Source organism: Molothrus aeneus, chromosome 6 (assembly GCF_037042795.1).
Source record: "Molothrus aeneus isolate 106 chromosome 6, BPBGC_Maene_1.0, whole genome shotgun sequence".
In the NCBI taxonomy this organism is placed as follows: domain Eukaryota; kingdom Metazoa; phylum Chordata; class Aves; order Passeriformes; family Icteridae; genus Molothrus; species Molothrus aeneus.
Window position 1 is genome coordinate 49,110,582 of NC_089651.1, and position 72,089 is coordinate 49,182,670.

Here is a 72,089-nt window from a genome sequence, read left to right on the forward strand (position 1 = left end):
TCCAGTGAGTGGAGCACTATTGCAAAAAGAATGGACACTACAGACTTGAGCCCCAGTCTGAAGGAAACATGGAAGCACCCCAGGCCTTTCATTCCCCATGTATAAATGGGAATGAATTTATCAGTCATCTAATGAAATGATTTCTGAGTATAATTGAAATAGGGGAGATATGTGTCTAAGATAGATGAATGGACAGATGGTTTACAGTCTCATCCTGCCCACCTGCTGCAGAACACAGCTAAGCCTGCTACAACTGTGTTATTTGTAAAGCATAGGAACTGCTGGTCCAAAAAACCCCCAGTGAAAATGACAGCAGTAATGAAGGCAGCTCTCACATTTGCACAACAGTTCATATTTCCCACTAGCTAACAATTACTTCAAAAAAATGTAACTGTATTATTTTTTGGCAGACAAAAACTTGAAATCCTGATGTGATCTATGATACTGCTCTCTTCCAAACACTGATTGTCTCAGTAAGAAAGCAGACATCAAGACTCTACATTGTGACATGGAGTACACCTGCTCCATCATCTGGACATTGAACTGACTTGCTTACTTTAGAAAGGGAAACATTGACTAGTGCTTAGTTTGTTTCCAGAATAGAACACTTTTCATTCTTTATGACATCCTAAAGTAGCTGCAGCCAGATTCTGCAATGATCTATTTGACAGTAGGGAGTCCCATGCAGTCTACAATAGTTCTTACTGACTTACATATCATAAATTTTACTAGAATGATAGAAGACTCACATTGCTTTTGTGATCAATGAAGCATTTCCTTATTAACCAGGGACACTAGTCCTACCCTTTCTGAAGTTAGTGAGAAATAATATTATTTTTATAAGGCCTTGCTACTGCTTCCAGTGCATCAGTAATGAGTTAAATATTGGTATTAAAATCATTTACTTTTGTTGGATGGTTTGTTGGTTGCTAGAACCCAGAATGTAATTTCTGGCTCTTCTTCTGTTGTTATTCTTTCCCCTCAAAATTTAGGACAAGGAACGTTGTTACAGCCTTAAATTTATCACTAAAAACTGATGCATGTTGGTGCAATGGAAAGAGGCTGGTTTCATTTAGGCATTCCAAAATTGATATCTAATTAAATTTTGAAATGAAATGTTAAAACCAGTGGGTGACAGACTGTCTGTAGGCGTGTCCCCTGAGGTGCTCCCTATTTTATTTGTTAATGATCTTTCTTCATTGCCCACACTAAGCCAAGCTCTACCAACTACTGCTATAGCACCATTATTCAGCATTTAATTTCTTACAATCTTAAAAAAAATTAAAAATCACACTATATTTAATTAGTTGCTCATTTAAGCCCTCAGTGATTGGTTCTCTCCCGTGTACAGATACTTATATCTACCTATTTCAAATACTGAAGCATTGTTTTTCAATCACAAGATTCTGGCATTGACTAAAGTGAGGTGATATGGGGTAAATTAATGGACTCAAACTGGTATGACAAGAATATGCAGGTGGCCAAAGACTGAGATCTAATTTTAACTATTCTACTTGGAAAAGCATAGATGTGTAAAGAAGTGACTTGGGGGCATATATGCAGCCTCAACCTGGAATTTTAAACTTTTCCTTTTTGAAATTTTTAATTGCTTCTTTCTTTTTTCCTGATCTCCCTTCTCTATTAAATCAATGTCAAGAAACTACTTCTGTCTGACTTTAAATGAATACAAATGCTCATTACCTTTAGGTCTTTGCAGTTATCACTAAACAGAGATTTGATATTGTCTTGTTCCTTTTTTTTTGGTGTTTGTTTGCTTGTTTGGTTTTTTGGCGGGGGGGGAGGGGAGTGTGTTGCTTTGTTTTTTATGTTTGCTTTTTTTATAACCACCGATACATCTCTGATATAGAGAAAGGCACTGGAGAAATGCATTAACAAGTACATGCAGTAGTCTTTTCAGCCTGTGCCACTGGATGGCTCAATGTGTCACAAAAGAAATCTCTGTTAGCAGTATAAGTTAAACTCAGTTATTCAGTTTGTGAAGAAGCTACTTCTCAAGGAGGATCTTAATCTATTTTGCTAAAGGTATGAAGATCAGAGCAGCCATGATGGCCCTGTTATTGCAGACTGTGAAGTTTCCTTTATCTACAATTCTGTAATACCATTTTCAAAACCTCCTGTAAAAGACGGATATAAATTTTTCTCTGTGGGGGGCAAAAATAGCTTTTGGCAGCTGAGTTTCCATTTTGATACTAAGGAATCAAGAACAGTAGGTAAACACTAACTTGGTGGCTCAAAATTTGCCTGTTCATGGACTTGGTAAGAAATGTTGTTATGGCTGCACCTTACCACTGGCTTAAACAGAGACCAAGTTTGGTAAATGTTGGAACATGTGTCTGTGTGTGACAGGAAACCACAGAGACACACTTCAGAATAGTTCCCTGCTTAGACAAACTAACAGTTTGCTGCTCTTCAGTCTGCAATACTGACTTGAAAACAGGCAGATAAGGCTATTTTTGTTATTTGTACCCTGTTTTTCTCTAGGAAATGTACTGAAACAACTAAACTCTTTGCAGTTGCTTACATAAGTTGGCAATCATTGTTTTTTTACCAGTCTTGATATAGGCTAATAGCTCAAATCCAGCACAAGATTAGAAAGTAAAACTCAGGTCCCTGAGTTGTCCAGTCCTATGTGTTTTGGTTAGTAATGAGGTGAGGAAAAAGAAACCAAACTCACCCTTTCCTGTCTTCTTCCATGGGTCTTGAAAAACATGATGCAGCTTGTTAATAATGCAAGTCTTTATTTAAGACATAGTTTGCTGTACCAGCCTGAAATTTCAACTCTTCTTTGAATGATGATGTATTAAATTGTCTGCATTACAAATACACTTTTGGAACTGCTCTGTTTTTTGTGATAACTGTGTTGGATTCTGAGTCATAAAGGTTATAAAACAGATACAATAGACTATATTCTGCCACAGAGGTGGCATAGTTCAGCATGACTGAGTCACTGCTCTGAAGAGAGACAGCACTGATTTTTATGCAGGGTATTGCAAGTCAAGCCTGAAGTGCATTGGCAGAGCTGCATTGTAGCAGGCAAAAAGCTGCTCCTTAATACATGCCTAATTTTACTTGTACAATTCACATTTTTCCAGATACCCATCATATAACATTCTAAACTAGATTTTGATGCAAGTGACCCAGGATCATTTCAAGCAGTGAAAAGGGAACAAGTAAAATTCTGAACCATTATAAATGCTCAACTTGGCAGGTGCCAAGAGTAGCATGTGTGACCATACTAAACAAACTTGGCTGGGAAACTTGAAGTTGGCAAGTATCTTCTACCTGCTGCCTTGTCTGCTTCAGTTTCCCTCTTTCCTCAGCTGGAAAAATCTTACTAGAGTAGTGGAGATCTTTGCAAGAGTCATGTTTTTCTTTTTCCTCCTCCTACCTCTGCTTGTCCTTTGCTTTACAATCTGTGCTGATTTGAAAAGGTTTTCCAGTTGGCCATGTCTTCTCTCCAGTAACTCCAGTTTTGTTCTCCTTGCCCTCTTCTGTCTGGACTGTCTGCCCTCTTTGTGCTTTGTCTATTTCCCAACAACTTTTGTGCCCAGAACACCAGGTGCAATTCTTTCCTCCTTGCCACCAGACCAAACCCCTGAGCTGCCCACTCCTACCTGCTGTCATCTCTGTCACTCATCTGTTAAATCCCCAGGCTTCTTCTATTCCTAGGCAAATGTCCCTTCTGGTTCTTTCTTGGAACATCTCCTATGGGTTTTCTGAATATTTCTGTGTGTATACTTCTCATGATAGTTTTGAAATTTTTTTGGTGTTATTTCCTCTGTCAGTAGGGCACAGACTATTTCAATGCTCTATTTTGTTTATTAGTACCCTGAAAGGTTTTGCAGCTCATTATTGATGTGAAACATAAATTCACAATGCATCAAAAGTGAATAAAACACTATTAGACCACACCTTTAATGATTCATGTTCAATCCAGGATTGTATTGCCCTGGTAAAAATGACCACACAAGGGCAGATAGGTTGATTTGCATTACGCTATGTTGTTAATTTGAAAAAAATTCCCTTCATCTAAAAATGGTGTTTTACAAGGACCTTTTCAGATGCTTTATAATAATCTGAATTCCTTACCTTATGCTTAGCTTTCCATTGGAGGAAAAATAAACCAACAACCTAGAGGCTGTATGTGAGTTAAATATGTCATTCTATGAAGAAAATTATCTGTATGTCCTTTCAGTCTTTTATGCTTTCCATCTTTTGAGTGTTTAGTAACTCAAGATTATTATGCATAATAAATTAGAATCTTAATCAGTAATAAAACTTCAAATACTTCTACCCAGTATATTATACCTGTAATGTGAACTAATTGTTCACAAGTGGCTTGTTCTAAAGACCAGGTACAAATGTTTTTCAGGATATCCCTAGGAAAGTACACACCTACACATGCATACCTCTTCCTTCCATTCACCTTTGTGATTCTAGGATGACATAATAGTTTTTTTTTATTTCCAGCAGATGCTCTGGAAATTCAGAGATGTGACAAACAACATTTGCAGGAAAAGGTTATGTATCCTATCTGACCAATTGCATACAGAGATGGCAAACTTCCATGCATATGATTTCCCCTTTCAATTTTCTTACATGAGAAAATTTTCTTGCATCCCATTCTGAATATTCCCAAACATAGCCTTTCTCTCATATGACACAAAAATTGGTCAATAAACAATTACATTTTGAGCTTAATCTAAACAACAGAACAAAGATATCAGTGCTGAAGTGGGCGCAAGAGTATCTTTAGCTGGTTATATAGGACTATATTGTTTCTGGTTTTATAGGTTATATTATTTGGGGTTTTTTAAAGATTTTGGAACACATGTAGGTTTTTTTTGATGCGTGGTGTGTGAGTGCTGTGTGCCATACCATGGGGTCTTGATTAAGAGTGAGAGGCAATGTAGCATCTATGTTGAATAGGTACTCCATGGTAGCAGACTACAGGAAGGGAGCTTTTCATCCCCAAACTAGTGTTTGAATAACATCTACACAAGCAGGAGAGAGAGACAGCATGTGCACTTTGGGATTATTTAGCTGTGTCTGCATGCAGGGTCGAGCAAACAGCACCAATGATTTCATGCCTGAGCCAGGCAGAACTGTCCCTCTGCTAGGAGGCTGTCTCACATACAAACAATATAAAGCCAAGTAAACAGCAAGCACTCAGGAAACATTTTCAACTTAAAATAAATAACTTAATAAAAAGGCTAAAACACCTCATCAGGCAATCTACTCCTTTTAAAAGTAGTTGTACCCTCTCAAGTTTTTACAACTAGAAATGCAGGAAAAGCAGGCTCTATTTTGGGGCTCTGCAGATAAATTATGCATTAAAAATATGCTCCTACTTTAATGATCATTCTCAAAAGGCTCTTTGAAAATGAAGGAAAAACAAAGTTTACTTTGGTCAAGGAGATGGGACACAATTCTAAAAAATATTCAAGAATAAGTTATATAAAATTCATGAAGCTGGAATATTTACTCTTTTACCCATCAATCTTGACCCAGCTAAGTTACTTTCATCAGGAGAGATGGAATGCTTTATACTTATAGCCTTTCTAGCAGTCAATATAGTATTGACTATATTGCAGCCAATGTAGCCAGTGTGGTGATGAGATACTGTAGTTTTCACAAGCTTTCATTAAGTTTGCTGTGAAATGCCATGTTCTCATATTAGTCATCCTCTCTGCTTTATATCTTAGAAGATGCATTTCAAACTGTTTTTAAAGTACATTATTATTCAGCTGTTCACCAAAATAGACCAATATACATTATAATATGTTTACGAGGTGGCAGTCTTACAATTCAACAATTTAAAACTTACATTCTATCTGACATAGCAACAAAATTGTTTCAAATGGCTGTGCTTACTTTTTGGAGCAAGTGGTTCTAAATGAAAAGGTTGATGGCTTCAATTTGATTATTAGCAAGTAAAAGAACATTGATGAAAATATTGCAGTCAGTATGTTGATATTCCAGGGAGAATGAAAAATGTTTAGTGGACAGTTTAGAATACTGTCAGTATACAGTGTCATAAAACTGCTGAACTTGCTTCTTTATTTATATCATTGATGTAGGTTTCATACCATTTAAATATCTTCAAAGCCACATCATTACTGAAAAAATTAGCAGTTTTAACAATAGATGGTGAACACTTTCTTCCTAGTATAATTCAATAAAATATGAGCTACGGGCAGCTCATATTTTGGAGAGAGACAAAACTTAGCATCTCCTGTCAAAAAGCAGCCAGTCTGCAGGGAATGTGAAACTCACCACCTCCACCATGAGATATGCAAGGTCATCTTTTGTATGAGTGGATGGAGTCAGGTTCAAGATTTGAAGGGAAAGAAGGTGGAGGAATGGAAGGAAAAGCCAGAAATTTAACCTATTGTCCCAGTAACAAATTGTAAAACAGAGAGCCCATCAGATTCTACACAATTTTTGTCTGCCCTGGTAATTTCACTGTGGCAGAGGACAAAACTGATTATCATGTTTTCCTAGTTGCTACTACTATATTAATTAATTCAATGCTTTCAGCAGATGTCTGCATGAAAATACAGCAACTCAACTTGAAAAAACAGATCTTAAAAACAGAGGTCTTAGGAGGTGAGATAATACTCAAGTAAAACAGTAGTTCTCTGAATAACAGGGCCAGTGCCTGTGATATGGAAAATAAGCAAATGAGACCCTGAGGACAGAAAGAAGATGGAGAGAAGGAGCAGAGTTACAGTGTGTCTCCTGAAGTCGAGGTTGGAAAAGTGCTGAGATTGTGTGTTTTTCTGCAGCTTCTTAAAGCCATGCATAACTCTTCAGTGAAAAATGTGTTTGCAATTTTCCCCACCTACCATCGGAAAGAAAACAATTATTAATTTATTAACAGACAAGAAGATGTCCTAAACTATCCACACACATTTGCATCAAGCTATTCTAGTGGAATACCTGTCTACAGATATCCAAACAAGTGGCCTTTAAAGCAAAGAGCACTGGTCACAGAGAAGATCCCCTGCACCACCAGTCCTGCACAGTGAAATGCAGCACTGTCAGAGGGACTGCAAACATCCACCATCCTCACCTGCCTCCCTGCAGCCAGAGAGAATGCAAACATCCACCATCCTCACCTGCCTCCCTGCAGCCAGAGAGAATGCAAACATCCACCATCCTCTCCTGCCTCCCTGCAGCCAGAGAGAATGCAAACATCCACCATCCTCACCTGCCTCCCTGCAGCCAGAGAGAATGCAAACATCCACCATCCTCTCCTGCCTCCCTGCAGCCAGAGAGAATCCAAACATCCACCATCCTCACCTGCCTCCCTGCAGCCAGAGGATGCTCTCCTGTCTCCCTTCCATTCATCCTAAGCCTGTGCTGCTGCCAGCACGTGTGAAAACCATCGCCAATTGTGACAGTTGTTTTCGTGAAGGGGGACATCTGTCTACATAAAATGATGCTGGGGTCTGCAAACTCATTCACAGAGGACATGAAATAGTCATCAGATGGTAGAAATTACCTTCTTGGTTAAAAGACAAACTGCTGTCCCAGAAGTGAGAGAGACTCTATCTAACTAATGCTCACCTGAGCCAGGCTGAAGTTTGTAACATATGTGTTCAGGGGAACCCTTGTAATTGCTGACAGATGGATCTCCATCTAAAGAGCCTTTCACCTCTACTTGCATCTCTCATGTTTTGAAATATTAACAATAAAAATTACCTTCTCTACTATACATCAAAAACCAGGAATGTGAAATTCTTGAAAAAGGTATCAATATATACTCTAAATATCTTATCAATGAGCTGTTTACAAATGCCAACAAAATAGCCCATTGGCTTTGTGGCTCTTCATAAATGGGGTTGTCTCAGAGGAATATCAACATCAGCCTAAGTCTCTCCTTGGCATCCCCTTTCTCCTCTGATTGTTTCTCTAAATCTTTTGCTGTAAGCCTAAAAGCAAAAAAGTTCTCCATACAGTTGGTTCCAATTAAGAAAATTAAAGCTATATATTTGTAAGCAAAAATAAAAATGACACAGACAACATTTAAACATTTAAAGCACAAGAACAGTGAATGGGCAGGCAGTTATATTGACTCTTGACAATCTACCTTATGGAACACATTTCCAGGGTAAATACATTAGCAGTTCAGTGTTTCTTTAATTTTTGCACAGAAGCATCATTTTTTTTGTCAGATCACATTTTGTAACACAATATCAATCTTGCCATACCCATGTTCTAGACGGGCTGTAGGGATTCTGCTGTAATTATGTCAAAAAATGAAATATTCCAAAATCTGATTGACAGCTTGATTACAATAATGCATGTGACTAAACTGAGGGTGTGCTGGTGTAACAAAAGAGGGGATGTCAGTGGTAATCAATTGTATTTTTGTCAAATTTTGTGGAGCATTTCTTGCTCTTGGGTTGTAGTACATTGAAACCAATGAGACACCTAGTGGTAACACTTTTTTAGAGTTTCTTGGTGCCATTTGAGTTTGGGGAAAACCAGTTCTTATCCAAATCATGTACTTTGTTACATGTCATGTAAATATGATGTAGACTAGCATAGTCATGAACACCAACACTATGCAGTGCAGTGGCATGACAGGAAGGATTCCATGCTATGCTCAAGTATAGAATAGCAGATCTGTAAGTACTTTTTCTTCTCCAGACAGCTATTTCTGTACAAGAAAGCTTGCCAGAAGACAGACAAGTATGAATTATAATGGATTGCAGCAGTTTATTTTTAATTTTCATTGTATTACATTTCCTTCCAAGGAAACAGTCAAAGATTTCTGCCCCTTTTACTTTCTCAAAGAAAGTTTGTATGAGACAATTAATTAACCAAAAAACTATTTATATGAATATGGATTAACTTTTGATATTAAAAAGGATGAAATGTGCTAATTTCATTAGCTTTTTGTTGTTTTTTTTTTTTTTTTCTGAACAACATGCTGCTCAGACAAAAACTGCTGTCTCCAAATCTTATAAAAGATCTTAGGTGTTTTAGCATGCAGTTTATAAGTAAAAATATTACCTAAATGATAAATTTGTAGTGCTGTCTCTCATGAAACTGATGGATAAATGCAGAGACAAGAAATTATAATTTCCTGGATTTAAATAATTCAAGGTGCCACACAGTATAATTGACTCAAAACTGCATTCTTTCATGGGTCTACTGATAACTGCTAACCTTGATATTTTGCCTGCACATCTCTTCCACAAGTTTTACTGTCCTTTCAAATGTCTCCCTTACAACTGCAAAATCCATTCCAGGCCAATATTTTTCCCTCGACCCAGATTTTATTCCCTTTTAACCATCTGTAACCACTGACTTGTCAGAAACCAGGTTACCTATATTTGTTCTATTTTGGGGAGTCAGGAGACAGGGTAGAACAACTAACAAGGCTTTTGAATTTATTTGGTATTTACTGACTGTAATATCCTTGAACATGTGCTATGTTTTCCTCTGTATCTGGGTAACATTCAATAAGCTTTGCTTCTTGGCAAGTTATAGTTGGTAAAAATATACAAATAAGATGCAATCTACTATAATAAAGTGAAAGATAAAAAATATATAAAGCTGGCATACTCATTTATTTTCTGTGAAAAGAACTGAAGAGATTGCTAGAGGAAGTAACAAGTACATGGTGATTCTTTATTTTTCCCAACACACAAATACATTTTCAATAAGTGTGCTGAAAGATGCTATTTCTTCTACTTTCAAGAAAAAGAGTTAATACTGTGTTGTTTAAAAATCCACTGTAGAAAACATATGACAGCTTGGTGACCTTGGAAGTGATAGTGATGTTTTTAAGCAGTGGGAAATAGGGAACTGTAGATAGGGAGTACAAGGCACAGAGCTCTCCCTGTTTGCAGTAGAAAACAGGGAACTGTAGATAGGGAGTACAAGGCACAGAGCACTCCCTGTTTGCATCAAAAGAGGGTTTTAAAAAATATAACCTCATTCTTTCATGCATTTTCTAGAGCCAAATCACCTTAAGAAATCACTATTTGATCAGGAAGTCCACATCTAAGTATAAGCTCACCTCATTCAAGAGATCTATATCCTCTCAGCTACAAAGCATAGCAAATAATAAGTTTATAGAATTCTGGTTTCTTATTTAAATAGCATATAGTGACAACACTACTATTTAGCAGAGAAGTGTTTGGAGGTATGCTAATGACCACAAGAAAATTTCAAACCTCCATAATGTGCTTTAATCACCAGCTGGAGATCAAAAGCCACCATGTGATTTTATACAGCATGGGCAGTTTCCAGAACTGCCTTACATGGAAAGAGATCAATGGTAAAATTGGTAGATACAGCAAAGCTTTGCAATAAAAGCGTTTTATGTATCTTGTTCAAAGTATTTAAGTGCCTTTTAGATCACTGATTGAACCATAGACATTATAAAGTGGAACCTTTTAATACCAAAATAAATTTGCAGAGTAAAATTCCATTACAGGAAAAAGCATTGCACTGCAACAGGACAGATAATAATTCTTTCACATGTAATGGAATATATGAAATGTTTGATGATAAACAGAAGTTCTTTGCATCATTACAGTTGGATCCTATGCACTGCTGTTTGTGTGCATGTGAGTGAATCTACAGTGTAGGATATACACTGCCCCCAGATAAAATGCATTTGTACCTATAAATATCACTCTAACTGGGATGGGGGGAGACACTTCACAGTCAAGACAATTCAGTCATTTAAGTAGAGGAAAACTGCCTATGCATATGAGTTTGGACCTTGACCAAAGAAAACATAGAAATGCTTTAGAAACTCATAAAAGTCCTTTAATTTGGATTAATTTAATGCATTTCAAACAGTTCTCATGTTAGAAGCTTCAACTTATTTAAAATTATTTCCCTTAAAATCATGTGTCTGTTAGCATCACAAAACTACCAGGAAAAAAGTGAAACTTCCAATGGATCTCACTGTGTAGCTTTTCTTTCACAGTGTTTTCATCAAGTCTTCTAATACTTCATCCCTTTTCCATTGAATTATTGGGTACACTGTAGAGACTGAGTCTCTTCTACCCCATATTCCACTCCTCTCTTTAACAAATTAACTACTCAGGGAATGAATACAGATGATATTTTAAAAGAGCTGCAAGATTTAAAAACATTTTTCCTGCCTCAGTATCTTAATTTTGAATTTAAAATGTTTTGAAAATAACAATCAATAATGTCTTTTTATTCATAATATAGAAATAAGAGTCAAGTAAACCAGGTCTTACTTTGAGATTTGTTACAAATTTTCTTTATCAGTTCAAGTTAAGCAAACTTTACCCAGCACCTCTGTGTCTGATTCTTCATTTGTAATAAGGGGTAAGTATTTATTTTGCTGAAGCGATTCTTTATTAAGTTCTTTAGGAAGTTGACCCTAACAAAAGACAGTATTATACCTTTCTTTGGTGAGGAAAACTTAGATGATGGCCTTATCTTATGGGGAACTTTTTAGACAGATGTGTAGTAACTTCATTGAATTAAAAAATAATTTCATCAAATTGATTAAGTATTCAAAGTTTCTTATTCACTGCATTCTGAAGGAATTAATAAACAAAAATTTATATTCCTCTCCAAAACCACAAAAATTAGTCTAACTTGTAAAGACATCTGGAAAGACTGGCAAAACCAGTTTTGTTCCTATCTACCCTTTAACAGCACTCAGACACAATCAGATGTACTGGTCTCCTAAAATACACACAAGCTCTGACGTTACTGGGTAGATCACTTTAAATTCTCTTGAAATGTATATTAATGGATAAACAAGATAACTCTGGAGTGCTATATTGATATTCTTAGAGAACAGTGATTACTCTTTTAAAGCTTAATAAAAGCACATTAGATGAAAAAAGCCACAGCCTTAATTTAATTTATATAACCTCTTTCCTCTGAGGAAAATAGTGTGAAATGTGAATGGGAGGACAAAAAGTAAGTTTGCAGTGAACACATTTTTCCCTTAGTGTCAGTATATTCCCACTGCAGGATAACAAGGGGATGTGATGGGCAGTATAATTTCTTGTACACCAGAGTAGGTGCAGGGTGGGTGCATGACAACAAAGGGTTCTGAATAAAAAACTTGCTCCTTGGAAAGTGATCATACCACTGCCCTTTTTCAGACTATTTTTGGACTCTGACCACAAGGTTTTTAACAAAATCTTCTATGGTCTAGCATTCATGAGGTCTGCAATTTGAAGAAAATACTGTGATTATTTTTGATACAGTAACCTTAATCTCTACTCCCATCAGTGGTCTTCAACCCCCAGTTAGGACAGCTGAGTGTAGTGCATGTGTACTCTTTTATCAAGTATTTGTGGTGGCACAGTCTCCCCATTTTTGGCAATTATCTTCTATTTTTTTTTAATTATTTTTTGTGGTTTTAATACGTTGTGTGTAGTATGACATGGTGCTTGAGCAATGTATATGCATTTTTCTTCTCATGTTTCAAAGTAGAAAAATAAAGAAGATTGCAGAAAGAGAATACATACTGGAATTATAAGACATTTAATTCTATAATTTTTGGAAGAATGGAAATGTGAAGAACATTTACTTTAGAACTTGAGTGCTACATTCTATTAAATAAAAATGTGATTCACAAGTAGGAGTGGAATATTTATTACATTTCTCATTTAGTTTTCTCTATCAGCATCCTAAAATGGTTTCATGATCCCAGTAATTCAATACTAAAGAGGATGGTACTGCATGCAAAATGCTATGATGTCTGGTAGTTTTCTTCACTTAGTCCAAACAAACTTTTGGTCTTTCCTATGAACAGTAATACCCTAGAACATACAGAACAGTTCAGATTCTTTAACATCTCTAGTAGCACCTAATATTTAAAAAATAAATTTCTAGTATTCTTAATGTAGACCAGGTGGTCAAGGAAATCTATGTAAGTATTGTTATGATGTACATTCATCATGATGATGATGTTCTTTGTTTGAACAAAGAGAATAGTTTGGTACTATTTAGTACCTCTAAAACTGCAGCATGTCAGGACAGTGGCCCTGAAATCATAATGCTTTTTTAAGAGTTGGAAACACCCAGTCAATTAACAAAACAAAATCATTGTCCTTTTATTTTTCTGCTTCATCTCCAAAATTCCCTGGTTTGCCATGTCTTTCATCTTCTGCTCCTCTCTCTCACTTCCCGGCTCAGCAGAATCAGGGGTGGAAGCACAGACATTTGTACTCGACAATGGAAGGAGGAGGAATCGCCGTCCCTGGAGGTGTTTAAGGAAAGGCTGGGCTCAGTGCCCTGCTCTAGTTCACCTGGTGGTGCTCGGTCCTAGGCTGGATTCGATGATCTTTTCTAACCCAACTGATCCCGTGCTATCAGCTTGACAAAGGCCTTCCCAAACTCATTGCACCAGAAGAAACCAAGGTTTCTCGTAACTCTCAAAATTGTTTCACTGAAAAGAGCTGTGAAGCCCTAGAACAGGCTGCCAGGGCAGTGGTGGAGTCATCACCCCGGGAAATGTTCCACAAACGAGTGGATGTGGCGCTTAGACACGGTTTTGCGGTGAACATGGGCTTTAAAGGTCTTCTCCAACCCAACCGACTCCATGACTGCAAAAGACTTCAGCTCTTGGCCCATCTCGGGCCGCGGTGCCTGTTGGGAACTGTAGTCCGTGTAGGGCCCGCCTGCCGCCACTTGCTGCGGCCACGGACTACATTTCCCAGTAGGCATCGCGACCCGGGTGGGACGGAGGCGGAGGGCCGCGCTCGGCGGCCCAATGGGCGCGGGCGATGCTGGGAGGTGGCGCCGGGGCGGGCGGGCCGCCGGGGGCCGCGGGCAGTGCGGGAATTTCGGACCGGGAGGAAGGAGCGGCGCCGGGCCCGCTCGCCCAGGAGGTACTTGGAGCCAGCGGCTGCCTCTGGGCCGCAGCTGTTTGGGGTTTTTGTTTAGGAGGCGAGTTTTGGGGCACTGTTTCTCATCCGTTTCGCCGTGCCGAGCATCCCCGGCCCTTCTGGCGGCTTGCGGGCGGTTTTCCCCGCTTCCCTCGCGGAGGAGGCCGGTGGGACCGCGGGGCCCGCCCGAGCCTTGTTCCTCCCCAGGGGCAGGGAAGGCCCTTCCCTCTCCCTCTCCCTCTCCCTCTCCCGGCCAACCCGCAGAGCTCCCACAGTTTCACCCGTGAGGTCTGGGGCCCCGCCTTTGCCGGCTGTGGGCTCTAAAACTGCCTTCGGTGGCAGCGGCCTAAGTTGTTTTACTTCCTGTTTTTTTGTTTTTTGGGTTTTTTTGCACTAAAGCTAGGCGGAGGAGGCTGAGTAAAAGCTATGCTCTGTGCCACATTAGAGATTCGTCACCTTCGGGATTGTCTCGGTGTGGCATCACCTTGGCTGGGAGGCATTCCTGAGTTTTGCTTTGAAGTAAACTTTTTTTTTTTAAACACAGGCCTACAAATCACAAGAATCTGCGATTTTAGGATCAGGGAAGGCCTGGTGTGTAAGAATTGGAGTAAGCTGGTTTCTGTCATTGTTGTGGTTTTTCTTCAATTCCTATTTCTTTGTCTGAGATTTCAGCAGTTGCACACAGGGTGAACTGTGTTGTTCTCTTTGGTTTTCAATTTGTGCTTAAGCGCTCTGAGAACTATAGGCTTTTATTAATTTGTAGGGAATCCATAGACCCTTTTTATGGCTAAGAAAAATACAAGAGCTGTTGTGAAGCTTCCTGTAACTGTTACTGTATCAAAGGGCTTGTGCCCTCATCTGTAGGAATAAGCTGCCCACTAAGTTCTTGGGGATAATCCCTAAGTGAGGTTGGATTCCTGGTGAATTTCAGAGCTGATGATTTTTATACAGTGTGCCAAATGATCAAAAAGCCTTTAAGTGTCTCACTCACATTTTGCAGTTGGTATAGAGGTGAGGTGATTTGAAGTAACATGATTTGGTACCTTACAATGCTCACTGGTTTTTATTGCAACAACTCAGTGATGATTAAAATTTTCAGGAGAACCTTAAATAACGTTAAACTTAAAAAAAGTAATGTATTCTTAAAAAAGCAGTTCAAAACTAGTAGCACAGTAATTCTACTTGTAAATGACTGTTTCCTACCTCTGACCAAGCTGCATTCTGAAATATTAAGTCATCTTGGTTTGTTTAGCAAAAAAAGGAAAAAAGGCATTTCCTTCGTCAACTGTACTGCTGTTGTGATTACATATTTCTCAGTAATTGTGGTCCACCAATGGTATTTATTAATTTTGTCTAAAAGGAATTTTTTTTTAAATTTTTTGGGAGAGAATTGTAGTGCCCTTCTTGTGTGAGTGCCATTAATTGCCCAGTATCTTAATCAGGAACTTAGATTGGAGAGGTTTTCACAGACAGGGATCAGCCAGTCACAGAATGTCTGAATTTATGTGCAAAAGTCTTTGTTCACTGTTTTCCTCACCTGGTGTGGCAAGTCACTGACACATCAGTTATTTTTTGTGCTGTCCCTCCCATGAAACAGCTCTACACTTTCCAAGAGTCTTTAAGTGTCATGTTCTTTTTTCCCTACTCCTTGAGCAAAATTTTAGTTTTGTTTTCTCCTTGTGTTAATTTTTTTTTTTCAGGTAGACGTGGATTTCTTGCTTTGACTAATGAGCAGTTTTAATGATACATAGATTTCAGGTCTTGCTGGAACTACCTGCTCCTCTAGGAGCACAGGTCACTAGCATGCCTTCTCTGGGTCGACAATGAAAATACATCCTACTAAAATAAACAACTGTAAGAATTACAGTTTCCAGAAAATAAAAGAGGAAGATCAGGAAGCCACCAGTATGACTTGACACACAGCAGAAATTCCTTCAAAATAAATTTGTTTTGTATTCATTTCAGAGTTTTGTTGATAATGAATGGCAGCAAGAATTAAGAAGTGGCTATTCATATTTTTTCTAAGAGTTCAAGTATCGCTTAAGTAGCAATTGTAGCAGGCAACATTTGTAAAGATAACACCGCTGATATGCAGACAGTTTTGCGTCAATAGTGCTATCTCAAGTACAGTGTATTCTGTTTCTTCCAAGATGTTTTATTAGGTGGAAGCCTTTGTAGTACTAAGAGGCTTCTGGAGAGAGTTTAGACAAATAGACTTCTATTATTCATACTTCTTAGTAGGAAAATCTTTGTTTTGAGCACATTGTAGCAACATAAAATGCTGCTGTTTACAATCATGCACCTTGAATATTGTTCTTGTCAGACACCTTAGCTAAGTAGGGTCAGGTCTGACACTTGAATGATAGTACAGTACTTGACATCCATGGCACTGTTTCCAAGGACTTTAGCATGATTGCAGGAACTAATGAATTAAACTTCACAATACCTGTGGATAGAAAATATTTCCTTTGTTGATGGAAAGAAGTACTGAGAGGAAAGTTTAAGATTTTTTTTTTTTCTTTTTGAAGGGATGGTGGTAGTGAATTTTTAAAACTGATTTTAGGGAGAAGTAGATGGCTTTATTCCAGTTCTGCAGTGTACAGTAGGCAGCTCTATGTCATGTTTGTTAGTGCACAAGTTTCCTGACAAACCCCTTGTGTTTACTGTATTATGGTTTGAAAAGCATATAGAATAATAGAATTTGTACTAAATTTTAATTGTCTTTTAAATTTTTTTTATTGGGTTTTTTTTTCTAGTTCTATCTTTTCATGTAGAGAATTTCTGCTGTGTCCAGGTGTCTTTGGTGTCAATCAATATAAGATATTTGAATGGATTTATCCAGATATATGTGAAAGCATGTGCAGCCATTGCTTAAATATTTCCTTGGGTAACAGCTTTTTTGCAAGAGATTGAGTGCTCAGCATTGTGCATGCTGCCCATTGCAAGCGATCAGTGTTTGGCACCTATGGCCTACTGATAGTTTGACCAACTTGTAAGTAGGCACAGTGCCATGTTAACAGATGGGTATGAATACAGACAGCCAAGAAACCATGTATGTGTATCTAGTATATTTGTTAAGGGCAGGGTTCCCAGCTGGGGACGTTCAAACTTATGTCCATTTTGAATTTTTGCTTTTATGGATAAAGGAAAGTTGTCATTAACAATTTTTTTTAAAAATAAATACCTTCAGGCATACAATTATTGACCATGTTAAACAAAATAAGCGGGGGTGTGGAAGAAGAGGGAAGCACCAGCTCTTCCTTTGATACTCATGAGGAGCTATTTTAAGTAAATTTAAGTCCTTTTTAAGCAAGGCTGCTATCAAGAGTCTCACTGTGAATGTCAAAGATGTGGAGTGTATCAATAGCTTTGTTTCACAGGCTTGCTAGCCTTATTGTAAGAGAGGCTACAAAGTTTTCTTTTACGGGCAACAATCTGTCCAGCATTCAAGCACCTAAGTGCATCTGTCCAAGTCTTGCCCAAATTATTTGTAATAACTCAGAGATCAAGGGGGTGCAGTCCTTCAAGCCCTCTGCATGGTTCTTATATTGACAAGAAGTTATTTCTTAGCCTGAGGACGAGTGTCCTCATTTTGGATATGTTTTGGTATCCTTTAGATGACAGTGTGTGTGATCTTGTCCCACATCTGAGTCACTGGGCAATGCTGCTGATTTTTGCACTTTCTTGCCTTATCTGAGTCAGCTTTGGGGCTCCAGACTTCTGGTTTATTTCATTAGCACTTCTAATAATTTCAGTCTGCCCTTTGTTTTAATCCATTTCCTGATTTAGATGTCCTGTGAAGCTGCTTAAAGGTCTGCAGTGATCTTTCTGGCCTGCTCTTGTAAGTGATACCAACATATAGGCTTTTCTACTGCTCTGTTCTTTCTGACACTTTGACACCATTGCTTTCTCATTGGTATGGTCTTATCTGAGCTGGCTGGAATTGTCTTTGGTGCTTGAAAGTCTCATTTTTCTCCTGTAGAAAATCTGGAGGAAAGATCTTCCTCCAAGACAGTAAACTATGTATCACCTTGAAGATTAAAAAAAAAAAAAAAAAAAAAAAGAAAGACAAAGGGATGTAGAGAGGAGTTTCTTGAAGAGACTATGGATAATGATGTGGGTAAAGGTAGTCTTAAAATTTATGTGTAAAATGTGTCTTGATAGTAGGGAATAATGTTACTGTATAGAAGTGGAAATATGGAAAAATAATGCAGAATCAAAACATCCTGTTTTGTGATAATGATGAAGCTTATGCAATGTAGGTATTGATAAATACCAGTATCTTTCTGTGATGTGAATATTTCATAAAAGTTTCTCATTTAGATATAAGTAATTTATTCAGACGTGGTTCCATGACACAAAAATTACCCTCTCAAATTAACAAGGACCCTAAAAAAGAAGAACTTTGGCCTGGAATGATGCACTTTCTTTTCTGTATTTATGCATGTATTGAGTGACTGTGGTGTCTGGAGACTGCTTGCTGCCAGAGTCCATTACCCTCTGACTAGGTTCTTTTAGATGTTCCATGTATAAAGGATATAATATTTAATATCAAATTTACTTCTTTGAAGATAGTTGATGCTATGTGAGATTTCTGATTTAGGAGAGTGATATAAAATATGCTGAAAACAATACAACTGCTAAGTTACACTTGGCAAAATACAGCAATTGCAATACACAGTTCAGTCATGGTACTGATGTAATTCTCATTACTGGTCTCTGTACTATGTGTTTTTTTACAGCTAAGAGGAATTCCTCATATTACCACTGAAGACTTGCAGTTTTTCAGTATGCAAGTTTAACTCTAGGAAAACTGATGAGCTTTATTTCATAAATTTACTTTTTTTCTAAGTTCAGACCTGTGATTTTTTGTGATTGATTGAATGTGAGAGATTCTGAGATCTTTTTAGCATGTATTATACAAGGTCTTGTAATAAGTTTCTCTTGTGAAGATTTTTGCTGTCAAATTTTTTTGTGATGCCTGGAAAAACTAGTTGTTTCTCACTTTTAATTCATGCTGATGAAACTGCTTATTGCATTTCTTTTCAGGTGTCTTTGTAGTAACAAATTAGGGCTTAAGCAATCCATTCTTTTTTGTATTTCTAACAGATTTCTATGTAAAATAAGTTGGATCAACATGTAACCTATTTTTTTTTTTAATTTTTCCATCCCTTCACTTTCTCTAGGGAAAATGCCTAAGAAGAAAACAGCTGGAAAAGCCCCTTCAAAAACGAAACTTGCTGAATTGTTTAGTCTGGGGGAGGTTCTAGCAGACACATCAAAAAAAGAATGGAAATTAGGTGTCCCTGTAGGGGAGGGAGGCTTTGGACGCCTGTACCTTGGTAAGTGCAGGTATCTTTGATAATTCTTTAAAATGGACATTAAATGTTTTTCCCCATTCAAAACAATGAAAAGTTAACCCTAATTTAGAAATATGAATATAGAATAGTATCTTCACATGAACTTTTCTGCTAGAACCTTAGCTTGGGTCATGGTGTTGAAAAAAAAAGATGGAAATAGAAAAATTGTCGCTTTAAGCACCAGTTTTATGAGTTTTCTGTGGTAGTTCATTCTTTTTAAAAATCAAAATCTTCATTACTTTTTAGCCATAGAAAGGATAGTTTAGTATGACTGGATTTTTGCATGATTGTCTTTATAATGATGAATTCTGAACTGAAACTATCAGTGCATATATCTGGAGGCTACTGGTCAGCCAATACTTGGCCTGGCTTTGACTTTGGTTTTGCTTTTATTTTTTCATTGCCTTCTGAACTTCTGGCATGCCATATTTTTTTTTTAATGTAACCAGTGCTAAAAACAAATTGAAATGTTGAACTTTACAGTTTAGAGCCTCAGTTCAGGTCTTGTTTGGCAATTCTGTTGCAAGGAAAACTTCTAAAAGTGAAATAGTGTTCCATACTTAGTAGCTCTTTCACTTGGACAGTTGAACGGGTAAGAGAGGTCTTGAGACTTTTCTGCTTCATTTACTCTAGTCATTTTTCAAACATTTCTGAAGGGATGAAAGTTAATATGGTCATTATAACATAGTCTTCCTCATCTTGGGGAAAAGGTTGTGCTGGATTCATACTGAGTTGGAAAACAGGAAAAAAATCTGTCCTGCTTTTAAAATGAACAGACTGCAGCATAAGTGGGTTAAGGAGAAAAAACAGGACCAGTGGGTGGCTTTTTGCCAAAGAAGCTTTCAACTTCTTACTCAGCCTCACTCAATGAGCTACTAAATTTACTGGAGTTCCAACTCGAATTCCTGCTTTGTTCAAGCCAAAGCTTGCTCTGCTTCCCCATTATTTGCACAAAGCTGTGACCCTGACTGTTCCTGTACTTTGTACTTGCCTAACTTGATGTTCTTCATATCTGTATCTTCTGTCACAAATACCAACAACTTAGTAGCAACAGAAGGTCACTTTTGGATACGTGACATGGCAGCATGGAATTTATTTTTCTTCTTTATGTTCACAAATGTGTATGTTTATAATAGTCCTAGAAAGCAAAAGAATCACTATTGAATAGGAAAAAGTTACTCGATTAAAAAACAAAAAAGCCTTCATTTAATAAACAGTCTGTTCTCCTCAAAAAGAAGGGAGAATGCAAGAATGCCATATCTGTATACAGTAGCCTTCACATATACTGTGATTCTCTTACCAAAGGCTAAGGTACTGCTCTGTGTTCATGTCAGCACCTAGTTACTTCGTTGTATGTTTGTCCATCCTGCATAACAAGTGACTGTATGCTGTCCTCTCCTACTACTAATAAAAGCTTCCTTTTTAACAGCTGATGTTAATTCTTCAAAGCCGGTTGGCAGTGATGCCCCTTATGTTGCAAAAGTGGTAAGAGCATTTGAATCTTTACTTCTCAACTTGAAAATATTTGTTCTAGAATAGAATGTGTAACTTAAAACATCTTCTGAAAATAATGCAATTGCAAAGTGCTGTTTGAAATAAAAGTGTGGGGAGACAGGAATGCTGCTGAGAATTGGGACTCCTGTGTATGAGGAACATCATGATAGAACATCAGTGGAGTTTAAAAGGATCCCTGAAATGGATCAGATTCTGTTTCATTTGCTTCCTGTAAACAACACAGATATCACCAAATGAATGAAATCTGTCTAGCTTTTGGAGAATTTCTGTGATTCAGCAGTGAGTCTCTGTGAACTGTTGCTCACCACTGGATGTTGATAAACTGACAGATGGCTCATGACTAGAAACAGCAAAACTTTAATTCCTGAGGTCTCCAGAAAGTTTTTTTCATAAAAATTCATTAGCCACATTGATGTTCTAATTTATATTGAACTAAAATAACATTGACATAATTTTTTAACCTAATGATTAGAGAGAAGAAAAAGCACTGTTGATAGTTTATTTTTATCCCATTGTAGCAAATAATCAAAATCTTCTTATTACTTGAAATTTTCTTATGGTTTTAGTAAAAAAAAAAATTACTTGGATTTGGCTATTGCTCTTCCTAAGGTATTAAGTATTTTTTCTTAAATTTTGCCAGAGTGTATAGATAGGGTAAGATCTTCCACAGTCTTAGTAAAAAACAAGGACCATGCCAATAGTCATAGTGGATCCAGAACCCTTCATTTTCTTGGTGGTGATTCTGTTCCTGCAATAAAAGTAAATACCAGAGAACTGTACAAGAACTTCACAGTGTAGAAGATTAGTTTTTCAGTGCAGTTCAGAACTGCACTGTTTTAACATTTTATTTATTAAGCTATATGATGATTCTGAAATACCTTGCTACAGTAGCCAACCACTTTGTGTACATGTTAGTGCTTTTAATATTTGTTCCTGAAACTATAAGGTTAGGTTAAATTTAGAGTAAAATACATTTTGGTTAGTATGTGCCTTTAATCTTGGTATTTACATCTGCTGACGAAAGGGAAATTCTAGAATACTGGTTTTGATCTGTTCAGGCACCCCAAGGTACAGTTTGTGATGACCCTCTCTCTGAAATGTTTTCCTTTGCTGAAAAAAGCAGTACTTGCTAAACAAATGTCAGACTGCCACACTTTCAACATTGATCTGCTGCTGCTGCTGCCTTAGGTGTTTGTGGGCAGGAATTCCAGACAGACCAGGAGCCCCAGCCTGCAGTTGTGTGGTGGCCAGCCTGTCCTCTTGAGGATGGGGGTGTTCATTGTGCATCTGTTTTAGAGGAAGATAACAGCAGTGGCTTGCCTGGGAGAGGCAATGGCTTCTAATTACTGGCTCCTGCTGAGTTTGGACTGATCAGGAAGCAGAGTGCCATTTCACTCCCATGGAAGAATCTGGTTTGACTTGCTGGAAAACCATCAGATATGCATTACTTTATGCTGTGTGTAATTGCTGTTACCCTCTTTTCCTGAGTTTGAAACCCATCCATCTTCTTCTCTCCACTTTGGGCTCTTAATTTAAGAGTTGTCCCAACTTTTGGGTTGCTCCTGTGCTAGATTCACTTTGTTGCAGCATTTTGTAAATACCTCCATTGCTAATATCCCAGATGACTACTCAATTTTAATTTGACTTTCATAATTTTGTCTTTATGGCAATAAAGAGTAGCCCCAGTCTTTGTGCAAGCCTCACAAATGACCCATAACATATTATGCCTCTACAGTCTGGTATAACACAACTTCAGATAAGAGCCCATTTTCTGATGTCTGGGTGGATTCTAGTTTTTCCATCAGCTGAAGCAAAGTGCTTAACAGCTTTGAACAATTACTAGTGTTTAACAAAATATGTGCTTCTATAGTAACGTTCTTCAAATTAAGCTATTAGAGCAGGATGGAAATTGGCTTAGTCTTTGACATATCCTCATAGTATTGATGTCTGAGCAGTATGAAATGAATCACAGTTTTTATTAAAAAAGAAATGCTTTTTAACATGTGGACTTTTCAGATGTCATTGTTCAGGAGTGGATGCAGGGTTTAATTACACTTCATTACATTGCTGACTGAAAAAGATCAGAATTCTTAAAACACTACTTGAAATTTGTTCGGTTTTGACATGTACTCTATAATCTTTCATTGTGTTATCTTTTTGAATAAGACTTTCATTTCAGTTTTATAAGTAATGTATTTAGAATGAACCTGTGCACAAAGCGGTAGAAATTTGTGTTTGTACTCCTTCTGGACTATTATGGCAAATACTGGATGCTGTGTAAGCTTTTTTTAGTATCATATATGCATTTCTTTTTCTGTAGGTAGAATTAATGGTACTGTGGGAAAACACCCTTCATAGTCAACATAAAGATCTGGTCTATGGTTGAATCATTTATCCATTCTCCAAGTATGAAAAGATAGCAGATTTTTCTTTCTGACTAGAGAAAAATACACATTTTCAGCAGTGAGGCATAAATTTTTTTGAATACTTTATTTATGGATAAATAATGTAAGAAGTTTTAATGCCTACGTTTTTTTGGCTGTATTTTAGTAGGAAAACAACATTGTTGAAATCCATGTAAATTAAATGAAAATTATATATGAGAATTCATATTCTAATAAGTTAGGGTATTGATAGATAATGCTACACAGGATCAAGTGAATAGGTCAAGTAAAAAAAAAATAGAAGAATCTAGTTTACCCTTCTTCTCTGCATATATAATCTCTGTATTACTAATTTGTTATCCATTGTGGATAAATAAACTAACTGTGAAAGTAAATTTGCAGGTACCAAAGTTTGTGTGTGCTGATCACACAAACTGTCTGGTCTTTGGTTTTGGGTGTTTTTCTGGTTCCTCCTCAGAAGGAGAGGCCAGAAAGCTGTCTTGGCTCCATTGTTTATCAGTGCAGTGCTGTTGGAGAAAGGGAGGTGGAGACAGGCAGTAGCTTTGTAATCAAGTGTCCAGGCCTAGGAGTAGTGGCCAGGCTGGGGTTATCTGCTCCAGGTGTGTTCCAGCTGGGGGTATCTGCTCCAGGTGTGTTCCAGCTGGGGGTATCTGCTCCCAGCGTGTCCCATGTCCCAGCTAGGGGTGTCTGCTCCCAGCATGTTCCAGCTGGGGGTATCTGCCCCAGCGTGTCCCATGTGCCAGCCCAGCAGAGCCCATGGTCAGGGTGCTTTGAGCTCTGCATTGCTCCTGTGAGACTGGACAGCAGTGAGCCTCTCTTAGCTCCGTGCTACACTCTGGCCTGTAGTAATTGGCTGAATCACATCTGCATTTAAAAGTTAAAATTAAACCCGATTAAAATTGGAGTGTATCTAATGTCATATGATTGTATTATTCTTTAGTTTCTTTGCCAGTAATTGCATATGTTTTATTTTTTAAATGTAGGATATTCCAAAACGGATATTTTCACAGAGATAGAATGAATTTGGATATCTATGAGTAACTAGACAAAAATAAATTGCTTAAGCTCACCTCAAAATCAGTTACTCAAAAATGACAAGAATTGAGATAATTTTTTTTTACTTTTTTCTTTACTATGTTCTGGAAATGTAGAATCAAGATACTTGCCCATATGCTGTTCTTGCAGTATTTAAAGTCATTGGTGTTTTCATAGGAATTTCTCTCTTGAACTTTACTTGTAATACATGGTTCCTATAGTTTTGTCCCTTAAAAATGGAACCGAAATATACTAAATACAAGGTGTTTCTGAAATTGAAATAGGTGTAGTTCTTATAATTTAGAGAAATTTTGAAATCCTCTGTTATTTTTATCTTGGTCAACTAATGTATGAAGGGAACAAAATGCCTTATGTTCAATAAAGATTTAACTTTTGTTAAGATTTTTTTCATTGAATCATTTCAGGTGTTATTTTAAAATCACTAAAGGCTACTATAACTGATGCAATCCAGCTGTAATCTGGAGAACCAGAGATAACGTTGTTTAATGTTCTCTGCTAAACTGCCAATAATTGTTAATATTTCTATACATTTCAGTTAATTTCTTTAGTCTTTTGCTGTGGGACAGTGTTTTTTGATACCCTTAATGTCAAGCCAGTTATAATAAAAACAGCTTTTGGAACTAAATTTCTTTTACAATAAGAAGATATTCTATGAGTTTATCAGCATCAGGTAGAGCATTTGAGGAAGAGTATGTTTTTATAGGGTGAATGCTTCAGCTTTTAATAATTCTTAGGCATTAACACAGCAGTTTTTAATGAATTTTGAATTGTCTTAAAGGAACCCAGCGAGAGTGGACCTCTTTTTACTGAGTTAAGGTTCTACATGCGAGCTGCTAAGCCAAATGAAAGTAAGCAGTCTGTTAAAATGTTTTTAATGACCTACAACCATATATGAAAATAGAGCCTGTAGAAGTAAAGTAAGGTTAAACTTTGAGTATACTTTTACGTAATTTTCAAGGTAATTTTTAAATTATTGAAATTGAATTCAGATATACAGTAAATTAGAGGGTTTTGGTAAGAAGTTCTTTGTAATTCTCTTGGTAGTATTGTCTAAATTTAAACTTGAGTTGCATCTCTGTCCTTACAATGGATATGTGATTAACTTTCCAGTATACTTTGCATATACATTTCCATGAAATAAGCAGCTCACAGGTACAGGTATGCAGAACCTGTAAGTGATGTGACTACTCCCTTTTTATGTAAGTCTCTACTCATGCAAATTCATGAACTTAACTTTATTTGTATTTTCAGTTCAGAAGTGGACTAAGTCCCATAAACTGAAATATTTAGGTGTACCAAGATATTGGGGTTCTGGCTTGCATGAAAGAAATGGAAACAGGTGAATATATCTTTTTTTGACATATATTGGCATTTATTTCATCCACAAACATTATCTCTTTTTAGCCTAAGTTATTTTACAAGGTCTATTTTCTGCTTATCTTCATGTTGTTAACTTCTGCTACAAATTTTTATGTGCATGGCAAGGGTGTGTTTAGGGACTATATAAATAGATATATTTTGTTTGTATTCTGTTTGTAACTCCTATTTGTGTTTGTTACAGTGTTTATAATTGAGATTTCATTTGTTGTGAACACTGCTGTAAAATAATGATGCTCTTTATGTATATGTGGATTAGAAGCTTTTTAGATTGTAATTAAAACAAAGTCAATTTCTAATGTACAAGTCCTGGAATAATATGACTAAAGTTCTTCTTGTTGTGTGCACTTAAAGTGTATTTTCACTCACAGATATTAAGGATTTACTGCTCTCTCAAATCTCTTCTATTTTCCATAGGGATGGAGCTTTTTCTGGCTTAATCTGTGAGCTGGAATAACTGCTAGTTTCATGTTAAATATGTTTTAAGTCTAAGGATAGTTTTTAGTATTGTTCCATGCCAGGAAAGGTTTTTGTTACTTGGTCTTTGATGCTAATGCCTGCTTATGTAATAGTCCTTGTTTCCTAGTGGCCCTTCTCTAAACAGCTGTGCTGCAGAGGAGTTTTTGTAGTTCTCTGGCAGCTTACAGTAGGTCAGGCTGCTTTGTGTGGCTGACTGCATAAAGCAGTCAGTGTGGGTGCCTTAGTATGTCAGAAATATCAGTTTCAGTAGATCCTCAATTGTAAAACTAACCTAACGTAAAAACAAAATTCATTTTGATAGCAAAAGTAAATGTAGTATTTTTTTTTTATCCTGCAAATAAAAGTGACTTTGCATTTAGTGTTTAGTGCATGAATTTCTTTAATATCATCACTATGAACTCTCCTAGTTCTAGAACCAGTTTGGCTATAGCAATGAATATCAGAACACCTCTGGCAAGTGGGAGGTTTCTGTTGTTAACAATAGGTCAAAAAATGTTTGCAATAGATTTCAGTAAAGGAACATTTTACATGAACATGTTAAATCACTTAGCCACTTCTAAAATCTAAGAAATGTATTTTTGTAAGTAGATGATGCTTGCTTTTGCCTATAGTGAGTTACAATAGGGATGCTTTCCTCTGTGAGCACTTCTTATTTTGTTGCATAACTAGAATATAGAGCAGTTCTTTTGATGGATGAACATTTGAGTAGCTGATGTGAAAAAGGTAAGAATTGATGTACAGTGTTAAAAAATGCTGTATTTCAAGTATTTCCCACAGTTTCTTTTGAGAGAGACATATTTTATCACTAGTTAGTACAGTTAACAAATAAAAATTGCTGGTTTTTTGGCTTTGATTTTTTTTTTCTCCTTGAATTTAGCTATCGATTTATGATAATGGACCGATTTGGCAGAGATCTTCAGAAGATGTATGAAGAGAATGCAAAACAATTTCCTCATAAAACTGTACTACAATTAGGCCTGAGAGTAGTAAGTTTAAAAAATACATTTTGTTTTCTCAATCTATCTTCCCTGTGTAAATGTCTCTGTTCAGTCCCACTTTTGTGCCGAGTCCAGGTCCTCTGGTGGGCAGACCTGGGTACTGCATTTAAATGACTTTTGTTTTGTTAGCTTGATATTCTGGAATATGTCCATGAGCATGAATATGTGCATGCAGACATCAAGGCCTCAAACCTCCTTCTGAGTTACAAGAACCCTAATCAGGTATTTATAATGCATTTTACTCCTCATGTTTTAAACCTTCTATTTGACAACAATGAAAGTGTTTTGAACCTGTGAAATCTAGCAGAAGCTCATTTTTAAGAATGTATATGGTAACATTATTTCTGCTTGACATTTATATCTAGTTAATATTCTATGATTTTTTAATGCATTTTTCTGGACAGTTATCAATTGACTATTTGGCCTAACTAGTATTCTAGAGAAATTCTTGAGATTAAAAAAAAAATTGACTCACAAATAGGTATTTGCAGGTGGAAGCCTAAAATTATGTAGCACACTGGTAAATTATGTTTGCCTGTCTGCATTGTTACCTCTGCTTTGTTCAAGAAATCCATCAGATAAGTGTTCTGTTACTTGGAAAAATTGGCCTTTACAGTGTTGATTGTTCCACTTGATTTATGGAAGTCTTTCATTTTTCTGCATTTTTAACTCTCTTTACTATTCAAACAATGCATATTAGAGTTTCAAATTATGGATTTGTTCTTGCTCAAATGTTTTAGCTTGTGAAAGATGTAAAATAGTAAGTAATTTCAGTTCTCTTAAAATAACTGCGTTGTTATTGAGTGGTAGTAGTATGCAGTATTGTTCAAATGACTTTAAAGAGGTCAACTGACTTTAAAGAGGGTAGCACAGTGAATGTGTTTATAACTCTGTGGACACTACTTCTTTTTTTGCTTGTTACTTGGGTTTGTTTTTCTTTTTTAAAATCTCGTTTTACTGGTAATAACTATTGTACTGTACTTGCCTTCTGTAGCAGCAAGAAATGACTTCCAGATCAGACTGCTTTGTGGAAAACAATGAAACCTAACTGACATATTGTTTTCAAATCATATGTGTTAAGATTAATAAAGTACTGAGAATCATTCACAGTTGAACAACTTGCCATTCTTAATACTTTCAAAGAAGTTGTGAGAATGGTTGGGAGTTGTGTTTATTATTTGTGTATTTTTTGTATTTATGGTTCTTTAACATTCTAATACTTTGTGGGAATTACTAGGTGTACCTGGTGGATTATGGACTTGCCCACCGGTACTGTCCTGAAGGAGTTCACAAAGTATATAAAGAAAATCCTAAAAGGTGCCATGATGGAACTGTGGAATATACCAGTATTGATGCACACAAGGGTGTGGGTAAGGATGTTAAACTCTGCAATAGGCATTTGCATATCCCTTTTTATAAATAAAGGACTTGTAAAACTCAGTGCAGCAAATAAACAAACCAGGTTTGTGATTCTAAAAAACACGCTTTTCCTTTTTTTTAAATTTTTGTTCTTCATGTGATATGCTGGCATTTTTCTTTTTTTCTATTTATTAAATTTTACTAATTGTATTTTTAATGTAACTTTCTTAAGAGCTCCTTAATTTATAAAGATAAGAGGTTCAGCATATTGCTTTTTATATTGCTTTTTATTAACCAAGTAGAAATGTAATAGTGCTTGATAGATCTTGATAGAAAAGTAGGTCCTGCTTTTAGGAGAAAAATAGTTGCTGTTATCAATGTGAAAATATTTTTTATTTTAACTCAAAAAAAGTCATTTAATTAATTAATTATACCTATAGTCACTGAACATCAAAAACAAGAAGTGAGAAAAGGTTAAATATGTAAAGGACAGGTTTATGTCTGATTAATCATTGAGGATTTATAGTGAATATCAATTTCATTTTCTTACTTCTTAAATTTTGCTTTATTAGCATAAGAGTGTTTTCTGCAAAAATAACAGTTGTTGAAAATGATTATATACTTGAGGATGCTTAAAGCTGAACATAACCAAAGACAACTTGATCTGCTGATTTATATTTCTAGTGTAGTCTGTGGTCACTGTATACGCAAATTGTTTTGGTAGGTTTTTTTTGTGGTTGCTTATTTCTAGGTTGGGTTTTTTGTGAAGGCTTTGGGATCTGATCTCATACAGTCCTTTTATCAGGCCACATAAAATAATTCAGCATTGTAGAATATTTTTGGGGGAGGTAGGGGTTTCAACACTTTTACCTTTTTATAGATGAAGGGAAGTAAAAACTATTTTGAACTGAAAGTCAATCACTTCACTAACTTGTTCTATTTTTTCCACAACCTGAGTACTTAAAAAGCTTCCCAAATTGGGATAACTGCAGCATGTCATGTCTTTGAATAGGAGAAGTTGATAAAGGGCTTGAAAAAGAAGTGATCCTTCCAGATGTAGGAACAATATTTTTTTCCTTCCTAGCTTTCATGCTAAAATAAAGACATAAGTAACAGATAAAGCCGTGTTAGCATTGTCTTAACAGATTTATAAATTTTTACTGTTGTTAAACTGTGTGTACTTTATTAACTTATGTTATGGTTGGTTTTTTTGTATGTGCATCTATAATTTAGCACCATCGAGACGTGGTGATCTGGAGATCTTGGGTTACTGTATGATTCATTGGCTTAGTGGCCATCTACCATGGGAAGATAATTTGAAAGATCCAAATTTTGTCAGAGACTCAAAAATCAGGTGAGAAGCTATTTGTTTTCATTCTCTTTTGAAAATGAAAATGTCTTTCTGTAGAAATGCTTTGTACTTTGAGTACATTCCCTTTTGGTAAGCTGCTCTTACTGTGTATACCTCCCATTTTCCTTTTGTGTCTCATGTATCCTTGACATGTAATTAAACTTCAGTTGTACTGTTCTGCTGGCTTCCTTTGCGTGTCTGAGATGTTTATTTTTCCACTGCAGTATTGGCACTTTAGAATTGCCATGGTGAAGCCAAAAGCACTTTTAGCAGGATGCAGGTAACCATCAGTCGTGCTTTACAGGAAGAGAAGTGTGGAGTGTGAGTCCCTTTAACACCATGCTCTCATGCATGTGGTAGAAGTGAGGGCTAAAGGGGAGTCTTAAATGTCTTTGAGCATCATTCCAGCTAGAGCACTACTGTTATGGGATTTTAAGATTTTTTTTTTATTTTTCATTTTGTCCTTCAGCCTCAATGTCAACGTGCCTTCATCTTCCCCTCAGCCCAAATCAGCCTTCTCTCGTCACATATTTAATATGAAGAGAGCTGTCCCAGTGCAGCAGTTTCTGTCTCATTAACAAATATTTGTTATTTGGCTTCCTAGCATCAGTATGTGAGGGTTGAAAATGGACCAGTTCTTTTTCTTCAGTCTTCTACTTGCTTTTGAGAATCAAAAACTGTTTCAGATGGCCCATCTGGCATTCATCAGGTTCTGAAATGTGCTGCACACCTACAAATGGCTATGCTAAGTCATAACAGAGGCTTATGCAGTAGTGTTTCTTGTGTCTGACAGTGGCCCAGACTGGGTACTTAAATAGATTATCAGAACAGGACAAAATTGAAAATTCAAAAGAAACAGTAGTTTTGATTAATTTTGTTTTTCAGATGTAGAGATAATATTTCCATTTTGATGGACAAATGCTTTCCTGGGAAAAATAAACCAGGTAAGAGGAGCTATTTTAAAATACTTGTTTACTGAACTTTTTACCTATTTTAATTATTCCTTTCAATCAGGAGCAACAAAGTGGCATGAATTAGATTGTTGCTTAAGAGAAGTCTAGACTTCATTTTGGCTGCAGTTTTGTACACTACAAACACTGTGTTGTTTCTGGTTAAGCAAAGTATTCATTTCAAACATGAGATGTGCAAATTGATTTTTCACAACTGAATTTTAGATAGGGAAATTTAAGAAGCAGTGCAGCCTTGAAGTATATGTTGTTCCTATTTGGCACAGGTGATTTGCTGAGTACATTATTTATTATTTTTAAACTGACTCCATTAGAAATACACCTTCCTGGGATCTTACTATTTAGTTATTTTTGGCTATTCCTGGTGATCAGAAGAGTTTTTTCATTCAAGTGTGACTTGTTTGTTTTTTCAGTGGCCTAATGTTTCATGTATTATATAGTATAGGTTTCAGTCTTGAACTGATGAAGTTCTGAGATAACATTGAATTTCCTTTTCCACATTTTTAAATATAGACATAAGAAATACTAAGTAAATAAGCATTCATTGGTGAAAATTGGCCTATTAGGGTTTTTTACGACTGACTGTTTTCTTCATTGCAATAAACATGTAAAAAACAGTGATGCTGTCATCACTGGGTAATGAACCTTGGTATAATTTTTTTCTAAAATGTGTAGTAAAGACATAATTATTATGAGTTTATAAATAACCATTTCAAGAATAGCATGAGTAGTGCATGCATAATTTCTGTCTCTTTTGTAGTAAAAGTGAATGATTAAAATGTTTTCAAATAGAAATTAATTGGAGGTGCCATTTCTTTAGATGAAATAGCCAAATACATGGAAAAGGTGAAGGTACTCAGCTATGAAGAGAAACCTGTTTATCAGCATTTCCGAGAAATACTTCTGCAAGGTCTCAAGGCCATTGGACAAAAAGATGATGGTTTGCTTGACTTTGGCTTGGCAGAGAATGGAGACTTTGAAAGAAATCCTGTGCAAAAGGTTTTACTCTCAAAATTCATGTCATCTTTTATTGCATTTGGTTGAGTAAGAGTTAGTGATGTTGGAAGTAGGCGTCATAACTTAATCCAGTAGCAAATAATTAAATAGTGAAATGTTTAAGTCCTAGTTGCACACATTATTTTTCTAATTAAACTTAACTAATTGTTAATAAAACTTAATACAGAATGATGTTTATAGGGGTACCTTTACAGTTGATAGTACCTTGGTTAACAAAATTTGTATACTTAGATATAATTATGTTTGAACATTAATTTGGTTAATTTACTTATTTCTTTAAATTGGTAAAACTCCAGATGGATCAAAGTATATGTAAGATTAGTCTAGTTTTTGTTTTGTATTAATTTCCTTTCCTTGACTAGTACAAAGCTTAGTTTTAAGTATACATCCTTATGCCAAGTACTTCATTCTGGAATTCACATATTGATTTTACTAATCTAATATGTTATTTTTGAGTCTTAACTGTATTGGTAGGCTAGGGGTGTTTTCTTCCTTGTATTTAAGAAGGCTTAAACTCTAGACTTGAATTCCAATTTGAATACGGCATTAAGGACTTTTTAAGCTTTAGGGAAAGTGTATGTTTAAACACCTTATATCCATAAAAAAGTGGTCATATAATGGGACAGTAATTATCATCTTCTACTTCAAACTGCATTTATTACTTCTTTATTTACATTTGTTAATAGCAGGTCGGCAGTTTGCTGGTTCCTTAACATGAACCAGGGAACTGAGAATTACAATACAGGATAATAGTACAAGTACGTTGCACTGCTTACTGGCATGATCAGCAGTGTGTTAAAGATGAGGGAAAAGCAGGAAATAAAAAACCTATAGGATTCTAAAGTCTTCTGAAGATACACGTTCAGCATTTCTTAGATCTTTTTGCCCAGTAAATATTTTGGCTAAAATCGTACAGCTGTGATCTCTATACTAATATTTTCTGCTGAACTGGGTGTAAAGGTCCCTCCAAAAGGAGAGTTTGATGGCATAAGTTCTGTTCCCCTTGTGGTTTGATATGGCTTGTGACCTGTATTTTGGGGAAAAAATAGTCTGACTTTAATGGTTGGCTGGTTTCTTTGCTGAGTAAGTTGGCCTGCTGCAGAGCCAGCATCTGTGACCTTTAATGTCCTTGTCCAGCAGAGATGTCTGGTGCACATTTGCAATAGAATAAAAACTTCAAAAATCTTGGGTTTTTTTAGCCTGTATCAGTCAAGACCATTCCCAAAGGGTGGATAATCCTTTTCCATAGGTTCTTACCTCCAAGCAAAAAGAAGTAAGCCTTTTCATTGGGTTTCTCTTGTTTTTATATACTTTGAGAACCGTTTGCATGGTCAGCTTACTCAGTTGTCACAAATACGAAGCACTTAGATAAAACAGGGAGTGCTACTGGCCCACTTGAGTAACTGTTTTCAGCTGTCAGCTTCATATTTCAGTGGACTTCATGCTACTTCATGCCAGCTACTGCTAGAGTGTCTGGACAGAATAAGATTGATGGACATCATAACATTCTTGCTTTTGACCAAACACCAGGACAGATGACTTCCTTCTATGTTGACTTTTGTAGGCCTTGTGACAGCTGCAGTATAGGCTAGGGTAGAAGATGACTCAGTGTTTTAAAAATAAGCTCCAAATTCCAAACTTCATTAAAAACTATTCTCCATAAATATAATTTGCCATTGATCAGTAGCATTTTGCCTCTGAAAGCCAGAATCTTCTATCACATGCTGAATTTTGTTTGACATGCTTAATGCCTAATTTGAAAAAGAAAAACACAGTCTGGCATCCACCCTTGAGAAGATTGTGACCTCTAACACAAAATATTTATGACATTTTTGTTCTACTATTTTTTAATCACAGAAGGTCTTAACACACATATTCTTCATTTCTTTTGGTGCAAAGAATATTACCATAATATTTTCTTAAAACAGTGTTGTTTGACATTCTGAAGTTATGGTGTTTGATAGTTAGGAGATAATATTTCTAGCTGTGTAAATACCTTCTTAGACTGTAGGATTCTCCTGTGCTATCAGCTAATTGAGCCATGGTGGGCATTTACCTGTTACATATAAACATGGTTGTTCTGGAATCTGAGTCATTCTCCAGTATTGGTATCTGGGTAAAAGTCACAAATGTCTGCTGTATTAAAAGTTAGCATCTTATTTTCTATATCATGTCTCAAGTTTCCCCAGATGTATGAGTAAATGAAACATAGTCCACAGATGTGCTAGAGGTTTTTCCCTTTTTTTTTTTTTTTCTTTTTTTTTTCTTTATAGTAAGCATGCTAGTTTGTGAGTGTGGTATTCTCTAGTAGTTCTAGACAAACAAGAAGCTAGCAGTACCACGTATTGAAGGAAGTATTTCAAGCTCTTGACTAAATTATTTAGGGCAAGGACCACGTTTTACTGTTTTTCAGTGCCAAAGAGTGTCTGGGAAATATTGGGAGTGAAGTAGCCTGGAAAAATACAGATCTTAGTGATTTGTGGTTCCTTCTAATGTTCAGGTTCAGATGTGCAGGTGTTGCTTTTGTCAGATGAATGCTGCTTGATTTCTACTGCCATGTAATTCACCTGCATCAAGATTAAGAAACCGCTTTTTATTAAATAAGCTTGGAAACAAGATAAATGTATTTTGCTTTTCTGTAATATGTATTGAATATCTGTTTTTCTGATGAGCATTTAAAATGTTTCCTAGTACAATTGGGAGGAATGCATTATCTCTCATATAACAGCAGTACAGTGCTGAAATAGTCCTCCCTAATTTTGGTCAGAATGAACAAAAGTGTCTGTGTTTATTCCTGCCTAATGCATCACAAATCTGCTGACATGCTAACCTTGGAGTCTTGGCTGGCGGTAATCAGGCCTGTGCACCGGCAGGAAAGATGTACCTAATGCACTCCATCAGTGCAGTTTGCATATGGAAGTTCTCACAGGGGAGCTGCCCTGTGCCAGCTGAGGGTTACCTGCCCACTGCAGTTATTGTATGTAATTATCGAACCAATCTGTTCAGCCCAGCAGGGTTTAGATGGTAATCATGAAGCAACACTTTGGAAAGGAAAGATGTAATGCACTCTCCCCTTCTCCCGTGAGCTGTGTGAAGTTGTAGCCACTTTTAAAGCTCTATTAGTAAAGCTCTAGTCTCACACAATTAAAAAATAAATAAATTAAGAAGCAGGAAAAGTAAAACTCCTTCAGTGTTCAATGCTTTTCATGTATGCTCAATGCAGATCACTTCATCTTTTGCAAAAATTATGGCTTTAAAGCAATAATTTTCCATAACTACTTCAGGAATACTTTGCAATAGTAAGATTAATTGTAATACACAGATAATAAGAGTTCTATCCATTTAGAGGTTTTAAGATAATGTACCTTGAATAGAGTTCAGATTTTCCAAATACCTCTCTTTGGAACAGAACCCATGGTTGGTATTTAAAAAAAAGTACTGTCAGTGAGTATTAGCTGCTTTTGAGCTGTGCAAAGAAAGCCTTAAGAAGCAAGGATCCAAACAAACTTGACTTTAATGTGGTGTAATTTCTTTAGAAAACCCAATTAATATGAACTTGGGATAAAATGTTATGTGTTCTTTAAGCTTTTCAGATTTTTCCTTTTGTAACATTTATTCAGTGTAAGATAAAAAAACTCCAGGTTATGATCACAACACCTCATATTTTCCTAAATTAAAATTTCAACTGCTAAAGTGATCTGCAGAGTGGGGAACTGTTGTTTCAAATTGTGTATGGATTAGTACTAGTATTCTTGTGTTAATGCAGAAATACATCTTTTCTATGACTGAAGACATTTTATAATATATAATATAAAATAAGGGCATACCTTGTGAGGATATTGTCTGCTTTATGTGGTTTTTCTTGCTCTTGTGTTCAACCGTTAATTTTTTTTTTATTATATATATATATATTTTTTTTTTTTTTACAGAGAAGAAGAAAGGCAACGGCAGCAGCTGCAGCCAGTGAGAGCACTGAGGCAAAAATGGAAGATACAGGAAGTCCAAAGAAAAAGAAAGCTGCTATTTCGAGTAAGTCAAAAGATTGTTCTGACAGTCACACATACTGGTGTGGCAGGATACCTTGGCTAAAGTCCAGACCCTCACACAGCACTTGCTCCCCTCCCCAGTGGGACAGAAGGAGAAAATAGGATGAGAAAACCCATTAGTTAAAACAAAGATGAAGAAATTTTTTACTGTTTACTGTTTTGGGCAAACCAGACTCAACTTGGGGAAAATAAATGTAATATATTGCAAATTTAAAATAAATTTGGATAGTGAAAAACATTGAAACAACACCTTTCCTTCCCCTTCCCCCAAGCTCAACCTAACCACTTCACACTAAACTCTACCACTCTTCTTGTTTAGTGCAGGGGTGCTGAAGGAGAAGTGTGCTGTGGTCTCTGCTGCTCCTTCATCCTTACATTTTCCCCCTGCTCCAGAGTGGGCTCTCTCTTTTGGGTTGCAGTCTTTCAGGGGAAAAACAAATGTGGTCCATTTTTTTCAGGAAATATCTATTTTTTCCAGGTTGGGCTCTCACATGAGTTTCAGGGAATATCTCCTCCATTCTGGGTCCTTCCTGAGCGACAGGAAATAATGTGCTCTGGGGCAATGGAATACGACTTCCACCTCTGACTTTGGTGTTCTGTCTGCTGTTTCCCACTCTTCTCCCTGCACTGCTACTCCCTTTCTACCTGTCCAGTGGTTTTTTTTTTTATCCTTTCTTAAATCTTTCCACAGAGATGCCACAAACAAATTTGGCTCAGCTTTGGCCTACAATGGGCTTGTTTTGAGGCTTTGGCCTGCAGTGGGTTTGTACTGGAGCCAGCTGGAAAGAGCTGTGTCAGGCACAGGAGAGCAGCTGGCCTCTCCCCACAGAGGCTAGCCCTGAAGCTGACCTCAGCTTACCAAAACCCAGCCACCTAAAATACCCAATAGAACCTTTAGCAGTTCAAGTGCTTTTGAGTTTTTGCAATTTCTTTTTAGATTAACTTTGTTAAGTAAAGTTAAAATATTTCAACTTTCTATGTAAGAAAGGATTATGATCCAGTCAAGTAGTGCCCAAAGCTGGTGGAATTGCTGGTGATAAAAATTGGTATCAATTTTTATTGATAAATTTATCCAATTTATTTTCATTTTGCCATCGTTCATTCTCTGCTCATTCTCATTTTTGTCCATCTTGTCCAGTTCACTGTTAGAACATGCTGACTCCTCAGGATTCCTCTGCACAGAATGTTAAAGCCAAGGGCTAACAGCAGCAGCTTCCAGAAGCAAGCATGTTTAAAGTCAAGGAAAGGATTATCTATAAGGATAGAAAATGCTGAAGCTATTATTTCAACTTAATTTGGCATAGTTTCAGTGCAGTATGGAAAAAGTCATGGACAGATAAAGTAGGATTATTGAAAATCCAATGTGAGAACTCTTCAATAGATCTGTATAGGGAAAGCTGGTGGTGAGTGTCCAGTTAAACTGCTTTACGGATCCAACCTTGTAGTGCCTTTATGTAAATGTGAACTGAATAGCAAAGATACTTTTCCTAAAGAATTTTTGATGTATAATTTTAAGTAAAATACCAGATGTTGTCTGTGGTCAAATAGTCTAAAAATAAAGCAGTAGGACTGAAGTCTACCCCAAAACAAATGTCCTTGTTTAAAAATGGTTTGATGGAGTATTGCAGGATGGGAAACTGTAAGCTCTCAAAGACAGTAATAATATTGTGAGTTCTGGATTTACCCTGGTATACTTATTCAAACTGTATGGAACAAAGTACAAGGAATGAAGCTAATGTTATTCCAGGAGGTGACTCTGCTTTGGGCATTTTCAGCTGTTCAAATTATAGAATTTTAATCATTAAGGCCAGTGATTATTTCTGTTTTTTGAATATGTATTTACTTACTGATTTCAATTTATTATAAATTCTCTAGTCTGTCAGTGACTGAAAAAGTATTAATTGGGTTATACTTTCTTTCAAAGCAATAGAATGATGCTGACACAGTTTTAGCATTTTAGATATAATTTAAGACTTTTTAACAAAATACTTAACACAGTTGACTATGTTCTGGTTGAGATTTGATACACATGTGCAGAACATACTTTCTTTTCTTATATTATGCTAGTTTTTCCTGGGATTGTAGATTGAAATTCTTATAGAAAGAGATGGATAAGAACTTGAAGAATTGCAATCCAGGTGGTAACATCAGCTTTTTGTAAACAATGAGGTTTTTTTAAGACTAAGTAAAGGTATTTGTGAGGCTGTATAGATTTTCAACATAAGCTTAAATGAGAAAAACGTGCTAGTTCAATGAAGTTACAGATGAAATGGCTCTAATTTCACCTTTTTACACTACTCAATTTAATGAATACCAAGTAGAGGGAGTATATAAAATGCTTTCAGGTGAAATGTGATACATGTACTTACTCATTTGGTTCTCTCCAAATTTGGAATTAAAAACTTTACCAACTATTACATGATTCATAAACCTGTGTTGAAGGAAAGGGCAATTGTTTCATAATAGTTTCTGATTCTGATGCTTTTATAGTTTGAAAAGGGCTGATTATTATAGAAGTACTTAAAACTGTGTTTCCAAATCTGAGTTTTGTGTTACCATGGACTTGTTTCTCCATTAAATGGTTTTTCCTGTAACTTAAAAAAAAAAATCCTGAAGTTCAGTAAAATGGATATTTTCTTGGTGCCTCTTAGTTGTACAGTTTGAGGTTGAGTCATACAGCAATGCTTTAAAAGTTGTTGAAATTCTGTATTATTGGTTTCTAAGGGGCATAAATATGGTGGAATGGTGGTTGCTCTTCAGGGATTCAAACAACATCTCATAAATGTTTCAACAGAAAGCAGTGGCAAGAGCTTTGCAGCCTCTTCTCTTGCTGTTCAGCTCATCAGCATTAAGCAGATCTGACTATGCAGTTGTCTTGTCCAGTCCAGAAGATTAGCTGTCCCCAAAAGATCCTGATCAGCTGTGTGGCATTTTGAGTACCCAAAGGTGCTCAGTGGCCATAGGAAGTCTGCCAGTATTGAAGTCTGCTGGGGCTGGGGAGCCCCCAGACTTCAAGGAGGAGGAAGAAAGAATTGTTTGAGGATCTTCAAAAGCTATTTAACTTAGAAAAGGTGTGGTAGGAGGTGCTTTTAATGTTAAAGATTTTTAATATTGTGGATAGGGAGGTTAAAATAGATTTGGTTTACATTTAATTTATCTTTGTGGTTCTTCATGAATAGTAGGGTTTTTTCTGCAATTTGCAAGTGACAAATTCAGTGAGAATTACTTTGAACATGTGTCACTAATCATAATAAAGAGAAAAAATTAGTGTCCAGCATGTAAAATATTGGAGTGTTACTGTGTACTTCTGTGTGTGCTTGGAACACAGTTCTTTATTAAAATCTACCTTTATATTTTAAGCTTGTTTCTTTACAATATTTTCAGATAATTTCTAGCACTTAAACACATATAAGTAATTTATGTTCTCTTTTTACATTTAATGGGACTTTCTTGTGTTTGCTGCTAATAAAAAGGATTAAAACAAAACATCTTGGAACGAAAATTTTCCATGTGTAAGGTTTTGTATAATGACTTTACTAGCAAATGACTTTACGTGTAGAACTAAGTAATTTAAGAAAAAAAGTTTTGTCTGCTTTTTTGGTTGTTTTTCTGTGACCTGAAGATGAATTGCAGTATGTTGAACAAGTATTGCAATTCAAACTCAGATATAAAATTTGCAAGTGAAATTTTTCTACAGGAAAGAAAAATCATACTGCAGTGACTCAGATTTTTACAGGGAACTAACCTTTTGCAAGATTGCAAGTAATGTTTTGAATTAAACTGCCTTCCTCCTGCAAATTGCTGTATGGCAAAGAGGAAGGTTAATTTCAGACACATGCTTCATGGGACGAATGATTTCTGTTTATGTACAATTGTGTTTTGAAATATCTTCAGTGAAGCAATTTTTGCAAATAGAAGTAAACCAGTTTCAGTTTCATCTGGAACAATTTTATATGAAAATTTTTAAAAGAACACTCATATATTTGATGTTATCTGTAAGAAATACAGAGGCATAAAGTCATAAATAATAGATTCTTGTGTTCTGATGTTTTTCCTTATGAGAATATGAAAAGTATTTGCTTTATTTGTTGCAGGAAAGGGAGTACTTGGTAGAACAGAGTAGCTAAAGCTAAGCTCCATCCCACAATTTCACTGACTTTTCTCTCTCATCCCCACCCCACAGTCATGTATTTCCTGGAATTCAAGTCCATGTTTGCATTCTTGTGGCTTCTTTTTTTTTCTGAGTTGTATTTTGAATTTTTGTAGAAAAAGAGCTGCTGTGAAAACAGAAAAAGCCAACTAACCACAGCTACTATTTTTTGCCCTTGCAATTTCTTCGTGCAGCTTCAGGGCACTGAAGAATGCTGGTCTGAGAAGTATTATTCACCAGGTGTTTTCAGTTATGCAGGGGTTCCCTGCCTGAACTGGGAAAGAGCTTGTCAGAGGACTCTTCCTTAAAGGAAAGAAGAGTTTTCTTAAAAGAAGACTTCATCTTCTTACAGTCTTTTTAAAAGAAGATTTTGTCTTTTATCTTCTTTAAAAGAAAAGTATCTCTTCATTGGCTCCATATTCAAACTGCCCTAAGTGATTGGAGAATGTTGGTGTTTAACTCATTAAATGCTGCATCCTGGCCTAAGTTCCCATTTGATGTTTGCTCTGTTTTCAGATATTCTAACCTATGATGTAACTTAGAAGCCACCTGTCGCAGACATCTTTCATGAAGAATCCTTTCTTAGGATTTTTCGTTGTGAGAAGCTGCAGTTTCAGCAACCAAAAGTAAACAATGGTTATCTGCTGCTGTGGAATGCAACAGGTAGACCCGTGATTGGTCTCCTGTGGGTGTTTGGATTTCCTGACCACTCATGGCAGAGCTGGCTCTTGCTCTCTGTCTGAGACACAGATCTTTGTTATTCATTCTTGTCTATTCTTAGCTTAGCTAGCTTCTGAAGAAACCTTTTCCTTTCTATTTCTTTTTAGTATAGTCTTAATGTAACATATATCATACAATAATAAATCAAGCCTTCTGATCATGGAGTCAACATTCTCGTCTCTTCATCCTGAAAACCCTTGTGACCATGGTCACAGCCACCTAAATCCTACCTGCTCAGTTGCTGTGTTTTCATGTTTCCAAATGTCACACTGTCCTCCTTTTCATCAAAGAAGGCAATTTAAACAGGAAAGTAGTGGCTTTGTTTTTACCAAAGGAACTTCTGTAATTTTATAAAAATTTTAATTTTTTTACTTGAGCACAGTTTTATTTCTTAGCTGTAAGCCTTGCGTGGTTTTAAGACAGTGTATGTAGAATTGGAAGATGAGAAGGGACATCAAGAAGAGATCTATCTCCAAGAAGAGATCTGTTATTTTATTTACACCAGTCTAATCAATTTATGTTGGTATTAATCTTGATAGATGCTAATGCTGTATGATTCTTCTAAAACTTCCCTGGTCAACATCACTTGTAATACTTAACTGTCCTTACTATTACAAAGGATTTAATAAGGGGGAGTATTTTAATATTTTTATTACCTAATATGAATTTCCCTTAAGCTTAGTAGTTATTCTAGCCACTGTGGGCATGAAAATCACACTCATGCAGCAACCTTTTGCACATCATATGTCTCCCCTTTTTCTTTTTTTTTACTTTCTTCAGATAAACTAGTTAAATTCAATGTTTTCTTCTTGTTTTTGTTAGAGAATGGGAAACCACTTTTTCTCCCCATTTTTCTCAGACCTCTTGTAGGACAGAGCCCAGAACTACACACAGTACTGCTGGGTTTCTTTTGTAAAGCTTTGTTTTGCATTGTTCTCTGCCTCCTTGACTCACCCAAATTTACTCATTGAGCTTCAATGATCAGTGACTGCCCAAAGGCTGTTGTCTTAAGCAACAGCTTCTTTCTTCAGGTCGTCCATGAAATTCAGTTTTGCTTTTCTTTACCTGTGCACTTGACAAGGATTGTGGAATTATAGATAGTTTTGCAAGCAAGAACTGAAGTAGCTAGGCATGCTATCTTCAAGGAGGAATTTAGGATTAAGAAGAAAAAAAAATAATTACATGACTAGGAGATAAAAAATACTTCATTGTTACTGTACGTGCAAAAAGGTAGAAATTTTTATTGTGTGTAATATTTTTTTGTCAAAGTGACTACAGTTGAATGTGATTCACAGAAATGAGCAGTGATGTTTTTTTCTTCCTTTTCCCTGGCAGTAGGCAGGCATGAATCAAAGTGCAGGGAGGTTTTTATTATTGCTTTTAGGTATGGTCTCTTTGAACAACCTGCCTGCCAGGTTTACTAGAAATCTTATTTAGATGGGATTATTCCTTAGCTTTGTTAATAAAATATTGTCAAGTGATGGCTTCAATCTATAGGCACAGTTGCACTGTCAGCTGAGCTGATTTAACAGCTGACATGGCCAAACAGAAATCTTCCTTTCTTTTTCACCTCTTTTTCTTCTACTTCCCCTTGTATGAACTCCATTCAGAATGCTCTAAGATGCCACATTTCACTAAACTGAGAATACCAGACCAAATTTTATTGCTAAGTGTCCTAGTTTCAGCTGGGATAGAGTTAGTTTTCTTTGTAGTAGATGGTGAAGTGTTGTGTTTTGGATTCAGTATGAGAATAATGTGGATAACACAGATGTTTTGGTTGTTGCTGAGCAGTGCTTACCCTAAGTCAAGGACTTCCCAGTTTCCTGTGCTTTGCCAGTGAGGAGCTTCACAAGAAGCCAGGAGGGAGCACAGCCAGACCAGCTGATCCAGACTGGCCAGAGGGATATTCCATACCATGGAATGTTATACCCAGTATATAAAATGGGGGAGCTGGCTGAAGGGACCAGTTACTGCTGGGGGTCAGGCTGGGCATCAGTCAGTGAGTGATGAGCTCTTGTATTGTGCATCACTTGTGGGTTGGGGTTTTTTTGCATGTGTGATAATTAATCTCTTTACTTTTTTTATTATTATATTTTACTTCATACTAATTATTAAACTGTTCCTATTTCAACCCATGGGATTTTTTTCCTTTTTCCAATTCTCTTCCACTTCCCATTGGGAAGGGAGGGGGAGTCAGTGAATGAACTCTGCTTGATAGGTAGTTACTGTCTGGGGTTAAATTGTGATCCCAGAGCTGGAGGAGCTTAGCACAAGGTCCAAAAAATAGCTTAGTACTGGAAAGCATTATAAAACTAGAAGTTGGCACATGGAGAGGAAGGAGGGGTGTCGATTTTGTAGAGGATCTAATTCTTTGGTGAAGATGAGCTAAAAAAATGACTCAACTCCATGTGATGATACTCTTGGAGAAGTTGAGCCGAACAACATATTTTTTAGGAGAAGGTCAGTGTCCAGAAATAGTTGAAGATTCTCCTCTGTCCGTGGCATATTCCCATCCCCACTTAAAGCTCAATAAATTATTTGATTTGAGCTATACTTTTAAAGACTAAAGTTGTTTTCTTGTGATCTGTTTTTGTTATTTTATTTAACACAGTTGGTCTTTCTGTTTTGTTTGAATTGCAGATGCATTTGCTGCCAGAACCCAGAAGATGACCTCACCAAAGAAAAGCACAGCAACCAGAAAGAGAGTCAAGAAGTAAATAATATATGGAGCAACAAATTAAGTTGCTCTGTGGCTCATTTCCAATTTTTTTTTGTTGTTGTTGGTAGCACTGGAATCTTTTTCTTTCCTTTTGAAATGATGAATTCTGTAAAAACATGGACTGCTGTTTGTACCTGTTTTTGAAGAATAAATGTTTTATTAAAATATTTGCATAATTTATATACATGTAAATACTAATGCAAAATTTTACCAACTTGTGAAGTGGGGATGCATTTTTATTCTTTATATGCATGAATTCATGTCTTTAAGGCAAACTAAAAAAGAGTGCTTTTTTCCTGCTTTGTAATGTAGAGATCAAGCTTTTTTTAATAGTTTCATTATGGATACTATATAAGAAACAGCAGTGTTGCATCTGATTTCTCACAGTTCTGAGTAAAGTCATATTGGTGGTCACTTAAATGCACACTGAGATGAAATCTGAAAAAGCATAAATAACTTTTAAATATGTTACAAGTGTTTGAATTAAAAACAGAACATAAGGCAAAAATCATGTCCTTCCATTGTAGTTCGTATAAAATGCATTTAATTCTTTGGAAGACAGGTACTGAATTTTAGCCATTTTTTTGCATAGTATTTGTGTTTCTATCACTTCCAATTATTCACAGTTTCTCTGGAAAGAAAGAGACCAGAATTTCAGACAAAGGGCCCATGGCAAAGAAAAGAACCAACTAAAAAACAATGCCTATTCTCAACACCCCCTCAGGTTTTCTTTTTATATTAGGGAAAAGACTAGAATATAATTGTGAGTAACTTTGTGCAGGATCTAGTTCCCATGAAATATTGTCTCACATCTGCTTCTCTCAGCAGTAATGGTTTACCTTTACTTGAGGGGCATGTAATCTTCCAAATGCTTTTGTACAAGTACTTCCTTGGTTAGCTTTGAGTCCTCTCTTCAGACTTGTTAGTCAAAAATAGTGTTGGATTCCAGTGTGAAACACTGATACTTTTCATATATCTACTGCAACATACACATGATAAGGAATGAGCATCATTCTTATCAGGACAAACGAAAGTTTGGCAAACCAAAAGGAATCCATATGAGCCAGTGAGAGTGTATTCGTGTGGATGTCCACCTTGCTTGATTGTATAATGTCTGAGTAGCAACTCAAGAGATTAAATAAATGTGTTGTAGCATGAAATGTTGAATGAATGAATGATGAAGTTATTTTTTGGAACAAGGGAATCTGTTGTTTTGAAATAAAACTGGAATACCATATTTAAGAGGTGCTTTCTCATTTCTGTTGACTGTTAGGCTCGTCTTCCTGGGTGTTAGCAAAGTGTGGCTGACAACTTTAAGTGTAGCATTCTCTTCATTTCAGATGTAAAAATAGGTTTGCTAAAGCCTCTCTCATGTTTAAAACTCCTCAAATCAAACTATCATTTTAATGACTTCGTTTAATCATTTTGTTCAGAAAGTGTGTTACACTGTTCTGAATAGCTATTGTCAGGATGGCATACTGTATTCTCTTCCTTGTCACATACTCAAAGTTAATGTCATTCTTTTGTACTTCAGTTGTCTGACATTTTGGTTTTTTTAGTAACTTATTTACCAGTAAACTTCCTTTGATTATTTTCCAAGTTTTCAAGCAGTGTATTTTCTTTTGACGCCACCAAAGCCAAATGGAACAAACAGTTATTTCCATATATTTGAAAAGAATGTTTTGAGGTGCGAATTTCATAAGCCACCCTTACCTCCTCCCACCCCAAAAATGTCCCGGGAAAAGATGTCCTGGCAGGTGTTCTGTGAAGGAAAAGGGTGCTTTTTATTCAAGGTGAATGTTGTTTCAGGGCTTGTCTCTGCTCACAAGGCACTGCAAAGCCCCAGGCTCCAGCTGGCTGTAACTGCAGTGGCGTTTCAGGCGTGGGACGGGCAGGAGGAGCGCAGGGAAGGCTGTGATCATACCCGCAGCGCTGCCGTATGGATCACATACAGTGCTGCTTGCACACACGTGTTCCCTCTGCTTTGCAGAGCACTGATGGGGAAATTCAGCACTTCACGAGAGGCGGAGGGTGCAGTCGGATTTTGTTTGACATCCCCGTTTGAAAGTAAAGCCCCTAACACAAAAGAAGCAAGCTGCCTTTAGACTGCATTTACTGCTCTTGATGACTCCAGTTGTGTGTAAATATTAGAAAACAGCAGGGTCCTGCATTCCAAGAATCACTTGAGCAGTGCCATGAAGACAAGTGTCCTTACTAGTATTGTAGTCATACTCCCAAGCTCTCCTGCTGTTTCTAATCTGTGCGTGCAGCCGTGAAAAAACTGGACTGACATTTACAGGCACAGCAGGGAGACGCTTGAGAAGGGAATGTTAAAGACTCCGCTACCTATGTTTCAAAGTGGCCACCATACATGATAAATCTTCATAGGAGAACTAGTCAGCACTTCAGCTGATGGTGTAATGAGGATATTGATAATGAAGCACAGAATGCTTCTTTTAGTGCTTGAACGTTTTGCAGACAGATTGTTTATATTTTTCCCTAATATATCTGGAGAGACAGTCAAATTCAGGATGGATATAACATATTTTTTTAGATGGTGATGGTTTGATAATTTTTACAGGATTATTTTCCAATAAGTTAATATAAAATAATAATTCCCAATATTTGCTGCAGCTAGCTTTAAGAAGGGGGTCAGTTGCTTTCCTGAGTAGTTTGACAGACTTTTCTCACTGTTTTGTCCCAGTGAGCTGCCAGATTTGGGATGCCATAATACCAGTAATGCAATTAGGTTTTCTGCACGTTGTCTGGTTGACTTCTCAGTTAAGAGTTTCTTTCCCTTTGGGAATAAGACTAGACAGACTGTCATTTGCTATTACTAATTCTGCTTAGCATTATCACTGGAGCTTTTTTGTAATTAGCTATCTTAGTTGGCTCTTAAATTTTAATAGCCAATTGAAGCTACATTTTAGCCAAGTTCCATATCTAAATTGCATTCAGTCCATTAACAAAGTTGGTTAAAAGGCTATTAAAACAAAAGCCAATATATGGTGGTTAGCACTTAGATCTTTGCAGCAGTAGCAGTACCAGCCTCCAATGAATATTCTCAAGAAATGGCACTTCTAGAAAGGAACTGCACGAAGAATGACCAAAGTTTGCTTTGGCAACAAAGGCTGATATGCAGAATACTTGTAGGAAAAGTAAATAAATTGAAGTGTGTCCATTCTGGAAGAAGGTGGGAAAGATGACAGGGGGAGATGTAGAAGGGGGCAATTAATGGTTCTGTTCAGATTTGACAGGTTCTGGAAAAGCCAAATAAATGAAATTATGTTTTTCTCCATTTCAGCTGATCAAAATTATTAGCAAAACCATCTGAAGCACCTTCTGGTGGAATTGTCATCTTGCTGAGTTTAGTTTGTAAAACATCCTGCCAGACATTAAAAAAAACTGTAAGCATGCCAGCACATAGGCTCAGAACACCACTTCTGTAATTGATAGACCCTATAATTTTCTTTTTTACTGAAGATCATGGCTGGATACCTCAGCCTCCTATGTAATTTAATGTAGCATCAGTCTGAATTTTTTTATCCCTAGTAGCATTTGTTTAAATTAGCTTTCTCTCCTCTTTTCTTTCTCAACGTGTAGATAGGAGATTAACTGCCTTTGGTTCATCCTGTGACTAATAATGCCTTTCTCAGACTTTTCTGCTTAAAAAAAAATCTTTACTTTTGGGAAGACATCAGATATTAATGCTGCTATGGCTTTAACAGAGAGTCTACCAGTTGCTGATGAGCTGTTTCAAGGATGGTTTGCAGTGCCCTGTATAGGTGATGATAGGTGAGTATCAGTAGCTTCATTGTAGGAGGTGTGAGGCAGACTCCAGATTGTGTCTTAATAACCAGTGTATATCTGCTTTTACCAGCATATGTAGTGGGACATCTCAATTAGAGTTTCCAAATTTTACCAGTTCTGCTGCAAAGCAGAACACAGAGCTGGTGCTCTTTGAACAAGAGTCAGATCCCATTGCCTATAGTGGCACTGCGACATCAAACTGACTGAGAAAGCTCTGTGGGAGTAAATACCAATTCCTTTACCTCCCATGTTGTTTTTGGGGGTGCTGGGCTCTTTACAATGATGAGGTACTCAAAGGGAGAAGGAGTCTGTTCTTTGTGAGAAGTGATTTTCATTATGTCCTTTCTCAAAGGCAGAGAGAAAGCAGATGTGGTGGGATCAACTTTTTTGAAAAATCCTGGAGTCCTAGTTGGGACCTCAGATAGCTTTATGCAACTACATGCTACCTCATAGGCATTGCAGTTTTCTTCACTCATATTATCAAGATTCAGCAGCTGAAGATTTAGAAAGTTGATTCCATGAATTTGATGCTTCTTTTGATGCTAAGTTCTTTATCTCTGTGAATGGTACCTCTATAGCACCAGTTTGGGGTTTGGAAACATGCTACAGCTCTAACTGGCTGCTACAATTTGACTACTTTTCTCTACATGGATGTGCCATGTTGTTAAATATGAAATCACAAACAGTATTGCACTGGTACTTCCTTCTGGAGTCTGTGTTTCATCTTATCCTACCAAAGCCTGTCTTCTTCCAGAACTGTTGCATATCTTGCTCATGTAGTCTTCCATGCCAGATTTTAATGCCCTTGCATTTAGTTCTGCATACAAATACTTGAAATTGTGAAATGGCCCTCAAGTTTCACAGCTTCCTAAGCTGCTATACATGAAGCTTTTTCTTCCCCATTGAGAATGTGGCAACAAGTCAAAATTGAGGTTTTGCATTTTCTCAGGAGTACCCCTAAGAGTAAAAGAGTTGTGGAGGAGCTGTCATTTGATAGCAGAAAGATTGGCTCCCATATTTCTACCCCTTGTCTTGGAAGGTCAGCTTTCCAACCCTGCAGACCTCAGCTGCTGTGATGGGTTTTCATAAGTATACTCAAAAGAAAAGTGATAAGAACACAGTGAGACAGCTGTGAAGTGTAGTACAAGTAAAAAGAAAGAATACATTTTTATGAACTTTCCTGAACTAATTCCTTGTGCCAGACCACTCCAGACAGGAAGAAGCTGGCACAGTGGGAATCTGCATCTGCAGCTTCTGAGAGAAGAAAAATTCTTCCTTGGCAAATGGAGTTAGAAACCCAGGAAATTAAGGATTAATATGTTCATTTATACAGAAGCAGTGAGAACACAATAACATGAAATACAACCAAGGAGGATGCATTTAAAAGACAAAAGAGCCCTGGAAGGGACGGTACTTAGCTTTGTTCAGAATGCAAACTCTAACATGCAGTTCTGGGAATTGGTGAATTGCACAGCTTAATGTTAAAAGAAATTACTTCGTACCACAACTAATACACGATCTGTGCCTTGAAAACCTGAAGGTACTTTCTCTTTCTGCCAGGAAAGGAGTGGAACACTGGATCTACTTGAAAGTAAGTAACCCTCCAGCTAATTTTGTCTATCTGCTGCTAAACCTGAACAAAAACAGTGTAAGTAATAAATTGAATTCCTTTCTGAAAAGAGATATATCTATAAAAAAAATAATAATGCCTTCATTCTTACATTCTCACTAATCTCTCATTGTGGAGCTGTTTCCTTTGGTTTGTGAGGGTGTATCTGCAGGAGCAAATGTGCAGTCCCTGACTCACTTCTAACAATACTTGGTGATAGCACAGCAAAAAATATACAGCAAAGAGCACATTTAGAAGACAATGTAGTGCTGAAAATATCTGGGTGTGGTGTAGCAACTGGTTTCCTCTGTCACTGAGAGAGCTGATCATCAGTAATTTGTAGGCTTTGGGCTTTTTAATTAGTGTGGTCAAATGTGGAAGAAGGCAGAATTTGAAAATATCTCTTATCTAGACCAGGTATCACCTGATAAATCTCTTTGGAGACTGACAACAGTTTTTGCCTTTATTATTCTCATATGTGATATAGTTTATGTGTGGCAGTGAGTTGTGTCACTGATTGCTTGTTTCCCTCCCTCATGGCAAAGCTTTCCTAAAAACAATTTTGAAATTTGTCACCCATTTCTGGTGAAAGCACTGCCCAAGATTTTCTCTAAATCTGACCAGAATACTTTTCTTTCAGTGTATGGAAACTATTCTGTTTTGGGGGTGAATTCCAGTTGTTTATATTAAAAGCCTGACCTTTCAGAGGTAGTAGTGCCCAAAATATTATTTGAAGCCAGTAAGGGCTGCAGGTAACCACTATCTCTGAAAATCAAGTTTATGTTCCTCTGAAAGTATATCCTTTGCCTGCTAGGAAGATAATGACATTTTTGGCTGTCAAGCACACTGCTGAATTATCTTTAAAGATTAGGAGTAGGTGCAAAATTGCAAGAGAGATCCTAACAAGGAATGAGAAATTCAGAAGTGAAATTGCATGCTGTAAACCAGTAACTTGAGCTGAACCACAGAAATTGTGCTTGAACTTGACATTCCTTGATTAACTATGGGTACTGTGTCCAAGGTAATGAGGAGCTGGAGGAGTGAGAAAAAAAGTATTTAAATGTGTATGTGTTTTTGCTGCATTCTTCACAGGTTTTTTTCATAATGTCTCTTATAAGCTCTTTCAGATGAGGTTGTCTTCTTACCCCTCTGCATAATACCTGCTGTACTAGACTGTGAGAAGTCAAGTGTCTGTGATAAAATAAATTTCCTTCTATTAGTTATTTTGTTTATTTCATGGCAATATGCTTCTTCCTTCTGCCTTTCAAGGGAGTATTTTGATTATTCAACGAGTTTGTTAGCTTTATTAGACTAATTATTTAGCCTCATTAGATTAATTATTAGCCTTAATGAAATTCATGTTGCCCTGAAGAGTACAGAAAATGAGGGGAGATGCAGGAGACCTGGGGCACTGGTAGGCATTGGAGTAGGCCAGGGCAAAACACTGTGCTTAAAGCTGAGGAAATGGAATGGCTGTTCTGGACAGGCTTTCTTGCCCCAGGCTGATTAATCAAGATGTGGGCCTTGCTTGCAAGTGTGGCTGCCTTGCTGCTTCTCCTTCATCACATCTGCCTGGTAAAAGCAGGACAGAACCATCTGCCTTGGGTCTTTCCTTCAGCTGTCTCTTTCAATCCTATGCCTCTGATTTCTTCCCCATTTCAGCACAGACAATGCCATTTGCTGCACTGTTCTAATCAATCACTCTTGCAGTGTTCAGAGCCCTGGGACCAGAAGTCTGAGCCCTGCACATCTACTAGGGGACCCACTAGATCACTGTGGGTCATCTGAGTTTCACAGCTTGGCAGGGGCTGTAATATTGCATGGAGCTTTTAAGGAGACACAATGCATGAGAGTTTCCTCTCTTTTACACAATGCATGAGAGTTTCCTCTCTTTTCTCCCCTAAACACTCTCCTTTTATTTCTTTTCTTCACGTTAAGATCTCCTTATATACTTATAGGTTCTAAAGATGTTGTTCTCTTCCTTCCATCCATTTTCATTCTACTCTCCTAAAGAAACATCTGATGACTCCTCAGAGAAACCTACACTCACTGCATTTCCACATTATCATTTTACCTTTGACAATCCTATTAGTTTTTCTGAAAGACCATCAAACCAAGGAAGTAATTTCTTCTAGAAAACAGTTTTATCCAATTGTATGATGTTCAGCCTCCAGAGTATTCCTTTACTTCATAGGTATGATAGTTTTCTGTGTATATGTCTTGACTAGGTATGGCTTCTCAAGAGTGCTTGAATTTCTTAATATATTAATAGTCTCCAAGGGAGAGACCCTATTTATCTCTTGAAGTCTCAAGTATCTAAAATGAAAGATGGACAAAGAATTTTGTAAGTCATATCACATTCCACTGGAAGTTTTTTTCCCTGAGGAACCCTGGCTGAGTGCATGGATGGTCCATATAGGTCAGCAGCAAGCAATGGAGTGTCCAACTAAAAATTTCAAGTTATATTTCTACTGCAGGGCTTTTTCAGACAAGTGCCAGGGGATATTATGTGCCCAACAGCTGATCATTCTAGTAGAACACCAGTCAAACAGTGATCCAAACCTCTGGTGGCAAAAGGCATGACATAATTTTCTGTCTTAGGAATGGCTGCCTGTTCAAAAAGTGGAACTTTAACAGGAACAGCATTCATTAAATAAATATCCATAATTTAAAAAATTAATGTCTACTGAGAGATTTCCATTCTTTTGTTTCCTTTTTGCAACCTAAAGATGATATCTTTGTCTGAACTGGTAAATTTCAAACCCTGCCCCAGTAGCTGCATTCCAGTAATGGGCAAGAACACACCTGCTCTTGTATCACAAGCAGTGACACGTTTCTAATGTATGATCTGCTGGCAAATTATTTAAGCCATCAGACCACAAAAGACTATCAAACTTACATAACTACACACCTTATAACAGAATTTGTGGGCATTGCCAGCTAACTATGTTTGTACATGCTATGGTGCAAGTGTGGTCTCTTCTTCCTCTCCTCCTAGTGACATCCCTATATCTGAAGGAGACATTTGTCAAGAGAAAGGGTAGGGAACATCTGATGGATGGATGGGAAGAAGGAATATTAGGAAAGCTGCTCCAGAGACACTTGTCACCAGGAAGTCATAAGTCCCATTTCCATGTACACTTTATAATCATTGCCTCTGCCTTTAATACCATAGTGTATTACCCAACTTGCTGTCATTTATTGTCACAGGATGCTCTAGAAAGATTTTCCATTCTGTCATAAGTTCTTCCAGGTCTTCTTCCAGGATCTGTTTTTTTTGCTTTGCATTTCTATGAAGGAAACAATCAAACATATGTGATGACTCCTGATTTTCTGCATTAAAGTTTAGTGGTAGATTAATCTTGACAATTAATGAAGCACTATCAAATATAGGAAGAGAGACTTTTGTAAGTCCAATGAGAAGGTTGGAAAAGGTAGAAAAGAACATTAGAAAGAATTAGTGTCTCTCTGAATTGAGCATTTCCTTCCTTTTTGAAGGCCTGGGGTATTTTTTTTGTCTTTGTAGACTATCAGCCCAGTCTAAACACTGAAATAAGGTGGGTGAATAAAACTTCAACCGATCTTTGATCATTCAGACTCTGCAGAAATTCAGGGCAAGTCATTGCTACCTAGTTCTGTTTTCAGAACAAAGGTTTTTAGAGCAGTCAAGTTCAGCAATTACTATTTTTGAAATTTTAACGGATCACTAAGATACATTAATCTTTTTTTTGCTTCCTCCTCATCAAAGTATTTGATTACTATTTGATGGTTGGAGGACATCACAGTCAGAAACCCTTTGGCTCTCACTGCTGCATCCTTTGCAAAGCAGCAGCTGAGTTCAAGACCTGCCCCAGCATTCATGCCTGGTTTCTACCTCCTTTTGAGATGTCGAGTGGTGTTAAGAGTTGTACCTAGCTTACAGAGGGCATACACATAAGTGATACCAAATGGAATTGAACTATTTCTGAAATGTTGAGAAGTACCTCTGATGCAGAGCATGGTTCTTTTAAGAATTAGGGCATGTGTTTCCTCTACAGTTCTTTGCTGTGCCAAAAGAGGACTAGTCAGTGGATTATTTATATAAAACTTGTATTAAGTTTTTCTTCATACTAATTATGAGGATAGCGTGTGTAGAAATTTATTTTTACTTTAAAGATTTCTTACTGTTGGTTCATTTTACCAAGGTTAAGATTCAGACCATTCTCTGTTAGACTTTTTTGTCTTTATCAATGATCCTGACATTATATTGATGAGATAAAAATATAAAAGGGAAGAATCTACAGGCTCAAACTCAGAAAAAGAGCTTTTTTCCCCCCTTAATCTATTTTGTCCTTCCTACCCTGCAAAACATAAGCAAGCACTAGAAGAGGAAAATGAATCAACAGCAAACCAAATTATATAAAGAGAGACATTATTTTTTACCTATCCTTTTTAGAAGGGTAATTGAAAGAGACAGAAGTCAACTAAATTTAGTACACTAAAACAATGTACAGTACTGTGAGTACTTCAACCTAATGGATCAAATATAGTTCTTTAAATCCTTCCCATAGCAAATCCAAGGAGACAGAATTAAAATAGGCTTTCTTTTCAGAGTTGTTAGTCAGTTAACTGTAAAATAATTTCCAAAGATAAAAAGATGTCCTTAATGCTTTATACTATGTGCATTCAGGTTAGAACATTTTTGTTCTGCAAAGTTCCCATCACCAGAATCTGTTTTCTTCCTTGTACAGACATTTAAAATCCACATCCAGAACTGTTAAGTCTTAGAGAATGAGACTCATTTGGTTCATTCCTGTCTTACGTGTTTCTATAGATGGGCTTGATATCAATCACAGAATAGATTCATGTTTCAACTAAGCCAATCCAGTGGGCACCTGTGGTCAGTAGCACAGTCCTATTTTCTTTTGCTGTTTCCTGGTTATGTGTTCCTGCCCCCTTTGCAGTGCTAATATTGTTGCTCATTGCAGTGAACTACCTAAACCTGCTTGGGGGTACAACCCTTTGTTAAAATAGGGCTTAGGACTTTTCTTCTTTTGTTTTCTGAAGTAGAGTTTAAAGCCCCTTTTTAACTAAGAAATAATTCTATTTCCCTGGCTCATAATACTTTAATATCATCCATTACTGGGCTGGAAGTAAATCATTCAGGTACTGGCCAAAAGTTGTTTTTGAACAGCTCTAAATACCTGTGCTGTCCCAAGAGTTCCACATATCTTCCTGAGAAATTCCCTTTTACCTTCAAACAGTGGAGAATTAGCCAAGTGTCCAATCAAACTACATCATTACGCCTCATCACTGATATTTTCTTATTGGGAATAATATATATAATGTTCTTATAGAATATATATATCATGCATTAAGTCACATGAAGTCACACATTAAGTCACATGTCAAAGTCAATTATGAAAAACAAACTTTTGGATGCCAAAGAAGAAATGAAAAATCTACAATTGCCTCTATTTTCCAACATTGCTTCTAGTAGTGGAACCTCAGGCATCACCAGGCATTGTCACTCAGCCTGGTGCCCGCATCACATTTTGCTGTCTCCTTGTCACCAATCTAGCAGGTCACTGGGTTAATTCTAGAATGTCCATTTCAAGCTATTAACTTTGTAATCAGAATAAGTGTTGGTTTGGAATGTAAAGAAATAGTTTAGAGTAATTTCCAGGGCTGTCAAGATGCACATGCTAGCCCTGTGACTGCAGTGGAAGCTGAATGATTGGCAGGGACAAGCTGGAACCAGTTGCTGCTAGGCTGTCCTGTATGGGTTGTTGCATTATCATAAAGCCATGCATATACAATAGGTGGATTTGATTTTTCACAAAATGGATTACCAGTAAGTCTATGAGGTGGCCATGACATTATATTTCACTGTAACATTGAGTGGAAACAAAACACACATCCTTTCTCCCAAAAGCAATGGCCCCCAGAAAGTCTCTTTGTATTAGAAGGATAATGAGAGCCTTCAAAATTTCAGGCACTCACCTGAAATGTGCATGTCTGAAGCTTTGTGTGGTGTAATTATAAAGGGAAGGCATTCTTCCCAGTAGTATATTACCTGTTTGAGAGAAAGAGAAATTACAAAGAACGTGGAGTGTAAAATGAGTCTTGATGTTTTAAATAGTATTGACTAGGGCCTCTAAAGAATTCCGTGGGCTGCTTGATAAAGCAGAAAGAGACAATAGAGAATTTTCTGCATGCTGGCTTTGCAGGAACATGTTCTATATTTGATTGTTTCATTGAGTGCAAGAACAGAGTATGCTAAACATTTGGGATCAATAATGTTTTTGTACATCTTTTTTCCAAAGATGCTAAGTTATTCTGCAAGAACTGAGATCAGCAGGAGAAGCTCGTATCTAGGAACTAGGTACCCTCTTCCCTTTAAAGTGAAACAGGGGACCAGAAACAGAGTTCAGCTTGCTCAGCATCACACTCTAAGTCAGGTACTAAATTGCATATAAAATTCCCAGACAGCACATGTCGCTTCATCTCCTGGTAGTTCATACAAGCCCTGAAAAATGTTTGTTCTTGATTAATTGTCAAGCTAAATTATTCAGGTCTAATGTTAATGTCCTTTGGAGGCCTTGTGAAGTAAACCAGCCTCAGTCTACTCAGCCAAATTCAAGGAGCTATCTATCTATCTGCAGCAGAAACTATACAGGTTCTCCTCTAAACTCCTTTATAAGTCACAACAAAGAGTAGTAAATGTTCTGGATTGTTTCTCTTGTCCATTAATTTTTAAATATGAAGGGTAGCACTGACCCAATCATCTGGCCAGTCCTGGGCTGGGAATTACATTAATCACCTTACGATGGCAAATGTATGTGCTGCACCTACCAAACATTCATGTGGCTGCCAATTTCCCAAAGCCCTTTAGCAGTTAAAATATAATTACGTATGTGGACATGAGATGGTTGACTGGATAGGTTATATCATCAGCATAATTATAATGCTAGTACTCTGTAGGTGTTGTGGAGGGCAGAAGTTAGGACATTTCTGCCTTTTTATCTGAGGGAAACTTCCTAATGCTTCCAGCAGGGAAGTCAACTTGCTGCTGGGTTCAGTGCCCATCTCTGTTGCTGAGACCGGTTTAGTCTTTGAGCCTTTCTCACTTCTCTTTAAGAAATAATAAAACTCATAGCCTGCTTCTGAGAAGTTCTTTGCATTTTATAAATAAAAAATCATATGCAAAAGCAAATTCTGATTGCTTAAGTATTTGCAACATCTTGTATGAACTATCCCACTACTTTCCTGAAACCTTCCACTTCAAACAAGTGGGCACACTGAATAAGCATAACTTTCTTTGCATCTTGAGGATCTGATCTTTTCAAAATGGTAGATACTATTTTTAAAGGAGGCTTCTAGTACATCATTAGTAAAATAACAGGTATATTTTCCTTTTGAAATAATTATTTACAATTTCTCATTTTTGTAGTAATTTCATGATTGCAATCAGGTCATCAGTTTGTAGGAAGAATTCTAAATATATATTCATAAGAGGGTATTTTCTTAGAAAAGGAAATAACAATGCACAACCTAGTGTATTAGAGCAGTAAAAGTCTTCCACTGTTTTTACAAGTTTAGGTTAAATGTAAGGTGCTTTGTAATGCTAGTAAAAATAGCTGTGCTTCACTTTCTGAGGATAATGGAGGGGAGACAAAAGTGGTGCCTCCATCTTCTGAAATTTTGGGGGGGAAATTAGTTTGTCAGGAGATGGTTTGAAACAGATGCTCAGGTAATGTAAGGAATGCCCACAAGAGAGTCCAGCATTCCTAGATCCATTTTTGTTGAATATAGCCTCCCCAAGATGACATTCCATGCTTTTTTGTATTAAGCATGATCAGGTCATTACAGAAATGTGTTGTCTTCTTTTTCTTAGTACTTGCTACAGCAGCCCAGAATGAAGTTGACACTTCACATTACCTTGTGCTTTAATAGTTTTATATGCAAAATCTCCACTGCTTGTTGGGTTGCCCGCTGGAAGCCAGCTCTGGCCTACCATCAGGTTGTTACAGAAATGTGTTCTGTCTTCTTTTTCTTACGACTTGCTACAGCAGCCCAGAATGAAGTTGACACTTCACATTACCTCGTGTTTTAATAGTTTTATATGCAAAATCTCCACTGCTTGTTGGGTTGCCTGCTGGAAGCCAGCTGTGGCCTACCATCAAAAGCTGTGTATCAGGTTTCAAAGGCATGTCATAATGGGGTGGTAAAGCCCCTGGAGCCACATACCAGCCTGTGTGGTAGCCCATGGAAAGGGGCAATCATGCAAGGTGAGAATAATTTTTTTCAGAAATAGGCTTCTAAGATCCAGCTGCCAGGTACTCACAGATTGGGGTGTATCCCTGCCTATGGTTTTGCTCAAGGACAGAGCAAAGCAGGGAGCAGGAGGACCCATGAGAAGCCCAGGGAAGTTTGGGGGTGGGATGTGGGGTGGAAGACTGAAACTAAGGATAAATTCTTCATCCAAAGGTAGTAGTGAACTTTCTGGTGTTCCATTCTCAACTTCTCAGTGGGTTTTGCCACAATGCAAGGGGCCATCCTGCCTGGAAGAGGAAAACCATGGCTGTGCACATAAGCCATGCTGGAAGTTGGAGAGTGGGCCAAGCCTGCAGCTCAGGTTTGTCATCATGTGCAAGGCAGTGTGGGCTGCCGGAAGGCCAGGGTTTTGTGAGACCTGGGGTGGCACTCAGGGATGACAGCCTGTGTGCCCAGTCAGACAGCTATGGGGCTCTGCAGGTCCCCAGGAGGAGTGCACTTCTGGGATCTGGTGATCTGAATGATTACAGTGAAGCTCAGTCAGGAATTTGTGGTTGGAGGAAAACTTTGTTTTTAATACACAGAAGAAATCCTCTTCATGTGGGACACAGCTTTGACTTACCTCCACCTGCAAGTCCGTAAAGATGCTTGAAATTTCCCAGCTCATGCTTCATAAACACATTAGACCTACACCACAGCTCTGGCTGACAGATTGCCAAAGCTTTTAAAACTTTATAAAGTTATAAACATATATAAACTATATATGTATGCTGGAAACAATCCAGATTCAAGAAGCATCTGAGAAGGCACGTGGTAAACACAAAGTCAGTAACTTTTATATAACATGGAAGCCACTGGTTTGCTTTAGAACTGCAGAGCTCTGACCACAGTGGATTTGGAAAGCTGGCTGGTGTGGCTTAAGGCAGACCAATTTCTGTGCTGGAGAAGTGATTTCCCAGGGATTTGAGGAAGAAGTAGTGTTCCCCTTTAGCTAAAAATATCTCTGTGCCTCTGACTGCCTTATGGAGCCAACTACACTAAATGCACAAAATATGCAGTTGTCATCCAGGGTACAACTGTATCTGAGCAGAGTCAATGGATTGTCATTTTCTCCTGCCATGCTAAATCTCTTCAATTTACAATTTATTTCTCCTTATACTTTCATGTTCTGCAGCTGCTTGTAAACCTGTGAGCTATACCCAGTTCAAGCTGCCTTCTCCACAAAGAGCAGTCACAAAAATGTAGCTGTGGGCTTTTGTCCACATAAAACCATTTCAGCTGTGGGTGCCTCTGCTGTTACTGAACTACTTGCTGGGCTTTGAGCCTTCTGTGCCCCATTTCAGACAAGTGGTGTGTTTATTTAAAAAAATCTTCACACAAATTCAGGTTTTACAGCTAGGACTTGCAGCCACTTAGAACTAAAGGCGTTTTCAGCCACTCTGTAGCAACAAAGAAGTGAGTAGGTGAAAAAAGAGCTAGAAACTATTTTCAAAAGAAAAGCGTCCTTCAAGGAAGGGAAGTCTCACTGTTCCATCAGAAGAAGGAAGGCTCAGTGCTGGGCTTGCCCAAGGCCTGGGCTTGGGCTGCAGTCCCCCTGGATGCCTCTCACAGCCTTGTACTTGTCCTTATTTGAAGGCTCGTTTTTGAAAGAATATTTATACTCTCAGTTAGACGTCTCAGCTTCTTGGTTCTCTGTTGCATTACCTCTGAAAGAGTTAACACGAGAATGAGCTACAAAGCCAGGAGACCGATGAGAAGAAGGGACCTGAGGGCTGGCAAGGGCTGTGGTCCATTACGAGGGGCTGGGCTGAGCGTGGGCACTGCCAGCTGGATCAGTCACCTGGGAAAAGAGTTTCAGAGCCTGAACGAGTACCCGGGGCTCATCACCCCCGCCCTGCTGTTGCCCTTTCGGTGGGGTCGGGCCCTCTGAAGCATTTGAGGGGTGTGGGCTCAGCAGAGAGCGGCTGAGCAAGTGCCATGGGAGGGCAGCATTGCTCAGACGCACAGCCCGGCGCCTTTCAGCCCTGTCCTGCACACATCTGTGGAAGGGCTTCTCCTCTGAGAGCCCGGGACGCTCCCGGTGCCATGGGACCTGCTGCCACCAGCCCGGGACACTGCAGGAGAGCCGGGGTCACGGCTGAGCCCGTGGTCAGCCCCAGTGCTCGCCTGGCCCTCGGCAAACTCTGCTGCTCTTGAGCTGGTTCGGCGAGTTTTTTTCCTTTTGTCTTCGAGTGTCTTCAAAAGATAATTACATGGAGCTGGGGCCATTTGCTCAAGTTACTTTTAATTCCCTTGGTGGTTGTAATGAAGTGTGTACTGCACATCCATTTTACTAAAGTGGTGTATAAGGACACACTTGACTTGCTTTTCCTCGGCAGTTCAGAAAGGACAGATCATTAAGGAAACAGAAACGTTCTGTTATTGGTGCCTTCAAACAGATTCCCTGGCCTGGCTCCTTTGGAAGAGATGCAGACTGAGTCTGGGACAAACGGAGGCTTTGGTAAAGGGCTGTAAAATGCTTCCTCCCACCCAGCATCATTGCAGGTTTTATCTCAAAGCAGATAGGCTTGCTAGTGAACAGGAGAAGTGTCCATTAGAGGAAAGAAGGGAGCAACACCCTGTACCAGTGAACAAAGCCATTTCTGAAGATTTCCACTTCGTAGTAATGCTGGCAGGTGCTCTTCCCACGTGGTTCAGTTGGGGGTTGGAGATTTGTGTGTTTAGGTGCTGGGCCGTCTGCCTCATGCTGAGTGCCCAAGGTGCTGTCAGAGGACAGATATTTTCACGTTCAAATCCTCCTTTCCCAGTTCTTGACTTCCCAGAAGTTGCAGCACATACACAGATGCACGTTCATTTATTATTTCCTGAAAAATTGTCTCCTTGGGGCTGCTCTCCATAGACGCCCTATCCTGTAGTCTCTCACAGAGGAACTGATGACAGGGATTTAAATCAAGCCCTTCCTGTATGTCAAAAGAGTACATAACTCCCCAGCCAGAGTGCATTTTGAAGCTGAGATTACATTGGAGCTTTCAAGCTAGATATATTTTATATAAAGTAATTGCACAGTCTTGTGTTTAAGATATGCACTCAAGTTTCTGTCTTTGATCTAAGAAATGCTTATTTCCCAAAGTGGAACAGTGTCAATAGGAAATATTCATACTTCAAATATTGCTTCGGGGCTGGGGTGCTGTCCTGGGAGACTGAAAGTAGGGCTGTTCTGTTCCAAGTGATCTCCCTAAACATGGAAATTTGTGAATAAAAGTCAGAGGTGAAAAAAGGGAAAGTGGACATCAGCAACTTTTAAATTATTTAGATGTGCATTTTCTCTTAAAAAAAACCCCACAAATTTCACAAATAATTCTTTTCAATCCAAATAAAATACAAGGGTTTTATTTTTGTCACAGGAAACACAAAAATATTTTTGGGCTGCATAAATTTTATTTTCTTCTTATATTTTAGTGAAAAATATTCTTAAATATGCTTGTAGGGGTCTATAAAGAGATTCATTGAGCAGAAACCTGTTCATACTTTTACAGTGCTTTGATCACTGGACTTGGCATTGTCTGTCAAAGCTTTGATTAACATGACAAGTTTATGATGAATTTTTGTCCATGGTGAATAAGCCAACACCCTTTGCTAGTATGAAAGGGGATTATATTATTTTTTTTTCATATCTGCAGATGGTTGCAGACACCAGGAAAGGATAGAGTTAAATTCCTAATACTTGTTAACAATTTGGCATTATCCTGCCATCCTTCATTTCTTCCACCAAGTTTCCTAATGTGAGGACATACTACAATGAAAGTATTAGTTTAGAGGTAACTGGGACTGAAGCTCTTGCTTCTAGGATCAGGGACATCACTATAACATGAAAGTGTCCCACCATTAATGAGGTTTTTTTCACTGTTCTGCAATTTAAGGGAACTTTGGGGTCCACCTATGTAAAGCACCAATGTAAACTCTGAATGACCACTAAAAAGAAACCCATTTTCTATTTATTATTTTATAGCTGAATATGGTAGCTACTTCAGAGTTGTGGAGGACATCCTTAGTTGTCTGTGCAGAGCATTTGCAGACTAAGGAGTCAGCAAGCACTGGTAGGATATTTATAATCTTGCAGTGTTCTGCTAATGTTTTCATAGTAGGGAAAATATATTCTGTAGGAATTACTGTGTTCAGTCCTTTGCCCCAAATTAAGCAGATAGTAGCTCAGATTTTAGGAGTCCTTCACCTCTTAAAGACTATTACCTAAATCCACCACTCTGAGATAAAAAAATGCCATTGTATTAAAGCATTGGAGTGTTTCACAAAAAAAAAAAAAAAACAAAACCAAAACACCTTTTGAACTCTAGATTATAATGAAGAGATCATATAGAAAACAGCAAACCAGTTAATTTTGCAGTGAGAGTAAAACATATTCTTTGAACTCCCCAAGGCAGGTTTTCCTGTGGTGAGGCTTCAGGAGGAATAGTAAGCAGGAAATGATTCCTGTGATGTTAGGCTTGTGGTTTGCTGCTTTGCAGTGTGACACATAAATTGGTGGACAAAAATGTTTATTTTCTATTTGGTGTTGCTGATGAAGCATCCATACTTCTTTGAGAACTTAAAGTGAGCTCCAATCCTTCACTGTTATGTTCAGGAGTCAGTGCTGATTTCTTCTCCACATTCCCCTGTGGCAGCCTTAGATGCCTTTATTTTGCCATGATGCAAGATTGTTATCAGTCTATTTTCTTTCCTTTCTTACTGTATCTCAACTTGAATTGAGCTTTTGGTGGGCTCACCCCATGCTTCCCTTAGTATCACATTTAAGGCGTCCAGATGGGGTGACAGAATGGAATAAGACACCAGCCCTCCATCTGTTAAAAAAAAGAAGAAAGAAAAAAAAAAGAAATTAAATACAAGGTTTTATTGTTCTTTAAGTAAGAACAGATACAGTCTGTATGTCAAGGCCAAACTATATGCTATTAAATCTATCCTTTGAAGTCTTCCATTGGGCTGACCAAGGACAGATGGTAAACTGTTATCAGTTGATATGGGATTAGGTCAAGTCGAAGTTCAAGACTGAGGGTAACAGTGAGAGCCTCAGTTCAGTTGTGAAATGTATTAGTTTATTTAACGAATACCACATAGTCAGCATCTTTGCTACTGGTCTGCTAGTTTAAGAATTGGGAGATTTATTTACCCAAGGATCTCCACACTCCTTAGAAGTTTAATATGGCAAATGTATCTGTTGTAATTTAGAAACAATGGATAGCAATAAAATCTTTATTCTTTTGAAGGAGAAAAGAGCTCAGATTTAAGATGAACCAGCCTAAAATTTACTGCAATTAATTTAAATTTTTTGTTTTACCTAGCTTTTACCTAGCTCATATATTTGCATCATTTGCCTTTGTGTTTCTATTTTCTTTGCATATGCACCAAGCCCAAAATATTCTCATTGGAGAAACTTATTACTGGTATCAGATGTAGGGAAGCCTGTGGCAACATTTCATTTCTTACACTTTATTTTCGCACCCAAATAATGAATGAAGACCAATGACCGTGAAGCTGAAATGCTGCATACATGTCAGGCTGTCTATTCTTCAAATTTGGCAGAGGAAATGAACTTGCCTTAAAAACAATCAAACCAAACATGTTTAGAAACAGCTTTTGCAGAACTGGCTGATGTTTGCCATATGACACATGCAATGGACATTAGACATAATTTGGAAGCAAGCAAAGCAGTTAAGCGTGTGCCAGTGAACGAGCCGAGACAAAATGAACTTTCAAGATCTGGTCATAATCTTACACAATAATTCTGTGTCAACCTCAGGGTTTAATAAAGTGCATGGTTTATATAAGTTAAGGACTGATGGGATGAGCCTTTGCTAGCAAAGCTAGAACTAAAAATGCTCAAAATAACTTCCTAAAGAACAGCTCTTCTTTATAACTCTACTTTTTTTCATCCCCATAACTCCTTTAGAAATTCAGTGAAAAGGAAACTCTTTTCTATAGGTATGTTCAGAAAAGAGGAGCAATAGTCATGAACCCTGACAGCGCAAAGTTCTCTACAGTCACAGGTGGAAAGGCTGCAATTGCAGCATTGGAATTATTTTTCAGGTATATAAATCATGAAATTAAAACTATCTAAAGTTTTCCTAATACTCTTCAGTATATTATGAGTACACATTGACTTCTCCATATGACATTTGTTCTTTTATGTACTTATTACATATGTTAATGTGTCATGTGAGTAAGTAAATATTGCCAGAAAAACAGGACTTTTGAAGTTGTGACACTTTGTGCTTCATCACTTGACATTCAACAGCTCTTCTTAATTTTTACAGTTGGGATGATGTGTAGCTGACTGTAGCGTTATACTGTGTTAGTAACACATCCAAACTGAAAAAAAGAGACAACCCTGGAACTGTTTCTGGTTCACTCTCAGCTCAAAGAGGTTTCTGTCTGAAGGCTCAGGACTCAATTCCCATTTACACAAAATTTTAAGCTTGGCTGGAGGTGCTGGGAAAATCACTTCATGCCATTTTTCCTGTCCTCTGGACTTGACCTGGCTGAAACTACTGCTGTAACAGGGCTGTGGGCTTCCTCCTGTCTGTCACAAGGAATGCTGCAGCTCCCTGAGTACTGCTGAACTTCAGGGCTCAAATGTGGCACTGTCCGGTGTGGAGGATCCTTTGCTGTGCTCCTTTCTCCCCTTGCTGCTTGCTTTTCCATGCTAAACTAGCAACTCCTGGGCAGAGTGACAGGCAGGTTCTGGTGGCAGTGGATGGACAAGGCACAGCACAGCCCCACAGGCCTCCTTCTTCAGACATCCACAATGTTCTGCACTGCTGTAGTACAAAAGTTTTTTAGCTTCAAGCTTCAGCTACAAGACTGCTAAATCTGGAAAAATCATCTTTTCCTTACCCACTCTCCCAGGTAGCTGTATCCAGTTCAGGGAACAGGGATGGAGTGGGTGCAGAAAATAATCATTAGAAACTTGTTGAGCGTTTCTGTGAGCCTTTTCTCACCTCAGTGTAAGCTTTATACAATTACCATAGACTACAGAAGTGGAAAACTCTAACACTAGGTGGAAAGAGTCTAGGATCTACTTTTCAGGCATGTTTTAAAGTCACTCAGAAGAAGCAAAACATTTTCATTTCAGAATCTTGGTCTTTTCCACTTTCTTTCTGATTAGCCATTTATAGCACTTACCTTAACTAAGACCCATGTCTGTACTTGCTACTTGAACAGGAAAAAGCCTTCATTATACTTGGCAACATAAAGGAATGTAAATAATCAAAACCAAACTTCACTTGCTCAGTATATTTTGGTATCCAAATGTGTTCAAAATATGATAATCTATACATGGTTTGGGGTCCTACATGGAGGTTCCTGCTGTAATTTCATTTTCCCTTTTCCCCTCTATTTTCCTCTCTGCTCATTCTTTTGAGAGGGATTCACACCTTCCTTGGTTTCAAAATTCCCTGGCTACTGCAGCTTCAGTATTTCAGTCCAGTTAGCTCCCTGAGGCTTTGGTTAGTATTCTTGGGTTTTTTGAGGTAACTAGTGAGGAGATTAGACCTCTAGAAGCACTTGGCCTCCCACAAGTGTTAATGTTTCCCTTTGAGGATCCACCAGGTCCCACACTCCTGAAGCTGGAAAGTGCTTGGGAGATCCTTCTCTTCACTTCTGAACCCAAGCTGGCCATCCCCCAGATCTGCATATAAACCTATTTGGGCATGTTTCCTATATCCACGCTGCCCACTTGGACATTAATGTGTCTTCTCGAGGGACCTGGAGAATTCCTAGAGCCTGCTGTGCTTCCTAGGATGCAGAGGAAGATATTGCTCTGGTAGGGAGAGGGGTGTGCAGGTCAGAAATGTGTAACACCCTAACACTTGGGAGTGTCTCTGGGGCATGTCCCCATACTCTGTTGTGCTCAACATGGATTGCTCCTTGTGTATTTGCCCTGGAATGGACCTCATGTAAACAGCAGTGTCAATATATTAAAGCATATTAGAGTTCATGGGTGCAAATTGAAAATTAGTCTTTTTGTTGTAATTTTTCTCCATAAATAGCAGCAGCAATTGCATTATTTTGTAAAAGGCTAGGATATAATAAGTATAAATGGTACACTTAAAAAAAAAAAATCTGTTCTGCAATATCCAGGGGCCATGGCTGTCAAGGGCCAACACAGCCATCAAGAAAGTCTAAAATTAAAACAGACAAGTTGCCAATGCATAAAACTGCCATCATCATGTTCACTTCCCAGTTTGTTTCAATGACCATCCCATCTGTGAAACATATTTCTGTGGGACAGTTAAGGGTTGCAAGCATAAACCAGCCCATTCCAGTGAATGCTACAACCCAGGTGTCGCTCTTGTTTGACAAATGCCTGGGTGGCCCCTCTGCCAAGGATATAACCACAGATAATACAATCCAGAAATCCCTTTCCAAAGCAGTGAGTAATTGAAATTTATGTACTTGCATAACTCATTTATTGCCGTGAGAGCAGCGAATCCAGGGTTGTGAGCTCCAGCCATAGGGGCTGTTCCCTGATCCAAGAGGCCTGTGACTTTATTGTTTGAATGGGAGAGCTGAGGCTGGTGACTGGCACTGCTGTTTAGAGGCTGGAATGTATGGCTGGGGACATGCTGGATGAGAGGTAAGGGCACAAACTGCTCTCCTTGGCAGGAAGAAAAATACCTCAGCAGGAGTGATGTAAGTGGGTAGGGGTTTGGATCCAAGGCCTGAGGCCAATCTGATAGGCTCTGTTTTCTCAAATGGAAAGTCTCTGATTTGCCTCATTCCTAGCAGTGCAGTAGCACCCACAGAGTCTTTTCTATTTCAAATCCAAACTTAAAGGCTTTCAAGATCAGTTCTGGTTTTATGCATTATTGTGACTGAGATTTGGGAAGCAAGTTTGGGATACCCAGAAGAATATCATGCTGGAAAAATTCCTTACATCTGGGAGATCTGTTTTCCCTCTTGCTCCTTGGATTGAGCTGAGGTCATAACTACTCTAGAACTTGTGAAGAGGCATATCTGGTAGCAAAATGTAAAGAGTTTTTTTCTATGAAGGGTCTGTGAAGTTCTAAAGTGAGGCATACGATAGAAATACTAAGTATTACTGTGACTAATTAAATTATTTGACACAAAGGTTTGCTTTAACAAGCCTGTGCTCTTGTGTGAGGCATCAAAGCAGGGACACAATCTCAGTGTCTGGACTCTGGGGCTGACTTTGTTTTCTCTCTTCCAAAGCAGTCACCTTTTCTTCCATTTTACTGTCTGTCATGATAGCTTTTCCTTTCTTTCAGACAGATGAACTTCTGTTTAGAATAAGATGCTCCTAATGTTGCATAGATTGGATACCATAAAAGGTACAACATACTATCAACAACTTGCTTACTTCAGTGGTAGAATCTGAGAGTAACACTTCAGTTGTGTAAATATTGAGACATCTGACATGTATCCACAAAGTTGCTTGTATATCTTCATTTTATAAAATAAAATGAGACAACATAGCATTTTAGGAGAGAATGGGATGAGACTTTGGTTTTCACATTTAGAAAAAAAAAAAAGGTTTTTTTCTTCTTGAGTGGGAGAAAATCACTGACTGCTATTGCTTATGGTGACAAACTTCTCATAAATTAATACCAAGAGGTTTTGCAATCTGAATTGGGGCTATTCTTAGTCCCAAAAGCTCTGTGTGTTCTACAGATGGTGGAGAAATTAGATTTCATGGCAGCCTTTTTTAATCAAGGAAAATGGGGCATGGAAATGTCAGTCAACCTGCTCTTGAGAGTGGGGGGACCATAAGTACTACACACTTCTTGTTATCTGACCTAATTTTTTTTTTTCTGCACAAACAATGTCCTACATCTTGCCTGGAATCTTGGGTCAAACAGATCTATAGCATGAGGATTGCAATAAACCCCATGAGAACATCTTCTCATCTTCCTTCTCTGGTGGTGAGAGACACAGACCAAGCTGAATATATGACTTCCTATGTCCTTTTAACCACAGGTCTGACCTTCTTCATAAAAGTTTCTATGTTATGATAGTCTTGTCAGGATTTACTGGTTGTGCTTATTAATTAAGAGGTACTAAGTTTAAAAAGTCATTAGAAATCAAATCACAAAGGATAAGTTAAAAACCTTTCCGTGAACTTTGACATGCCCCTGTATTACATCTAAACCCACACCAACAAAAAGAGACATTAATAAAATCATTATATATTTGAAGAGCAACACTAGCCCATGTAAAGTTTATGGCTACAAATGAATATGTGTCAGGGAGCACCACCATCAAGTCCATTAGGCCAAAGATTTCACTGTTGCTATTCATTTAGAGGGGATGGAAATTGTGTGTTGCCATGATGGACAGTAACATAAAAAATTTAAAGGAGGGGAAAAAGACCCTTTCTCCTTTTTCAACCCGGCCTTATAAACCATATACTCTTCTAGGGAAGTATGAATAAAACCAAAACTTGCTGCCATGATTTACTCATTCATAAATATTTTTATTTCTTTTAATCACTGGAAATCTATTCCAGTGCATGTAAAGTCTTAATGAGACCTAGCAACATGATGAGTGCTGGGAGCAATCGCCCTTCAGCCTCGTGCCTGCAGATGCTCTCAAGGCATGCATATATCTCATTATGGCCGAACGCCCTGTCATGTGTTATTCCTTACTTAGTGACAATTTGTCATTGTCACCCTTGACATGTCACTCTGCTGCAGAAGGATTTGACTGCAGCGTAAAATGTGACAATCAGATGAGAGGATTTTGTAATCTAAACTGAAATATGGGGCTAAGAGAGACTAATTTTATTCAAAAACAATCCTAATATAACATAAATGGGAAGAAATGTTTTCATTTAAGGATTTTTGTTAAGGTTCCCTTCCTTTGCCTTTTCCCAGCCCCTGCTCCCCCACTTCAATTATACCTTAGGATAATGCTTTTATTTTTGAAGGATGGAGCCTTATGTTTTAATACCATGCATTTTCAATTAAGTGCTCTAAGATCTGTGGATATAACTATTACTTAAACTATAAGTAATGGTTACATGTAAAAATTAGGGAAACATATTGTGCTTTAGATAAATTACATTCAGATTACTTCTTATTATAAATGGGGTAGAAAATGGATTTTTAGCTCTGGCTGGCCAAAGAGCCAACATTTGTATCTACTTCATTTGTTTAAATATATTTCAAGCCAGATTGAAATCCATATTGCCTGACATTAATTGAGTACTGAAGCATCAGTGTACTCAAGTTTCATAAACCACTGATGAGTGAGTTTCTACAGGCTTGATTTAAAAATATACTGTCCCTTTTATATGAAAATTATATTCCATTTATAGTGTAATTCTTAAAGACCAACATTAAATGGTATAAATCTTAATAAGATGAATGTAAATATGGCATTTGTGCTATTGAGTTGACATCTTGTTTACAAAGAAAATTATATTCTCTACTTGGTATTTATTCACGTCTTCTTCTGTATGATATTGTAGGCAAACTGGTTTTCTTTTGAAAAGCAGAATGGAGATGAGAGCAGGGTGGGCTGTGAGATGGACTGCTCCTGAAGGTCACTTACAGGGTTTTGCTTAGGCATCTCATCCTGGACAGGATATTCCATTTCTGGGCATCTTTTGACAATCAATCCTATCAGGTTGCCCAGTAATTTATTGGCTTTGTGGCACTGACAAATAGTCAATCATTCCAATGGTAACCTATAGGAAGTCAGATTTGAGCTCATGTTTCCAGAGGTGAAAGACTAGGGCAATTTAACCCATTTTTCACACTTGTAATTTTCAGAGAAGCACACATTATTTGAACAAGATTCTGGATTCTGAATTTCACAAAGAAGGTGCAAGGCTATGATTTTTTCTTCAAGTTTCATCAAATTTTTCTGCATAAGATGAATGAATGAATAAGTTACTAACTAACTAACTGAAGATGCCTCATCAAGCAGCTTTTACTGGCTGAACCAAGTGTCCTATGGCCTTCATCAAGCTGCGCTCTCTCTGAGGTAGGGAATGACTGCTTTTAAGTGAGCGCATTATGAAGTGCCATCTGCAGTGTGCTATCCTCCTGGATATTTTTATCAGGACTAACATAGCTCTCAGGATGTCATGGAATGAATGTCGGGTAATTTGTACACTTGATTTGATTTTTTTTTTTAACATAAAGCTCTTCCATACTATTATTATAATGATAAAGGCAGCTTTCTGCTTGAAGTGCTTTTGCTGCTTTCTCAATGTACTTAACTGAAGTTTTTTTCCTTTAAAATCTTTAACATTACAAATTTTGTTTAATAATACAAACATTGTGAAGAAACACTGTATGCCTTGAATACTCAAGGCTTCTGTGAGGGAGTGTGGTGAGTGTGGATTTTTGATATAAGTTCTATTATTTATCTCCTTCATTTATTGCCTTCAGAACCAGAAGAAACTTGTCCTTTTTTGTTAAAACCAGAGAACACGGTGGATCTTTAGTTCACATTCCAGGAAGATCTGTATTTTTTCTTTTTTTGGGTCCTCTGTTTCGATTCACCATCTGCAAGACATGGGAAATCTTAGCTACCTCACAGAGAAGTTAATGAAATGCATTGAGGTGGCTGCAGACATTCAGATAAGAGGTGGGTGAGCATGAAAGCACCAGGTGAATCTCTAAACCATGACTAGCAACTTTTGCTTTTTTTGTCACCTCTTTTTTTAATGCTGTGTACTCTGGTCCTCTCCCATGTACTGGCTTGACAATTATTTTTTATTTTGTTGTGCAAAGTCATCTCTTTATGCTAGGTAAAATAATTTTTTTTCTCATTATTTGTCCCCTGTTGATTCATCAAAGGGACCCCATTTTGATGATGATGAGGCATAACTTCACCAAAATTTTCACTGGAATTACCTTGGAGTCATTTCAGTTTTGTGTGTTGCATGACATATTTTCAGGACATCTGAGCCAATGTCATGGTCATCATGGTCAAAGCATGGAGCTTAACTCTCCTGTACCCTAACTCCTAGTCTGGCTCAGTGCACGTGTTACTTAGTTTGGCATGGGTTTGGCTCAGGTGTTTGGGTGTTTGACTTAGTCAATTTAGCTCACTCAAATTCAGAAACTAGGCCAGAAATGAAAACGGCAACACCAACAACAAAGTAAGTATTTCTCTGCTGAGCTGGTTTCTCTCTGAGTTTCTCTCCTCTGGACTAACTCCAACAGGTCCACCTCCTTCTTATGTTGGGGCTCCAGAGATGGACACAGCACTGCAGATGGGGCCTCAAAGAAGGAGTAGAGGGGAAGAATCACCTGCCTCAACCTGCTGGTCACACTTATGCTGCTGCAGCCCTGGGTACAATTGGCTTTCTGGGCTCCAAGCACGCATTGCTGGGTCATGTCCAGCCTCTCATCCACCATCAAGTGGTTCACCTTAGGGTTGCTCTCAATCCATTGCTGCTCAACCTGTGTTTGTTCTTGGGATTGCCCTGACCCAGGTTCAAGATCTTGCACTTGGCCTTTTTGGACTTCATGAGGTTTGCACAGGCCCAGCTCTCAAGCCTGTCCAGGTCCCCCTGGATGGAATCCCTTCTCTCCATTGTATCAGTGGCACCACAGCTTGGTGTCATTGGCAAACTTGCTAAAGGTGCATTTGATCCCATGTCCATGTCACCAACAAAGATGTTAAATGGCATATCTCCTTGCTGGGTTGATGAATTAAATCAGCACGCTGTAAACATATAGAAAAATGTTAGATGATTTGTAGCAGAAGGAGTGGCAAAAGAAAGAGGGAAGTGTTTGTGGTTTTGGGCTATTGTTGTTTGGCTGGGCTTATTTTGAGCAGCGCTCAAAGAACAGTTAAGGAACCAGAACAAAAGTGTTAAGAACCAGAACAATGTATTAAGATCTTGGAGATGTTGATAACCTTTACCCAGACTCCCATTCTTATAAGGAGGCACTTTCCAGCCATCAGTGGTGAGTAACATTCCATTCTGTATGGTCAGCCTCAGTCTTTCCTTGTCTACAACAAATTGTACCTCTCTGTGCTCAGCTGGACCTTATTTATGGAGAAGGACCTCAAATTAGCCTTATCATTTGTTATAGCTTTGGGATGATGAATCAGAACCTGAAAGCTATTGGCTGGAAGGAATTATTTAAGGGAATGAATTTCAGAGTTAATTTATTCATAGAAATGTAGCAAATCACAGCCCAAAACTAATGTAATTTCTGCTCCCTCTCACCCCCTCCAATATCTGCTTCCCTTAGCATATTCCTTTAAACTTATACTTTAGTAGCAGGAACTAACTTTAGATGTTTAAGGAAATCAAAGTCTCTGATCTTCATGTTCTTCTAGTAGCTGGTGTTTTTGACATTGGGTTCACACAAAAAACCTGTTGCTCTGAACTGGCATCTCCAGAGACTTAATACCATGCTGAGGCTACTACACCTGTCTCTCCCTCGGCAGAGTACTTGGGAGTTGTTTTCCTTTGGCTAAAAGCTTTCTCTCTGGAAACAAAGTGTATTATTACAGAATAATTTTCACAGATTTTTTTTTGTTTTGCTTCTTTGGCTTGTTTTTTATTTAAACTTCAATTTTTTTAAATTTTACTTTGATTTTTTGAAAGCTCAGGAGAAGTTTTTCAGCAGCGGGTAGAGAGAAATCTCAGATGCTGCTGAATTATGGGGTTGTAGATGAAGAATGCACACACTGTTTGCTTTTATGTCTGTTTTTTTCTTTGTGTTTTTTTTTCCTTTTCCATAACTTTGCAAACACTGCGCTGCTTTTTTTGCAGGAAACCAGATCTTTCTTCCCATTGATATGGGTTTCCAGTTGAAATAGAGAATCAGTCAGCAAGGAAGGCATTCTAGGAACATGCTAGGGGCCTAAATCTCAGAAATTCAGGTAAGAAACAAGGGAAAGAGTTTAATTTCCTGTCCCAGACATGTGCAAATATATATCTGTTGCTGAGCCATTTACTTTGAGCCTGTGCAGACTTTATGTATTTTATCTCTACTTGCTTCAGTAAACTCAGAGG

The 72,089-nt window shown here is 37.6% G+C and overlaps 1 protein-coding gene across 3 annotated transcripts; it reads left to right on the forward strand.

The window, feature by feature from the left end:
* The first annotated feature begins 13,759 nt into the window (after positions 1-13,759).
* On the forward strand, positions 13,760-44,632 carry VRK1 (VRK serine/threonine kinase 1). 3 transcript variants are annotated; one of them, XM_066551689.1, is made up of 13 exons: positions 13,760-13,877; positions 19,061-19,216; positions 20,664-20,719; positions 24,989-25,058; positions 25,462-25,549; positions 26,945-27,053; positions 27,195-27,287; positions 28,303-28,435; positions 29,658-29,778; positions 30,661-30,719; positions 31,564-31,742; positions 35,690-35,789; positions 43,317-44,632. In XM_066551689.1, the coding sequence occupies exons 1-13, from the start codon at positions 13,760-13,762 to the stop codon at positions 43,391-43,393; spliced, it is 1,359 nt and encodes a 452-aa protein (XP_066407786.1). In that variant the 3' UTR covers positions 43,394-44,632. The 3 variants fall into 3 exon arrangements, with proteins under 3 accessions (XP_066407786.1, XP_066407788.1, XP_066407787.1); XM_066551690.1 differs by lacking the exon at positions 13,760-13,877 and adding an exon at positions 17,698-17,715; XM_066551691.1 differs by lacking the exon at positions 27,195-27,287 and having other exon boundaries at positions 13,783-13,877.
* Positions 44,633-72,089: the final 27,457 nt, after the last annotated feature.

Excerpts from the sequence above, each read along its gene's own strand:
- VRK1 (XM_066551689.1), top strand. The coding sequence starts at position 13,760 with ATGGGCGCGGGCGATGCTGGGAGGTGGCGCCGGGGCGGGCGGGCCGCC. Across the intron at positions 13,878-19,060 it reads CGGGCCCGCTCGCCCAGGAG|GGAAAATGCCTAAGAAGAAA; the intron begins GTACTTGGAGCC and ends CACTTTCTCTAG. Across the intron at positions 20,720-24,988 it reads CCCCTTATGTTGCAAAAGTG|GAACCCAGCGAGAGTGGACC; the intron begins GTAAGAGCATTT and ends ATTGTCTTAAAG.